This window comes from Lampetra planeri, chromosome 38 (assembly GCF_965212315.1).
Source record: "Lampetra planeri chromosome 38, kcLamPlan1.2.h2, whole genome shotgun sequence".
Lineage (NCBI taxonomy): Eukaryota > Metazoa > Chordata > Hyperoartia > Petromyzontiformes > Petromyzontidae > Lampetra > Lampetra planeri.
Window position 1 is genome coordinate 4,796,153 of NC_136144.1, and position 71,135 is coordinate 4,867,287.

At 52.0% G+C, this 71,135-nt stretch overlaps 1 protein-coding gene across 1 annotated transcript; it reads right to left on the reverse strand.

Annotated features, from left to right (window-relative positions):
* Positions 1 to 3,681: 3,681 nt before the first annotated feature.
* LOC144731225 (inter-alpha-trypsin inhibitor heavy chain H4-like) lies at positions 3,682 to 47,145 on the reverse strand. The gene is made up of 15 exons (XM_078612236.1): positions 46,868 to 47,145; positions 44,713 to 44,876; positions 43,330 to 43,440; positions 41,418 to 41,522; positions 38,945 to 39,087; positions 37,321 to 37,490; positions 34,281 to 34,397; positions 33,194 to 33,365; positions 31,265 to 32,104; positions 29,931 to 30,005; positions 27,718 to 27,960; positions 13,068 to 13,118; positions 11,742 to 11,849; positions 5,782 to 6,129; positions 3,682 to 4,387 (listed from the first exon to the last, which is right to left on the reverse strand). Exons 1-15 carry the CDS (start codon positions 46,949 to 46,951, stop codon positions 4,191 to 4,193), a joined length of 2,928 nt encoding a protein of 975 aa, XP_078468362.1. The 5' UTR covers positions 46,952 to 47,145; the 3' UTR covers positions 3,682 to 4,190.
* Positions 47,146 to 71,135: the final 23,990 nt, after the last annotated feature.

The window sequence follows — 71,135 nt, forward strand, 5'->3', positions numbered from 1 at the left end:
TAAAAAGGAGACGGATTGCAGAACCACACGGACGGGAGTTGTGCTCCGAGCAGCTGAGCTGCCCGTCGGTTTGCCGCCCATGGAGACAGCGGCGTGTTTGCCACGATCCCACTTCGCGACCCTCGCAGTCACAACTTGGAGGAGGTTGTGGTGACGGCGCCTTTGCAGTTTGCGGCACCGAAACTCTGGAACGCCTTGCTCCCTTTTCGGGGTCAAGGGGACTTCCGGGACACTTACAACAATTCTAATCTCGACTGAAAACGCATCCGTTCTTAAATGGCTTTCTCTTTTAGTTATTTTTAAACGTCTTAACTTCTTTTTACTTGATAATTGGATTTTTACCCTTTTATCTGGCGACAAAACTGACATCTTTTTTACGAGGAGTCATGTTTGCATTAACCACAATACCCGCGGTCGGAATGCAAACAAAAAAACACAACTCTGATAAGGTACGCACTGTGCTTGAAATTGATTGGTCCACACCCGAGACAGCTTTTCTTAGAGCCTAGTCTCACATGGTGTTGGATCAGATGACGCCAAAAGGCGCACGGAAAAAAAAGGTGTCAGTATTGTTGCCAGATAAAAGGGTAAAAATACAATTATCATATTTTGCTACTGGCAAAGGAGGTTCCAATGGTGTAAATTCTTCTTTACTTGCTTCTTGTTCAAACCATGTTCCGCCTTTCCATTGCATAGCGCCCTGAGAACCATTGTTCAAGGGCGCTTTATCAATTTCAATTATTATTAAAAGTCCGCACGAGTGGTGCCGGATAAGGCACCACCACCACCACCGCCTGCATTGCTTTAGCAGCACGACTCACGCGGTACCTCGAGTCAGCGTCGTCGGAGGAGGTAGCTCCCTCCCCATGGCAGCCCCGCGCTTACGTAGCCACCCACCACCACCTAGGCATCCCCCTCGATTCTCCTTAAACCTTGCGCCTTTCCTCCATCCCCGTCCCTTGGTTTCTTTCTCCGTCTCTGACTGTCCCCACAGCGAGTTGCTGGCTGCTATAAATGTCCACGTGATGATGATGATAAGCCACTTCGCTGAGCTATCATTTTGATAGCCAGGTCGCTCCTGAAAAAGAAGCTAATAGCTCAGTGGGCCTCAGCTGGTAAGAAAAACACGGATTTATTTTAGTTATTTGTTTACCTTTCACGTACTTTGCACTCCTATCGCGTTGTTGTATTGTCTGTTGTAACTTGCTGCCCCGCCCCTACTGGACATCTGCGAAAAATAACTTTATAGCTCATCGGATTCCTCAATTATAATTTAAGATCATGATTGATCATTGGGTGAGTGAATGGGTGGGTGAGTGGAGTGCATTGGTGAGTACTGGATCATCAATCACCCTGAATGTGTGGGTGAGTGAGTGAATGGGTGACTGCTGGATCATCCATCGCTGAGTGACTGGGTGTGAGGGTGAGTGAGTGAATGGGTGGGTGAGTGGAGTGCATTGGTGAGTACTGTATCATCAATCACCCTGAATGTGTGGGTGCGTGAGTGAATGGGTGACTGCTGGATCATCCATCGCTGAGTGACTGGGTGTCAGGGTGAGTGAGTTAATGGGTGGGTGAGTGGAGTGAATCGTTGACTGCTGCATCATCAATCGCCCCGACTGCTGCTTTACTCAGAACCAAGTGCTGTGAGGTTCGGAACCGATTGCCACCACCCCACACGTAACAGCAGCAGGCTCCCAACCATAACGAGGGAACTATGGAGCTATAAGAAACTATTTTAGATGGATCTTGCACAACTATTGTCAAAACATCTTCCTTGAGGTTCAAGTCAGGAATCGGGTTCTCTTCTGGCTCGCGTTTTTGCCTCTCGTTTGTAAAGTTGTGTCCACTCCCAGAGCCTCGATGTAACGTTTTAATGACTCTTGAACAGGCGATTCTCTCCCACACGATCAGATACCTGCATCACGGCCACAATGATCAATTTCAATTGACGGCAAATCAATGCATCGTTGCAAAACCTATTCTCTTGAATGCACGAGAGTTTACCGCCACCACCACCACCCTGCCCGCACTATTTAAATTCCAGCTCATCGTATCTTTCTCCGCTTTGGGGCAATTTCCACACCAAATGAATCAGCTTTCGGTGAAATTTGGCGGACCACTTTTGTATTTGGCAAAGAATTGCTTCCACCCAAGGTTTAGGTAAATGTGACCGCCCATTTCGCAGATATGGGTCACCGAGATTTGACCCTTGGCAACCGTCCAGTCACTGGTGCCTTCGCTAATAGTTTATGTAGAAAGGTGAGTACAGTCCGCCTGTTTTCATAACGCGAATTGGATATATAACGCGATGACGAATGTACTAGGGAACGCATGTTTTTATAACGCGGATATGAATTGGACACAATGGAACTGCGTCGCAGCGCGAGTAGGAACAAGCGGTCGTGCGGCTGTCTCGGCATAGCTTCATCGCACAGGGCATTGGGATGCTGCTGGATGCTTCGAGATGCTACCCACGCGCCTCAGTCTTTGTTCGGCCTGCATCACGCATCTCGCGTGCTATCGTGGGCTGCACTTTGCCACGCCGTTTTTTCCATAACTTGGTTGTTCTTCTTGGTTCTTTCGGTAAAGTCACGTAGAAGGGAAGTAATAAAATAATAAAAATAAAACATAATAAAATAACATTATTTTATTACTTCCCTTCTACGTGACTTTACCGAAAGAGCCAAGAAGATGAATCCCTGCAGTCACGAAAGCTTTAAATCGAAATTTTACTTGGTTGTTCTCCAGGAAGGCAACTACTACCACGTTATAGCAGAACACGCTGCATGTTGTCCTTTAAAGCTCTAACAAGGGATATATCCGTTTAGTTCCATGGGCGGCGGTGGACGGGGCACTGAGTGATATGACGACAAATAGGTTTCCATTATATTTGACCTTGCCCAGGTGGTGTCAACTTGGATTTTCTGCAAAATGTCACGTGCTGCAGCGAAGATACTTCTGATTAGCGCGGTTGGCTACGTACGGCGCGAAAGACGTTCAACGTACACACGTGCAAACATGCGTACAACAACCACTGCAAGTCAGTAAATTCCCACGGCACCACAACGCTCTGGAATCTCCGCCACCAAAAAAGACCGCGTACTCTCTCCACGACCCCTCTCCCTCCTTTTATAGAACCTTCCGGAATGTCCTCTTGTTGTGCCACACCTCCTCCTCCTCTTCTCCACCAATCACCTTTCTCTCTTACTTAACCGCCCCCAACGGTCTTACAGCTCGTCATCCCATCTTACCGCCTTCTACCCTGCCCACCCACCAACCACGCCATCCCCAAGTTGAACCTCCCAGCCAATCCCACGTCCCAGTTCGCAGCAACTGTGGCCGCCAGCCGCTCGTTTTTTTGTTATTATATCGATCGCTTGCAGGTGCCCTGACGTGACGCGCACGGACGCTTGAAAGCGTCGCCAAACGCCAATCATTTGGGAGTTGTGAGCCGTTTTTCGTCACGCGGCGTCGGGCGGAACGCCACGATTCGGGATGACCGCACACTTTCCACCGCTGTTGCAGAGGTTCGTGGCTCGAACCTTCTAGCCGCCCTGGTTAATACTGCGGGTGTATTAAAACTGTTTTAACTTTTTATTTTACCAGGCCAGGCCCACTGAGCTACGTAGTTCTTTTTCGGAAGTGACTTGGACACAAATGACAGCTCATCGAAGTGGCTTGTCATCACGCGTACATTTATTGCATCCAAATACTCTAAAACACGCGATGTTGATTCTAAATGTGGAGGGGAAAACCCGGAGGAATTGGAGAAAAATCCACGCGGCCACGGGGCGAGAGATACACGCAAACTCCAAATATACAGCAGGCGTCAGCGTCGTGATCGAACCCACCACTTCCTGTATACCAGGCGAGGTAGTTAACACCTTGCCACGGGCAGCGCCTGTTATTAATCATTTAGCCTCGCGTGGTTTGTGTTCATGGTGGACATTAAAGATCCCCCCCCCCCACGATGCGACTCGTAGGCGACACGGCCCACGAAAGAAAAAACGATTAGGAACAAAGGCAACCCCACGGAAATCGTCGATCCGTGAGATGTAGCCGGGACCCCTCCTACAATGAACGAGCGCCCGAGACTCGGCGACGACAAGTGAGCAGTGATGACGGTGGCCGGGCGAAATCGTCGGGGGAAATTTCTTCGCTCCCGACTTGGCGACCGACGCGAGAGCCTAGGCGCCCAGCAGCGCGAAGTCGGTCTGCAGGCACTCCGACGGTGACCCCGAGGTCACGGCCTCCAGGTCCTTCCTCAGGACGCTCAGCGTGCGCGAGCCGATGGAGATGGACGGGGCCAGGTGTGGGCTCAGCCCGGGGTACGCGGTAGTATCGGGAGGAGGAAGCAGCGTCACGTCCTGGTGCAGAAGCACGCCTGGGATGGGGAGGGGGGGCGTGGGTGATGAGGGGTGGGGGCGGGTAGAGAGAGAACTTGACATCTCAACAAATATGGGTAAGGGGCAAAGAGATCTCGACAAGAAGATGCTCCGACCGTAGCCGTGGACGTTTCATCTCCGGACGATTCGACAGCCAATCCTGGCACACCCCTTCAACCCCTGCCGGTTTCTGCACACGCCAGTTCCCTTGGCTTAGCCGTGTTCAGGAGGTCCTAATGATGGGCACGCAGTCCCCTCCTGCAGCACAGGGAACTTATTTTGCCACTCTGATCGCCTTTATATCGGTACGGGGGCCTAACCTCTTCCCCCCCGATCCCTCTACGCCGTCGCGGCCGCTCTCTGATTAAGTCCGTCTCGAGTTCTCTTGGGTCCTCCTCCGGAGTGTAAGAAGGCCGCCTTTTAAACTGGAATGTCGATGCAGCAGAGAGTCGCACGAGGAACGTCTTGAGACGCCAAGGTGGTGAGATGTTAACTACCTCGCCTGGCATACAGATAGGGGGTTTGATCCCAACCGTGACGCCTATTGTATATTTGGAGTTTGCCTGTGTCTCTCCCCGTGGTTGTGTGAATTTGTATCCGGGTCCTCCGGTTTTTCCCTTCGCATTTAGAATCAACATCACGCGATTAAGAGCATTTGGCTGCTGTAAACTTCCACGTGACAATACGCCGCTACTTCATTGAGCCATTATTTGTCATGGTCAGGTCGCTTCTGAAAAATATCTGTGCAGCTCAGTGGGGCCTTACCAGAGGTCGCAATCAAGTACCCAATACCCGTACCCTACCCGATACCCGGCTACCCGTACCCAGCCGGGTACGGGTACGGGTAGGCCGTGAGTCACTGGTGAGTAACCGTTTGTCACTCATTTCCCAACGTCTTGTCTCTTCTCACAATTCAAGTTCCTAGAATCAACCCACCCGCGCCTGCAACATGGCCTTCATCCCAGAGGTCGCAATCGGGTACCCGTACCCTACCCGATACCCGGCCGGGTACGGGTAGCCGGGTATTGGGTAGGGTACGGGTACCCGTTTGCGACCCTGGTGCGGCCGGGTACGGGTACGGGTAAGGAATCAAAACCCGTTTGCGACCTCTGGGCGTTACCCAGTCAAATAAAATAGTATAGTTCAGTTTCATAGTTTAGGTGCAAGAGGCGCCCAGGGGAATGTTGCGACGGCCGCGATGCCTCGCATTTCGGACGAAGGGAAATTTGTGATACATTTGTTTTTAAAGGGCGCTGATACGGAACTGGGACCTGCCACGGCGGTGTAAGGTTTGGCACATCGGACTGGCGTTCCCAACGGTCGCCGGGTCGATTCGACGCTCCGGCATGACAGTTGGGACAAATGGTGCAAGACTCCCGGTCCGCTCACTCACCCAGGAGCCCCGTGGTCGCTGGCGACAACCCCCGCGGATTCAGAACGGCCAGCCCCAGCTGATGTCGGCGCTGGGTGCCGTGCGTCGACACCACGATCTCCACGCCGCCGGCGACACTCACGACCACCGCCTTGCCCCGTTCCACACGCACAGTGACGTTGTCGATCTGGTAGTTGCTGTTCGTCTGCAGGGACACGCTCAAGCTGTGCGGCAGATTGAGGTGCAGGTGGGTTGCGGTCACGCGGATCTTCAGGCTGCCCTGGACGGTCGGGACCTGGATGTTGACCTCGGCATAGCCGTGCCAGCTGCCTCTGCGTTTGGTGCCCACCTTGGCGCTCACCGACAACCCTGCACCCATTGCACGGAATGTGCACAGCAGCGCGATGTTAAGCGGTGTGACAGTGGAACGTTCAGTGGCGTGACGGTGGAACGTTCAGTGGCGTGACACTGAACGTTCAGTGGTGTGACGGTGGAACGTTCAGTGGTGTGACGATGGAATGTTCAGTGGTGTGACACTGAACGTTCAGTGGCGTGACACTGAACGTTCAGTGGTGTGACGATGGAATGTTCAGTGGTGTGACGATGGAATGTTCAGTGGTGTGACGATGGAATGTTCAGTGGTGTGACGATGGAATGTTCAGTGGTGTGACGATGGAACGTTCAGCGGTGTGACGATGCAACGTTCAGCGGTGTGACAGTGGAACGTTCAGTGACAGTGGAACATTTATCTTCTATGCAGTTCCTGAAGTTTGGAACAGACTTAATTTCGTTGCCTCTGCTTCCAATAGGGCAATCAATGCAAAAACATCATTCAAGAAACAAGTCAATTGAGTGAGCATATTTCAACACATCAATGAGTCAATCAATCAAACATTTACCTAACCATTCAATTAACCGATTAACGAGGCAATCAAAACATCAGTAGACCAAATCAAAAAAACAGTTCAATCAAATCAACATTATTCGACCTGGCGAAGAGAGCCCTCCAAGACAAAATTCCTTGGGGGCTGTAAAAGGGTCACTGGGTCGCCTGAATCACCGCGGTGGCGAGGCTGTGCTCACCCCCAGCTGTGTTCACAGATTACCCACCGACTCAAGCAAACCGACCAGGGCCCCGCGGACAACACGCGGACTGGAGGCCTACGTTGACGTGTCCTCCCTCCCCTCCTCCCCCGTAACGTGGTGATAATACACGCAGGGTGCTTCAAAACAATGTTTTGACACTTTTGAGAATTTGCAACAAATGCCACGAGAAATGTGCCTCCTGACTGGAGACCACCTGGCACGCGTTGACAATGATAGCGAACAAGTTGAGAGACTCTGACTTTTTAAAGCTATTGACCTACATTTGTTATCACGTTACGGTGTACTATTATCCGTTCTTTCCCCATTAAAAACGATCGTCATCCCCTCCCCCCCAATTTATTTTCTCCCGTGCTATCTGTGTAATATCACAATATGAAGAATCCATTCTGAATTCCCGTAAAAGATCTCCAACCCCTCCCCCCGCCCCCACTACGTTGCGAATGGCACAAGGGAAAGCGGGTATCAGAGAAGTGTTTCTGAAATCTCTTATTTTGCTAAGTGACGCACACCCTGGTCCACGCATTGTGGAAGAGTGCTCCCTCGCTCGGACCGCTTGCCGCTCAATCCGACGCGGTGAATCCTCCGCGCTGGAGTTTGGCCCAAGTGAAATGCAGAACCGAGTCCGGATGCGATAGGGCTGCCCTTTTGTTGTTTGGGTACAATTGTCGCGCTTGAGAGCCCGGGTTTAATCGATCTGAACCGGGCGTCTCGGCTGCGCCAGCTCATAGCCCTGACCTCCGAAGCCTCAAAGGACGCCGCCTCAAATGAAATTCGAGAAAACACATTTGATTACTGCGCTCACGGGGGCCCCTATTCAATCGCCACCGAAAACCGGCGGCGATTGTTTAACAAAGCCTGACTCCGCCGATGGTGAGCCACAAGGTCAAAGCCATTGCAGCATTTCCTCTGCTTGAACATGTGCCCCTGGTTTCACATAATAGTCTGGGAGGCCAGGTTAACGGACCTAAAGCGTATTGTATTTTTAATGCGGACCAAAGGACAGTGGCCTAGCTATCGTGTGGTGCAGCCGGAACTGTGGCCGGAGGGCCAGAGGTGCCCAGGTATGGCGGGGGGGGGGGAATTGGAGAGGGAGCGGCCCACTTCCTTCCTTGCACAGGGCCCACGCCAATCGTGCTCCACCACTTGGACTCATGGTTCCATTCCAGAGGCTCGTGCAGCCAGGCTAAGGCTGCCTTCGGGTTCACTGTTAATTCTAGAGGCTCGTAAAGCTCACAATAAGGCTTGGCCCTAGGGCTCCAGTTAGTGGCGTAGATGGAGAGTATGCAGGCGGTGCAACTGCACCCCCCCCCCCCCCCCCGGTGCCCAGGCGCCAGGAGGGGGGTGTGGTAGGGAACTGGCGAACCCGGAGGGAACCCATGCAGAACAGGGGGAGAGAAAATGTAAAATCCACACAGGAAGGTGACCCAGGTCAGAGAATCGAACTCAGGGCCTTGGTGTTGTGAGGCACGAGTGTTGTTCTGCCTAACGACAGGTGTGGGGGTGTGTGTACACATGAATTTCCTGTTTGGAGGTTGAGTTTGGTCACGTGACCAGGAAGTTACGATTTGACAGCCTCTCAGCCATGCGGCAGGGTATCGGTCATTACACAGAGTACAAAATAGTGGCACAAACAGCGTCCCAATCAAGACAGGTGCAACTGTTCATTGTGGGACTTGAAGAAGCATTGTCTGTAAGCTCGTTTATGTTCTTATAATACTGGGAATGCTGTTATAATGTTAGAATGGCCGTTATAATGCTGTAAATGCCTTTATAATGCTGTTAAATTGTTATAATAAATATGAGGCCTAGTCAACAACGAAGCCTGCCACTTGCCTTATTGTGAATGTTACCTGTAATTGAATAAGTCGAGTCAGACTCGTACCCATGTAACCTTATTGCGATCTTTAGAGCAAGGATGACGAAATATCTCATCCACAGTTCAGTGTTACGTGTGGTACTGTACATTTGGGCTGCAGTATGGTGATCACACGATGTGCCCTTACTTAACACAGTAGCTTACTCTCTTGTATAGTGGTTCAGTACTAATGTGGGTGCCTGGTCCATCCAGGATCTATTGTTGAGTTTCATGTTATCTAAGACAATGTTATGATGCTGTAGTGTTCATTCATTGTATTGATATTTCCAAGTATTAACATATGCTGTATTTGTGCTGTGTTTTTACATCAGTTTTACCTTGTTCAATTAATTACATACGTTTGGAGTCGGATGTTGACCCTGGCTCTGAAGGTTTATTGAATGCGAGGTTATCTACTTGGACAGTGGTGCAACGCAGCGCACAGCGAGGCTGAGATAAGTGTGCCAACCCGATGAAAGCCATTGATTGATGGTTTGGTGGTAATGATGAAGATGTTGATGCCGATGATATTTAGATGATGATGATGGCTCTAGGTAGCGATGATTGCTGGATGTGTTCACGATCCACCATTGGGATGACAGATACCAGTCGTTAAATATAATAGAATAATGATGGAGTTTAATTGATTACGATAATTCTGATGATTGTTTGAGGATGACTGAAGAATGATGTTGATGACATTAATGATTGCGTGCATTTCATTCAGTCATTTCTCGGAAGTAAAAGGCAACGGGGGAGGCCGCGCGTGGCACAGTTTTGCCGCCGGCTATCATTGGTGTGGCGGCGGTCGTGTCGCTACGGTTCTCTGCGGTGAGCAATGACGTCTTTAAAAACAGCGGCGCTGGCGCTACGCACCCCCCCCCCCCCCTAAAGAAAACAAACGCCGAGCCGCTCGCGGGGAACGGGACACCCAGCACCCGGCGACTTGCAGTCCGTCTCGGAAACGGGAAAGGGTGAACGGTGAGTGTTTATACATGCGCAATGTCTGAAAATGACCCCATGCGAACGAGCAGCCTGGCGGCTATTTTGAAAATAAAAAACCAAGGTCTCCCGATTGACCGAAAGGGGCCTCCGCTGGGATTGGTCGGGAGGCAGGCTTTGATGAGGTTAGAGGAAAAGAGGTTGGAGGAAAAGGGGGTTGTGAGAAGAGAGAAGATCCGTTTTTGAAAGGAGGACAGGGATTGGCTAGGGAAAAACAGGGACAGGAATGTTCGAGAGAGGCTCAAGGAGCGTGGACGTTCGAAGGGAGACGAAGTCCAAGCCACAAGAACAAGCCTGGGCCTAGACAGCGCTGTGTCCGAATTAGAGGCAACGTAAATAATTACACGTGCCGGCGTCACTTCACACGCAATAGGAGACCAGAGCACCACGTGTGCGCGATGGGGCAACGCTCGATCCCGCCGCCTGGCTTCCGTTGACATTAAAAGAGGGACAAGGAATGTTTTCCCCCGTGTCCACACTCAGCTTCCCATTTCTAGCCCCGCCCACTTCCCCACCCCCAGCCTCACGTCCTCTTGCGCTCACACGGCCCTCCCCCTACCCCACCCCCTCTCCCCCCCTTGCTCCTCCCACCTTTCTTACCTATATAACCTCTTGCCACGGCAGCTCTACCGCCTACCTCAGTATTTTCTTGCTGTGGGTGTTCCACCTGATGAGGATCGCTTGTGTTGCGATCGACACGTCGTGATTTGTTTTATTTTATTTTATTTCTACCTACGTGACTTTACAGAAAGAACCAAAGAGTATTAATAGATTTCCCCGCCCTCGTCCCAAACGGGCAGCCCGTTCCAAACGTGACGCCGCTAATCACCCAACTGGGATCGCTCATCGCAACGTCGCCCCCCCCCCCCCACCACCAAAACTGCGAAAACTGTGCAGCGTGTGTGTACGTACGTTGAACTTCTTCGCCACCATACGTAGCCGACCGTGCTAACGTGTACGCGCGTGTTCAAATAATCGACAATGTATTTAACAAAGGTGATGTGTTTTTGCCTTTTCCTGCACTTTGGTCTACCGTTCTGGTTTGTTTTTTTAAATCATTTATATTAAGTTCACTTTCTTGCTTGCTTGCGCGCTTACGACCGTGCAAATCTTTCGGTCGTTTTTTAAACCACTTCCCGTGATCCAATCGAGCTGACATTTTGCACACAGACTCGTTGTGCGTGACAATTTATTTTCGTGGAAACATTTTTCCAAAATTTTACTTTTTAGGAAAAATGTAATTACCAATTGCTTAATGGTGGCAGGCAATCATCTGACCCATAGGTGGCAGCCATCTCAAGCCAGAGGACGAGAGGACTCTAGCCGCCACGCATATAAAGGATTATTAGTGAAAAACTTTGTTTTTACGGGTTAATTTTTAACTGTTGTCGTAACGTTCTTACCGCGTCTGTGAGAAAAGAGCTTCATAGCTCATCGGATTCCTCCTGCCGTATAAACGTTGTGATTGTGAGTCTAGGCCGTGTGTGCGACAAACGGCTCGTGGTGGGGGCCCTGCGCCGTGAGCTTGACCAGCACCAATACCAACCTATGGCAATGGTATTCGTTGCTGTGTTCTGATCCTTAAAATTTATATATATATACACACACACTTCTTCTTGGTTCTTTCGGTAAAGTCACGTAGAATGGAAATAATAAAATAATAAAATAAAACATAATAAAATAATTCTCACGACGTTTCGGCCACAACGCAAGCAGCCGTTGTTGTGGCCGAAACGTCGTGAGAATTATTTTATTATGTTTTATTTTATTATTTCCATTCTAAGTGACTTTACCAAAAGAACCAAGAAGATGAATCCCTGCAGTTACGAAAGCTTTAAATCGAAACACACACACTTGTTCAAACATCGACAACATATTAAATAAAATTGACGGTACGTTAAATAAGCGTATTCAATGTGTCGTCGATTTTTGAGCGTATGTTCAAAGAAAAATCAATCGTAGCAATACAAATCGTTGCCATACCAACTGTTGTTATTCTTATTCATGACCGTGTCACCTGACTGGGTGTCCTCCAAGAGCACGATTGTCTGTCTGTCCGAGCCGTGCGATGAGAAGCAGAGCGTGATGTCTTTGCTCGGAAGGTGGAGAACCGTGGGAGGATGTTCTGCGTGGCACGGGGAGAGGGCGGGAGGCGGCAGGGTTCAGGCTGGAGATGTGTAGACGAGGGGGATGCAGCGCCGTGCCACACACACACAGCGACACCCACTGGGCACAGCTTGAAAATCGGTTTTCCCCTTTTTTCTGGCAACAAAACAGGTGTTAAGATATTCATATTCTTTTGGTTCTTTCGGTAAAGTCACGTAGAAGGGAAATAATAAAATAATAAAAATATAAAAACAATAAAAAATTCTCACGACGTTTCAACTGCAACACAAGCAATCATCATCAGGTGTGAAATCCACAGCAATACATTTTTTTCAAAATCCACAGCAAGAAATTGTTTTAAAATTTTATTGCTGTGGATTTCACACCTCATGATGATTGCTTGTGTTGCAGTTGAAACGTCGTGAGAATTTAAATTTTTTTATATTTATTTTATTTTATTATTTCCCTTCTACGTGACTTTACCGAAAGAACCAAGAATATGAATCCCTGCAGTCACGAAAGCTTTAAAACAGCTGTGTTAAGAGGTTACAACACCCAACTGAAACCTTTTACAAGGAATCATGTCTGCATTAGCCACAAAACTTGTGGTCCAAAATCGTCCAAAATCACGTGACGTCATTTATGGACGGCCCCAGATTCTAAACGCGTGATGTTGATTTTAAATGTGGAGAGAAAAACCAGAGGACCCGGAGAAAAATCCACGTGACCACGGGGAGAGAGACACCGCAAACTCTAAATAGACAGCAGGCGTCGTCAGGGTCAGGATTGAACCCACACGACCTCCTGTGTACCAGGCGAGGTAGTTAACATTTCCTAGCCACTGTGATGATGATGAGAGAAAGACGCAGACTCCAAATATATAGCAGCAGCAGGCGTCGTCAGGGTCGGGGTCGAACCCACGACCTCATGTGTACCAGGCGAGGTGAGTTAACATCTCCTAGCCACCGTGATAATGATGAGAGAGAGAGAGACGCAGACTCCAAATATACAGCAGCAGCGGGCGTCGTCAGGGTCGGGGTCGAACCCACGACCTTTTGTGTACCAGGCGAGGTGAGTTAACATCTCCTAGCCACTGTGATAATGATGAGAGAGAGAGAGACGCAGACTCCAAATATACAGCAGCAGCAGCAGGCGTCGTCAGGGTCGGGGTCGAACCCACGACCTCCTGTGTACCAGGCGAGGTGGTTAACATCTCCTAGCCATCGTGAAGCCCTACCTGCTGTGATGGAGCCTCTGGAAGAGGTGGTGAAGCTGGGAACCATGGTGGCTGTACACAGACAAAGACAAAGATCCCCTGTATAGCGTTGACCGACTTTTGGGGCAAGTGCTGTGAGCAAGCACCTGTTAGGGCCGCCACGAGGTTATTTCATTAACATTGAAAAGAAACAATACATTTTAAGTTAGATATCTACTGCTGAGTACACTGCCCCAGGTTCGTCCAAAAGTCAGGATACATAGCGTGATTTAATTTAGTTAAACGGTTGCATTAAAACATATTAATTGCTTAGTCTTTAAGTAATTTTTTTATATATATCTGTCATCATCAATATAAATGTTCTTCATTTTCGGAAGGTGTTTTAAAAAATGTAAATAAAATTTACCGAAGACGAACGAGTTGAATTAGTTTGCAGGTACACATGATAAATAAAGGCAGCTGTAATCTTTAAAAAAAAATTAAGTCCTAAATTAATTTCAAAAGATATTTCGTGCGTACCTTAATGTTAATGGAAGTAAGTTTGAAGATTTGTTAAAATTTCCAATTGTTGAAACAAATATAATAACCTGACGTGTGCTGACCCTTGTGCGATACTGAATTGAGAAAGGCAACTCTAAGGACTTGGGATAAGAGAGACGATGATGATGGGAGGGTTATCCACGGTAGGGCGTGTTGGGGTTAGACCGCGTCAATTTAAATGTCGTGTCGTTAAACGCGCCACCACCCGACGCAGCCAATTAGTAAGGTTTGTCACGTTAACAAACCGTGCCAATTAGTTCCGAGTTCAGCATGCTGGTGTGTTGGAGAGTAAACCCACGACGTTTACAATTTACTTGGGGAGCGGTAGTGTAGCGGTTAGCGCTATGCTGCGCTGCGAACCTGGCGACCCGGGTTCGATTCCCGTTTACGGCCAACACCCAGTGACGATTATCTGAAGCGGTCCTGGGCCTCTCCTAAATAAGTGTAGTGTGAGTAGTGAGTGTAGTTTGAGTGGTGAGTGTAGTGTGAGTGGTGAGTGTAGTGTGAGTGGTGAGTGTAGTGTGAGTGGTGAATGTAGTGTGTAGTGGTGAGTGTAGTGTGTGTGGTGAGTGTAGTATGAGTGGTGAGTGTGGTCTGAGTGGTGAGTGTAGTGTGAGTGGTGAGTGTAGTGTGTGTGGTGAGTGTAGTGTGAGTGGTGAGTGTGGTGTGAGTGGTGAGTGTAGTGTGAGTGGTGAGTGTAGTGTGAGTGGTGAGTGTAGTGTGAGTGGTGAGTGTAGTGTGAGTGGTGAGTGTAGTGTGAGTGGTGAGTGTAGTGTGAGTGGTGAGTGTAGTGTGAGTGGTGAGTGTTGTGTGTGTGGTGAGTGTAGTGTGAGTGGTGAGTGTGGTGTGAGTGGTGAGTGTAGTGTGTGGTGAGTGTAGTATGAGTGGTGAGTGTGGTCTGAGTGGTGAGTGTAGTGTGAGTGGTGAGTGTAGTGTGAGTGGTGAGTGTAGTGTGAGTGGTGAGTGTGGTGTGAGTGGTGAGTGTGGTGTGAGTGGTGAGTGTAGTGTGAGTGGTGAGTGTAGTGTGAGTGGTGAGTGTAGTGTGAGTGGTGAGTGTAGTGTGAGTGGTGAGTGTAGTGTGAGTGGTGAGTGTAGTGTGAGTGGTGAGTGTAGTGTGAGTGGTGAGTGTAGTGTGAGTAGTGAGTGTAGTGTGAGTGGTGAGTGTAGTGTGAGTGTAGTGTGAGTGGTGAGTGTAGTGTGAGTGGTGAGTGTAGTGTGAGTGGTGAGTGTAGTGTGAGTGGTGAGTGTAGTGTGTGTGGTGAGTGTAGTGTGAGTGGTGAGTGTAGTGTGTGTGGTGAGTGTAGTGTGAGTGGTGAGTGTAGTGTGTGTGGTGAGTGTAGTGTGAGTGGTGAGTGTAGTGTGAGTGTTGAGTGTAGTGTGTGTGGTGAGTGTAGTGTGAGTGGTGAGTGTAGTGTGAGTGGTGAGTGTAGTGTGAGTGGTGAGTGTAGTGTGAGTGGCGAGTGTAGTGTGAGTGGCGAGTGTAGTGTGAGTGGTGAGTGTAGTGTGAGTGGTGAGTGTAGTGTGAGTGGTGAGTGTAGTGTGAGTGGTGAGTGTAGTGTGAGTGTAGTGTGAGTGGTGAGTGTAGTGGTGAGTGTAGTGTGAGTGGTGAGTGTAGTTATTAAACCCGAGCCACGACTGATGTCCATCTGTCATCACCTTGCATCTCGTCCATTTCAAACGCGTCTGCAAATAACAAAAACACGATAGATGTGTGAGCCTCCCCAACCCTCAATCACCCCCATTCCCCCCCACCCTCCATTATAAGTCGACGATTGCCAGTACGAGCCAGCCAGTGAGTATTATTAATTGCTTATTTACACAGAAAAGCCTCGTTGAGTTGCAACGATTATTTTCAAGAGGGTCCTGCCACGCTTTCACCATTGGGCAATATTGCCTCGAGTAACCCCTCCCCCGCCCCATAGAGTAATTTGCAGGTAACCTGGGCAGCGATGGGAAGCTGCGGCCAAAAGCAGTGACATTGGGTGGGGTGGTGTTGTGTTTTTTTAGTTACGAGAGGAAATCGGAGAACGGGTTCGGAAACTCGTTCAGATCTGGGGGAGAACGTACATACTCAACTCACTCTCTCTACATCAGATGGAGAACACTCAGACTCCACTCTCTCTCTCTAGATCAGGGGGTGAATGGGTCGGGGTGTCTGTGTGAATGGGTCGGGGTGTGTGGGTGTGTGGGTGAATGGGTCGGGGTGTCTGTGTGAATGGGTCGGGGTGTCTGTGTGAATGGGTCGGGGTGCGTGGGTGAATGGGTCGGGGTGTGTGGGTGTGTGGGTGAATGGGTCGGGGTGTGTGGGTGAATGGGTCAGGGTGTGTGGGTGAATGGGTCTGGGTGTGTGTGTGAATGGGTCGGGGTGTGTGTGTGAATGGGTCGGGGTGTGTGGGTGAATGGGTGAATGGGTCTGGGTGTGTGTGTGAATGGGTCGGGGTGTGTGTGTGAATGGGTCGGGGTGCGTGTGTGAATGGGTCGGGGTGTGTGGGTGAATGGGTCGGGGTGCGTGTGTGAATGGGTCGGGGTGCGTGGGTGAATGGGTCGGGGTGCGTGGGTGAATGGGTCGGGGTGCGTGTGTGAATGGGTCGGGGTGCGTGGGTGAATGGGTCGGGGTGCGTGTGTGAATGGGTCGGGGTGCGTGGGTGAATGGGTCGGGGTGCGTGTGTGAATGGGTCGGGGTGCGTGGGTGAATGGGTCGGGGTGCGTGGGTGAATGGGTCGGGGTGCGTGGGTGAATGGGTCGGGGTGCGTGGGTGAATGGGTCGGGGTGCGTGGGTGAATGGGTCGGGGTGCGTGTGTGAATGGGTCGGGGTGTGTGTGTGAATGGGTCGGGGTGCGTGGGTGAATGGGTCGGGGTGCGTGTGTGAATGGGTCGGGGTGCGTGGGTGAAAGGGTCGGGGTGCGTGGGTGAATGGGTCGGGGTGTGTGGGTGAATGGGTCGGGGTGTGTGGGTGAATGGGTCGGGGTGTGTGGGTGAATGGGTCGGGGTGTGTGGGTGAATGGGTCGGGGTGCGTGGGTGAATGAGTCGGGGTGCGTGGGTGAATGGGTCGGGGTGTGTGGGTGAATGGGTCGGGGTGTGTGGGTGAATGGGTCGGGGTGCGTGGGTGAATGGGTTGGGGTGCGTGGGTGAATGGGTCGGGGTGCGTGGGTGAATGGGTCGGGGTGTGTGGTTGAATGGGTCGGGGTGTGTGGGTGAATGAGTCGGGGTGTGTGGGTGAATGGGTCGGGGTGTGTGGGTGAATGGGTCGGGGTGCGTGGGTGAATGAGTCGGGGTGCGTGGGTGAATGGGTCGGGGTGTGTGGGTGAATGGGTCGGGGTGTGTGGGTGAATGGGTCGGGGTGCGTGGGTGAATGGGTCGGGGTGCGTGGGTGAATGGGTCGGGGTGTGTGGGTGAATGGGTCGGGGTGTGTGGGTGAATGGGTCGGGGTGTGTGTGTGAATGGGTCGGGGTGTGTGTGTGAATGGGTCGGGCTGTGTGTGTGAATGGGTCGGGGTGTGTGTGTGAATGGGTCGAGGTGTGTGGGTGAATGGGTCGAGGTGTGTGGGTGAATGGGTCGGGGTGTGTGGGTGAATGGGTCGGGGTGCGTGGGTGAATGGGTCGGGGTGCGTGTGTGAATGGGTCGGGGTGTGTGTGTGAATGGGTCGGGGTGTGTGGGTGAATGGGTCGGGGTGCGTGTGTGAATGGGTCGGGGTGTGTGTGTGAATGGGTCGGGGTGCGTGTGTGAATGGGTCGGGGTGTGTGTGTGAATGGGTCGGGGTGCGTGGGTGAATGGGTCGGGGTGCGTGGGTGAATGAGTCGGGTTGCGTGGGTGAATGGGTCGGGGTGTGTGGGTGAATGGGTCGGGGTGTGTGGGTGAATGGGTCGGGGTGCGTGGGTGAATGGGTCGGGGTGTGTGGGTGAATGGGTCGGGGTGTGTGGGTGAATGGGTCGGGGTGTGTGGGTGAATGGGTCGGGGTGTGTGTGTGAATGGGTCGGGGTGTGTGTGTGAATGGGTCGGGGTGTGTGTGTGAATGGGTCGGGGTGTGTGTGTGAATGGGTCGAGGTGTGTGGGTGAATGGGTCGAGGTGTGTGGGTGAATGGGTCGGGGTGTGTGGGTGAATGGGTCGGGGTGCGTGGGTGAATGGGTCGGGGTGCGTGTGTGAATGGGTCGGGGTGCGTGTGTGAATGGGTCGGGGTGTGTGGGTGAATAGGTCGGGGTGCGTGTGTGAATGGGTCGGGGTGTGTGTGTGAATGGGTCGGGGTGCGTGTGTGAATGGGTCGGGGTGCGTGTGTGAATGGGTCGGGGTGCGTGGGTGAATGGGTCGGGGTGCGTGGGTGAATGGGTCGGGGTGCGTGGGTGAATGGGTCGGGGTGTGTGGGTGAATGGGTCGGGGTGCGTGTGTGAATGGGTCGGGGTGCGTGTGTGAATGGGTCGGGGTGCGTGTGTGAATGGGTCGGGGTGCGTGTGTGAATGGGTCGGGGTGCGTGGGTGAATGGGTCGGGGTGCGTGTGTGTATGGGTCGGGGTGCGTGGGTGAATGGGTCGGGGTGCGTGGGTGAATGGGTCGGGGTGCGTGGGTGAATGGGTCGGGGTGTGTGGGTGAATGGGTCGGGGTGTGTGTGTGAATGGGTCGGGGTGCGTGTTTGAATGGGTCGGGGTGTGTGGGTGAATGGGTCGGGGTGCGTGGGTGAATGGGTCGGGGTGCGTGTGTGAATGGGTCGGGGTGCGTGGGTGAATGGGTCGGGGTGTGTGGGTGAATGGGTCGGGGTGCGTGTGTGAATGGGTCGGGGTGCGTGTGTGAATGGGTCGGGGTGCGTGTGTGAATGGGTCGGGGTGCGTGTGTGAATGGGTCGGGGTGCGTGGGTGAATGGGTCGGGGTGCGTGTGTGTATGGGTCGGGGTGCGTGGGTGAATGGGTCGGGGTGTGTGGGTGAATGGGTCGGGGTGCGTGGGTGAATGGGTCGGGGTGCGTGGGTGAATGGGTCGGGGTGGTGGGTGAATGGGTCGGGGTGTGTGGGTGAATGGGTCGGGGTGTGTGTGTATATGGGTCGGGGTGTGCGGGTGAATGGGTCGGGGTGCGTGTGTGAATGGGTCGGGGTGCGTGTGTGAATGGGTCGGGGTGCGTGTGTGAATTGGTCGGGGTGCGTGGGTGAATGGGTCGGGGTGTGTGTGTGAATGGGTCGGGGTGTGTGGTTGAATGGGTCGGGGTGCGTGGGTGAATGGGTCGGGGTGCGTGGGTGAATGGGTTGGGGTGCGTGGGTGAATGGGTCGGAGTGCGTGGGTGAATGGGTTGGGGTGTGTGGGTGAATGGGTCGGGGTGCGTGTGCGAATGGGTCAGGGTGCGTGTGTGAATGGGTCGGGGTGCGTGGGTGAATGGGTCGGGGTGCGTGTGTGAATGGGTCGGGGTGCGTGTGTGTATGGGTCGGGGTGCGTGGGTGAATGGGTCGGGGTGCGTGGGTGAATGGGTCAGGGTGCGTGGGTGAATGGGTTGGGGTGCGTGGGTGAATGGGTTGGGGTGCGTGTGTGAATGGGTCGGGGTGCGTGTGTGAATGGGTCGGGGTGTGTGGGTGAATGGGTCGGGGTGCGTGTGTGTATGGGTCGGGGTGCGTGGGTGAATGGGTCGGGGTGTGTGGGTGAATGGGTCGGGGTGCGTGGGTGAATGGGTCGGGGTGCGTGGGTGAATGGGTCGGGGTGTGTGGGTGAATGGGTCGGGGTGTGTGCGTGAATGGGTCGGGGTGTGTGTGTGTATGGGTCAGGGTGTGTGGGTGAATGGGTCGGGGTGCGTGTGTGAATGGGTCGGGGTGCGTGTGTGAATGGGTCGGGGTGCGTGTGTGAATTGGTCGGGGTGCGTGGGTGAATGGGTCGGGGTGTGTGTGTGAATGGGTCGGGGTGTGTGCGTGAATGGGTCGGGGTGCGTGGGTGAATGGGTCGGGGTGCGTGGGTGAATGGGTTGGGGTGTGTGGGTGAATGGGTCGGTGTGCGTGGGTGAATGGGTTGGGGTGTGTGGGTGAATGGGTCGGGGTGCGTGTGTGAATGGGTCGGGGTGCATGTGTGAATGGGTCGGGGTGCGTGGGTGAATGGGTCGGGGTGCGTGTGTGAATGGGTCGGGGTGCGTGTGTGTATGGGTCGGGGTGTGTGGATGAATGGGTCGGGGTGCGTGGGTGAATGAGTCGGGGTGTGTGGGTGAATGAGTCGGGGTGTCTGGGTGAATGGGTTGGGGTGTGTGGGTGAATGGGTCGGGGTGTGTGGGTGAATGGGTCGGGGTGTGTGGGTGAATGGGTCGGGGTGTGTGGGTGAATGGGTCGGGGTGCGTGGGTGAATGAGTCGGGGTGCGTGGGTGAATCGGTCGGGGTGTGTGGGTGAATGGGTTGGGGTGTGTGGGTGAATGGGTCGGGGTGCGTGGGTGAATGGGTCGGGGTGCGTGGGTGAATGGGTCGGGGTGTGTGGGTGAATGGGTCGGGGTGTGTGGGTGAATGGGTCGGGGTGTGTGGGTGAATGGGTCGGGGTGTGTGGGTGAATGGGTCGGGGTGCGTGGGTGAATGGGTCGGGGTGTGTGGGTGAATGGGTCGGGGTGCGTGGGTGAATGAGTCGGGGTGCGTGGGTGAATGGGTCGGGGTGTGTGGGTGAATGGGTCGGGGTGTGTGGGTGAATGGGTCGGGGTGCGTGGGTGAATGGGTCGGGGTGTGTGGGTGAATGGGTCGGGGTGTGTGGGTGAATGGGTCGGGGTGTGTGGGTGAATGGGTCGGGGTGTGTGTGTGAATGGGTCGGGGTGTTTGTGTGAATGGGTCGGGCTGTGTGTGTGAATGGGTCGGGGTGTGTGTGTGAATGGGTCGAGGTGTGTGGGTGAATGGGTCGAGGTGTGTGGGTGAATGGGTCGGGGTGTGTGGGTGAATGGGTCGGGGTGCGTGGGTGAATGGGTCGGGGTGTGTGGGTGAATGGGTCGGGGTGTGTGTGTGAATGGGTCGGGGTGTGTGTGTGAATGGGTCGGGGTGTGTGTGTGAATGGGTCGGGGTGTGTGTGTGAATGGGTCGAGGTGTGTGGGTGAATGGGTCGAGGTGTGTGGGTGAATGGGTCGGGGTGTGTGGGTGAATGGGTCGGGGTGCGTGGGTGAATGGGTCGGGGTGCGTGTGTGAATGGGTCGGGGTGCGTGTGTGAATGGGTCGGGGTGTGTGGGTGAATAGGTCGGGGTGCGTGTGTGAATGGGTCGGGGTGTGTGTGTGAATGGGTCGGGGTGCGTGTGTGAATGGGTCGGGGTGCGTGTGTGAATGGGTCGGGGTGCGTGGGTGAATGGGTCGGGGTGCGTGGGTGAATGGGTCGGGGTGCGTGGGTGAATGGGTCGGGGTGCGTGGGTGAATGGGTCGGGGTGCGTGTGTGAATGGGTCGGGGTGCGTGTGTGAATGGGTCGGGGTGCGTGTGTGAATGGGTCGGGGTGCGTGTGTGAATGGGTCGGGGTGCGTGGGTGAATGGGTCGGGGTGCGTGTGTGTATGGGTCGGGGTGCGTGGGTGAATGGGTCGGGGTGCGTGGGTGAATGGGTCGGGGTGCGTGGGTGAATGGGTCGGGGTGTGTGGGTGAATGGGTCGGGGTGTGTGTGTGAATGGGTCGGGGTGCGTGTTTGAATGGGTCGGGGTGTGTGCGAGAATGGGTCGGGGTGCGTGGGTGAATGGGTCGGGGTGCGTGGGTGAATGGGTCGGGGTGCGTGGGTGAATGGGTCGGGGTGTGTGGGTGAATGGGTCGGGGTGCGTGTGTGAATGGGTCGGGGTGCGTGTGTGAATGGGTCGGGGTGCGTGTGTGAATGGGTCGGGGTGCGTGTGTGAATGGGTCGGGGTGCGTGGGTGAATGGGTCGGGGTGCGTGTGTGTATGGGTCGGGGTGCGTGGGTGAATGGGTCGGGGTGTGTGGGTGAATGGGTCGGGGTGCGTGGGTGAATGGGTCGGGGTGCGTGGGTGAATGGGTCGGGGTGGTGGGTGAATGGGTCGGGGTGTGTGGGTGAATGGGTCGGGGTGTGTGTGTATATGGGTCGGGGTGTGCGGGTGAATGGGTCGGGGTGCGTGTGTGAATGGGTCGGGGTGCGTGTGTGAATGGGTCGGGGTGCGTGTGTGAATTGGTCGGGGTGCGTGGGTGAATGGGTCGGGGTGTGTGTGTGAATGGGTCGGGGTGTGTGGTTGAATGGGTCGGGGTGCGTGGGTGAATGGGTCGGGGTGCGTGGGTGAATGGGTTGGGGTGCGTGGGTGAATGGGTCGGAGTGCGTGGGTGAATGGGTTGGGGTGTGTGGGTGAATGGGTCGGGGTGCGTGTGCGAATGGGTCAGGGTGCGTGTGTGAATGGGTCGGGGTGCGTGGGTGAATGGGTCGGGGTGCGTGTGTGAATGGGTCGGGGTGCGTGTGTGTATGGGTCGGGGTGCGTGGGTGAATGGGTCGGGGTGCGTGGGTGAATGGGTCAGGGTGCGTGGGTGAATGGGTTGGGGTGCGTGGGTGAATGGGTTGGGGTGCGTGTGTGAATGGGTCGGGGTGCGTGTGTGAATGGGTCGGGGTGTGTGGGTGAATGGGTCGGGGTGCGTGTGTGTATGGGTCGGGGTGCGTGGGTGAATGGGTCGGGGTGTGTGGGTGAATGGGTCGGGGTGCGTGGGTGAATGGGTCGGGGTGCGTGGGTGAATGGGTCGGGGTGTGTGGGTGAATGGGTCGGTGTGTGTGCGTGAATGGGTCGGGGTGTGTGTGTGTATGGGTCAGGGTGTGTGGGTGAATGGGTCGGGGTGCGTGTGTGAATGGGTCGGGGTGCGTGTGTGAATGGGTCGGGGTGCGTGTGTGAATTGGTCGGGGTGCGTGGGTGAATGGGTCGGGGTGTGTGTGTGAATGGGTCGGGGTGTGTGCGTGAATGGGTCGGGGTGCGTGGGTGAATGGGTCGGGGTGCGTGGGTGAATGGGTTGGGGTGTGTGGGTGAATGGGTCGGAGTGCGTGGGTGAATGGGTTGGGGTGTGTGGGTGAATGGGTCGGGGTGCGTGTGTGAATGGGTCGGGGTGCATGTGTGAATGGGTCGGGGTGCGTGGGTGAATGGGTCGGGGTGCGTGTGTGAATGGGTCGGGGTGCGTGTGTGTATGGGTCGGGGTGCGTGGGTGAATGGGTCGGGGTGCGTGGGTGAATGGGTCGGGGTGCGTGGGTGAATGGGTCGGGGTGTGTGGGTGAATGAGTCGGGGTGTGTGGATGAATGGGTCGGGGTGTGTGGGTGAATGGGTCGGGGTGTGTGGGTGAATGGGTCGGGGTGCGTGGATGAATGGGTCGGGGTGCGTGGGTGAATGAGTCGGGGTGTGTGGGTGAATGAGTCGGGGTGTGTGGGTGAATGGGTTGGGGTGTGTGGGTGAATGGGTCGGGGTGTGTGGGTGAATGGGTCGGTGTGTGTGCGTGAATGGGTCGGGGTGTGTGTGTGTATGGGTCAGGGTGTGTGGGTGAATGGGTCGGGGTGCGTGGGTGAATGGGTCGGGGTGTGTGGGTGAATGGGTTGGGGTGTGTGGGTGAATGGGTCGGGGTGCGTGGGTGAATGGGTCGGGGTGCGTGGGTGAATGGGTCGGGGTGTGTGGGTGAATGGGTCGGGGTGTGTGGGTGAATGGGTCGGGGTGCGTGGGTGAATGGGTTGGGGTGTGTGGGTGAATGGGTCGGAGTGCGTGGGTGAATGGGTTGGGGTGTGTGGGTGAATGGGTCGGGGTGCGTGTGTGAATGGGTCGGGGTGCATGTGTGAATGGGTCGGGGTGCGTGGGTGAATGGGTCGGGGTGCGTGTGTGAATGGGTCGGGGTGCGTGTGTGTATGGGTCGGGGTGCGTGGGTGAATGGGTCGGGGTGCGTGGGTGAATGGGTCGGGGTGCGTGGGTGAATGGGTCGGGTTGTGTGGGTGAATGAGTCGGGGTGTGTGGATGAATGGGTCGGGGTGTGTGGGTGAATGGGTCGGGGTGTGTGGGTGAATGGGTCGGGGTGCGTGGATGAATGGGTCGGGGTGCGTGGGTGAATGAGTCGGGGTGTGTGGGTGAATGAGTCGGGGTGTGTGGGTGAATGGGTTGGGGTGTGTGGGTGAATGGGTCGGGGTGTGTGGGTGAATGGGTCGGGGTGTGTGGGTGAATGGGTCGGGGTGTGTGGGTGAATGGGTCGGGGTGCGTGGGTGAATGAGTCGGGGTGCGTGGGTGAATGGGTCGGGGTGTGTGGGTGAATGGGTTGGGGTGTGTGGGTGAATGGGTCGGGGTGCGTGGGTGAATGGGTCGGGGTGCGTGGGTGAATGGGTCGGGGTGTGTGGGTGAATGGGTCGGGGTGTGTGGGTGAATGGGTCGGGGTGTGTGGGTGAATGGGTCGGGGTGTGTGGGTGAATGGGTCGGGGTGCGTGGGTGAATGGGTTGGGGTGTGTGGGTGAATGGGTCGGGGTGCGTGGGTGAATGAGTCGGGGTGCGTGGGTGAATGGGTCGGGGTGTGTGGGTGAATGGGTCGGGGTGTGTGGGTGAATGGGTCGGGGTGCGTGGGTGAATGGGTCGGGGTGTGTGGGTGAATGGGTCGGGGTGTGTGGGTGAATGGGTCGGGGTGTGTGGGTGAATGGGTCGGGGTGTGTGTGTGAATGGGTCGGGGTGTTTGTGTGAATGGGTCGGGCTGTGTGTGTGAATGGGTCGGGGTGTGTGTGTGAATGGGTCGAGGTGTGTGGGTGAATGGGTCGAGGTGTGTGGGTGAATGGGTCGGGGTGTGTGGGTGAATGGGTCGGGGTGCGTGGGTGAATGGGTCGGGGTGTGTGTGTGAATGGGTCGGGGTGTGTGTGTGAATGGGTCGGGGTGTGTGTGTGAATGGGTCGGGGTGTGTGGGTGAATGGGTCGGGGTGCGTGTGTGAATGGGTCGGGGTGTGTGTGTGAATGGGTCGGGGTGCGTGTGTGAATGGGTCGGGGTGCGTGTGTGAATGGGTCGGGGTGCGTGGGTGAATGGGTCGGGGTGCGTGGGTGAATGGGTTGGGGTGTGTGGGTGAATGGGTCGGAGTGCGTGGGTGAATGGGTCGGGGTGTGTGGGTGAATGGGTCGGGGTGCGTGTGTGAATGGGTCGGGGTGCGTGTGTGAATGGGTCGGGGTGCGTGGGTGAATGGGTCGGGGTGCGTGTGTGAATGGGTCGGGGTGCGTGTGTGTATGGGTCGGGGTGCGTGGGTGAATGGGTCGGGGTGCGTGGGTGAATGGGTCGGGGTGCGTGGGTGAATGGGTTGGGGTGCGTGGGTGAATGGGTTGGGGTGCGTGTGTGAATGGGTCGGGGTGCGTGTGTGAATGGGTCGGGGTGTGTGGGTGAATGGGTCGGGGTGCGTGTGTGTATGGGTCGGGGTGCGTGTGTGAATGGGTCGGGGTGTGTGGGTGAATGGGTCGGGGTGCGTGTGTGTATGGGTCGGGGTGCGTGGGTGAATGGGTCGGGGTGCGTGTGTGAATGGGTCGGGGTGCGTGGGTGAATGGGTCGGGGTGTGTGGGTGAATGGGTCGGGGTGCGTGGGTGAATGGGTCGGGGTGTGTGGGTGAATGGGTCGGGGTGTGTGGGTGAATGGGTCGGGGTGCGTGTGTGAATGGGTCGGGGTGCGTGTGTGAATGGGTCGGGGTGCGTGTGTGATTTGGTCGGGGTGCGTGGGTGAATGGGTCGGGGTGTGTGTGTGAATGGGTCGGGGTGTGTGGGTGAATGGGTCGGGGTGCGTGGGTGAATGGGTCGGGGTGCGTGGGTGAATGGGTTGGGGTGTGTGGGTGAATGGGTCGGAGTGCGTGGGTGAATGGGTTGGGGTGTGTGGGTGAATGGGTCGGGGTGCGTGTGTGAATGGGTCGGGGTGCGTGTGTGAATGGGTCGGGGTGCGTGGGTGAATGGGTCGGGGTGCGTGTGTGAATGGGTCGGGGTGCGTGTGTGTATGGGTCGGGGTGCGTGGGTGAATGGGTCGGGGTGCGTGAGTGAATGGGTCGGGGTGCGTGGATGAATGGGTCGGGGTGCGTGGGTGAATGAGTCGGGGTGTGTGGGTGAATGAGTCGGGGTGTGTGGGTGAATGGGTTGGGGTGTGTGGGTGAATGGGTCGGGGTGTGTGGGTGAATGGGTCGGGGTGTGTGGGTGAATGGGTCGGGGTGTGTGGGTGAACGGGTCGGGGTGCGTGGGTGAATGAGTCGGGGTGCGTGGGTGAATGGGTCGGGGTGTGTGGGTGAATGGGTTGGGGTGTGTGGGTGAATGGGTCGGGGTGCGTGGGTGAATGGGTCGGGGTGCGTGGGTGAATGGGTCGGGGTGTGTGGGTGAATGGGTCGGGGTGTGTGGGTGAATGGGTCGGGGTGTGTGGGTGAATGGGTCGGGGTGTGTGGGTGAATGGGTCGGGGTGCGTGGGTGAATGGGTCGGGGTGTGTGGGTGAATGGGTCGGGGTGCGTGGGTGAATGAGTCGGGGTGCGTGGGTGAATGGGTCGGGGTGTGTGGGTGAATGGGTCGGGGTGTGTGGGTGAATGGGTCGGGGTGCGTGGGTGAATGGGTCGGGGTGTGTGGGTGAATGGGTCGGGGTGTGTGGGTGAATGGGTCGGGGTGTGTGGGTGAATGGGTCGGGGTGTGTGTGTGAATGGGTCGGGGTGTGTGTGTGAATGGGTCGGGCTGTGTGTGTGAATGGGTCGGGGTGTGTGTGTGAATGGGTCGAGGTGTGTGGGTGAATGGGTCGAGGTGTGTTGGTGAATGGGTCGGGGTGTGTGGGTGAATGGGTCGGGGTGCGTGGGTGAATGGGTCGGGGTGTGTGTGTGAATGGGTCGGGGTGTGTGTGTGAATGGGTCGGGGTGTGTGGGTGAATGGGTCGGGGTGCGTGTGTGAATGGGTCGGGGTGTGTGTGTGAATGGGTCGGGGTGCGTGTGTGAATGGGTCGGGGTGTGTGTGTGAATGGGTCGGGGTGCGTGGGTGAATGGGTCGGGGTGCGTGGGTGAATGAGTCGGGGTGCGTGGGTGAATGGGTCGGGGTGTGTGGGTGAATGGGTCGGGGTGCGTGGGTGAATGGGTCGGGGTGCGTGGGTGAATGGGTCGGGGTGCGTGGGTGAATGGGTCGGGGTGTGTGGGTGAATGGGTCGGGGTGTGTGGGTGAATGGGTCGGGGTGTGTGTGTGAATGGGTCGGGGTGTGTGTGTGAATGGGTCGGGGTGCGTGGGTGAATGGGTCGGGGTGCGTGTGTGAATGGGTCGGGGTGCGTGTGTGTATGGGTCGGGGTGCGTGGGTGAATGGGTCGGGGTGCGTGGGTGAATGGGTTGGGGTGCGTGGGTGAATGGGTTGGGGTGTGTGGGTGAATGGGTCGGGGTGCGTGGGTGAATGGGTCGGGGTGCGTGGGTGAATGGGTCGGGGTGTGTGTGTGAATGGGTAGGGGTGTGTGGGTGAATGGGTCGGGGTGCGTGTGTGAATGGGTCGGGGTGTGTGGGTGAATGGGTCGGGGTGCGTGGGTGAATGGGTCGGGGTGTGTGTGTGAATGGGTCGGGGTGTGTGTGTGAATGGGTCGGGGTGTGTGGGTGAATGGGTCGGGGTGCGTGTGTGAATGGGTCGGGGTGTGTGTGTGAATGGGTCGGGGTGCGTGTGTGAATGGGTCGGGGTGTGTGTGTGAATGGGTCGGGGTGCGTGGGTGAATGGGTCGGGGTGCGTGGGTGAATGAGTCGGGGTGCGTGGGTGAATGGGTCGGGGTGTGTGGGTGAATGGGTCGGGGTGCGTGGGTGAATGGGTCGGGGTGCGTGGGTGAATGGGTCGGGGTGTGTGGGTGAATGGGTCGGGGTGTGTGGGTGAATGGGTCGGGGTGTGTGGGTGAATGGGTCGGGGTGTGTGTGTGAATGGGTCGGGGTGTGTGTGTGAATGGGTCGGGGTGCGTGGGTGAATGGGTCGGGGTGCGTGTGTGAATGGGTCGGGGTGCGTGTGTGTATGGGTCGGGGTGCGTGGGTGAATGGGTCGGGGTGCGTGGGTGAATGGGTTGGGGTGCGTGGGTGAATGGGTTGGGGTGTGTGGGTGAATGGGTCGGGGTGCGTGGGTGAATGGGTCGGGGTGCGTGGGTGAATGGGTCGGGGTGTGTGTGTGAATGGGTAGGGGTGTGTGTGTGTGTACAGCCAGCGTGTGTAAGCCAATGTGTGTGTGTGTGGAGCCAGCGCGTGTGTGTGTGTAGCGTCAGTTTCTGAGCGTGATCGTTACCATCACTCGTGTCGAAGGATGGAAGCCCTCGAGACAACATTGTAGGAGAAGCAGGGACAGGGACTGAAAAGAGTCGAGGGCCAGGTGGGCCCCTCTGCCCGGAGCTGCCGTAGCCCATGTTGCGCGACGATGGTGGAGAATGCACTCGTGACTGACTGCTGACAGGGTCGCTGGCGAAGTGCCCGCGGCCGGGGAGCCAGCGGCTGCTTTGACTGCCGACGTGTTTGCTCGATCCTTCCCGAGCTGACGAAACCACACGGTGCATTTAAAGCCGAGAGGGGGGGGACACGGCAAATTGGGAGAGATGCTCAACCTGACACCCTCTCGATCATCGCTTCCTTCTGCTAGATCCCAAGAGGTGTTGCGTTCTTGAGACCCGAGATGACATCCAAAGGAACCGCTATTACAGCACCGTCATCATCATCACCACCACCACATCTCAGCTCTGGTTGCCACTCCTATGCCCGTCTCGGTAACTTTCCCTCCTCCAACCCTACACGCATGTGATGGTGGTGATGATGAGACTGTAATAGCGGTGTTGTGATGTTAACTACCTCGCCTGGTATGGAGGAGGTTGTGGGTTTGATCCCGACCCTGACGCCTGCTGTATATTTGGAGTTTGCGTGTCTCTCTCTCTCTCCCCGTGGTCGTGTGGATTTTTTCTTCAGGTCCTCCGGTTTTTTCGCCCCACGTTTAGCAACGTGCATCAAAGTTAATTATATCATTTTTCCGCTATATATTTCCACGTGAAAAGCCACTTTTCTGAGTTATCATTTGTGGCCAGGTCGCTTCTGAAAATAAGTTAAGACATCAGTGGCCTTTGCCTGGTAGGGTGGGGATTGTTTAGTGTTGTATTTGTATGCGTTTGTGTGATTTGTTTACTTTTCTTGTACTTTGCAATACTATCGTGTTTCTGTAACTGTTGGTTGTTTGAACGTTCGTACCCCGTGCCCCAACTGGACATCTGTGAAAAAGAGCTTCATAGGTCATCGGATTCTTCCAGCATAAATAAATATTCTGCTTCTGTGTCCCACCTATCACAACCCTCCTCCCTCTTCCTGCTTGCAGGAACCCCCCAAGTCACCTACCTCATTCTCCTCCACCCCATGCATGTCCCTACCCCACCACGACCTTCCCTGGACAATGACGATCCCAAGCTGTAACACGCCGGCACCGCGTGCCGTCCGCTCGCTCTCGCAGGGAGAGAGAGCGAGAGGAGAGATGAGCGAGAGGAGAGAGGCGCGAGAGGGAACCACAGACGAGCGGGAAGGCAGCGGCAGCCACGCCACCCCAAATTCCCCCCCCCCACCACCCGCCTGCCTGCCCAAGCTCTGCGGTCCTCTTTATGTGAAGGTGTTATCAGCTGATTAGTCCACGTGGGAGTTTCCATGTGGGAGTAAACCGGAACACCCAGAGAAAACCCACACGTGTAAGGAGGCAACACTATCCCATGCGGACAGAACAGGTTGGTCTTCTTGGTTCTTTCGGTAAAGTCACGTAGATTGGAAATAATAAAATAAAACATAATAAAATAATTCTCACAACGTTTCGGCCACAACAACGGCTGCTTGCGTTGTGGCCGAAACGTCGTGAGAATTATTTTATTATGTTTTATTTTATTATTTCCATTCTACGTGACTTTACCGAAAGAACCAAGAAGATGAATCCCTGCAGTCACGAAAGAAGCTTTAAATCGGAACCGGTTGGGTTTCACATTTTCCGTGCCGCATCCTCATGGCGACCCACGGTACGGCACCTCCTTTGACGCCCGCGGGAAGGGAGTTTCACAGCGCTTGTGTGATCCACCAACCCTCGCTGCCTCCACGGTGCCGGATTACAGGCCATGTGCGCCACCGCCAAAACACAAAGACACCGAAGCCGGGCCATCGAGCGAAGCTGCCTTGTGTCCTGTCACCCACCTCCCCGGCGGGTACTCCGCACGGTTAAACTCAGCCGGTTGTCGGACTTACACATTTCCACGGCCAATTTTAGTTGTCCCTCCGTAGGATGACGACTACCGATGTCCCGCAACGTGCTTCTTATTTTGTCTCCCCTCCACCCCCACGCCAGGGGAGATGACAATCAGATAAGGGGTCGGAGTGGCAAACGTCGGGGACCGAGAGCAGTGGGCACAGCGAGCCGCAACTCGGTGGGCCGGGGTGCGTGCAGGCGCGAGCCGCGCCAAGGATCGCGTCGCGCCACTGGTGAGGCACCTGTTAAGTGCAGCTTGGTGTCGCGGACCGGAGCGACGGGGCGATCGACCACATCATCGGCGGTGGCGGCGGCGCCTGCGGACGGATTCGCAGGGGGGCGGCACGTCGCGAGGGCGGCACTTACCCGGCACTCACTTTAACGACAGCCCCCCGTGACCAAACGTGGCATTACTTTCGACTAAGCTATCAGGAAGGTAATTAACGATTGTTCATAATCAACGTTTTTGGGTTAGATCGCGTTATTTATAAATGTGTCGTAACCCTCCACCACCCGACACGGCCAATCAGCAAAAAAAGTGTCACGTGGACAAAAGACAAATAGTTCACTGCTTTAGCCCACCGGTGTGTTGAAGCGTGAAACCACAACATTTACAATTTGAGTACGACATTTCTCTGGTAATTGCATCCAGCATCATCGGGCAATTCGCCAGAATGATGAGGCTCTGCTCTGTCTCCCGGTCTTAAATAGAGCAGCAGCAGCAGGGTGACGTCATCATTTAACTCATCAGGTGCAACGATTTGAGGCGGAGGGGGGGGTTATTGTAATTATATATTAGATTAGTAATCAGGCAATTGTTACGATGTTAGTTGTAGATTAGTAATCAGTTGTAATGTGTGTTATTGGAATTATATGCTATGTTAGTAATCAGTTAATTAGTGTTTGTTTCCCCTATAAGGAATTGTAATATGTATTATTTAATAATACGATTCCAGGCCGCACTAAGCATGTAGCTGTCTATTTATAAATAACGCGATCTAACCCAAAAACGTTGATTATGAATAATTTTGGTCGCGAAAGCCTACGTGTTAAACTAATTAACGATTGTGCTCATTTACCCAGGAAAGCCTCGCCGAGTCTCAAGGTTCTGTTTTCAAGAGGGTCCTGGAAGGTAATAGGAAAAACCCGGAGGACACCCATGGGGCGCCACGGTGGCGAGATATTAACTACCTCGCCGGGTATGCGGGAGGCTGTCGGTTCGAGCCCGACCCTGACGCCTGCTGTCCGGGTCTTCCGGTTTTTCGCTCCACATTTAGAATCAACATCACGCGTTTAAGAGTACTTAGCTGCGATACACTGCCACGTGATGAGCCACTTCGTTGAGCTATCATTTGTGGGCAGGTCGCTTCTCAAAAGGAACTGTATAGCTGGTAAAATAAAAACTTGGTTTAGGTTATAAAATAGGTGGAGAAAATACGAACGCCAGGCAGAAATGCGCCCGAGTCGTGAGTTGAACTCGGGTTTCTTGCCGCGCCGGCAGCGCGGGCATTACAAAAAGAGCCACGCTGCTGCCAGCCAACAACGCCGGGTTGGTGCTCGGTTGGGTCACACTTGCCTTCGGCCTCGACTTCGAGGGTCGTTTCCGGCTTGGGCTCATCGCCTCCCTTGTCCTGTTCACCGTCGTCTGGCACGGTCACCACCATCGACGTGAGCGGCGTCACGAACCCGTAGCGCAGCGACAGCGCCAGCGTCTCGTTGTCGAGACGCCCCTTCGTTGCATCGTTGGTCGCCGACACCTTCTCCTTCAGCAGCTGCTTGATGGTCAGGAAAGCCCACAGTCGCTCCGTGTGGCTCGGCGGCTCGGGGGGCCTGGAGGTCGGCGGCAACGGCCGCGGCGGGAACGGCCGCGGCGGGAACGGCCGCGGCCACGGTGGCATGACGCACTCCACCGCGAGCGAGGTGGGGCCGCTCTCGCTCAGCCCCTCGACGGTCGCGACGAGGCTGCCCGTGTCGCCCCGCACGCGCCCCGCCACCACGATCTCCGAGCCGCTGAAGTAGTTGGGGAAGGTGCTGCGCGTGAGTGCCGCCACCTCGTTGCCGGTGTACCTGACGACGACGTTGGACAGCAGCGGCGTGCCCACCTCGTCGTAGAAGCCCTTGAGCTGCAGCGTCGCGTCCACGTCCTCGAAGATCTTGCGCGCGAAGCCCGAGTTGGGCAGCGCGAGCTTCTCCAAGAAGTTGAACTCGACATCCTGGCCGAAGCCCAGGCAGTAGAGGCTGTAGAGGCCGGCGATGACCGAGCGTGCGTTCTTGATGATGACCTCCACGTTTGTCTCGCCCACCGTCGGCTGCCCGTCCGTGAGCAGGATAATAAGGGGGACGCTCATTTCCTTGCTTACCTCCTGGTATTTGAGGAGGCTCACGGCCTCGGACAGGGCATCCTTTATGTTTGTCCCTGTGGGGGGTTGTGCGTGGGGCAGAGGTCGCAAACGGGTTTTGATTCCTTACCCGTACCCGGCCGCACCAGGGTCGCAAATGGGTACCCGTACCCGTACCCGGCCGGGTACGGGTACCCGTTCCCTACCCGTACCCTACCCGAAATGAGTGACAAACGGTTACTCACCAGTGACTCACGGCCTACCCGTACCCGGCCGCACCAGGGTTGCAAACGGGTACCCGTACCCGTACCTGGCCGGGTACGGGTAGCCGGGTATCGGGTAGGGTACGGGTATCGGGTACCCGGTTGCGACCTCTGGCGTGGGGTCATGTGCAGCAGACAAGTGCGCAAAGGTAAGAGGCAAAGGAGGCGGATGGACGGGGAGGCGAGGCGGATGGGAGAAGCGAGCGCACAAGACGGGAAGCGCACACGCGAGGCAGATGGAAGGCAGACAGACAGGAGACGCAGGACAGAGACGCACGAGATGGAGGGACGGGGCACACAGGTGAGAGGTGGGCAAGAGAAACAGAAGAGCAGACACACGCACAGGAGATAGGAGACAGACAGGAGACACAGAGCCCTACCCCGCCCCGAGCAGCCCGCCGTGTGTCTGGTTGTGTCTGATGTGGGGAGCGGTGCTGTAGTAGCAGTTAGTGCTATGCCGCGCTACGAACAAAGGCGACCCGAGTTCGATTCCCACTCGTGGCCAACGCCGGTAACGATAATTTGAACCAATCCTGGACCTCCCCTAGGCCGACTCGGCCTCAATTGAGTACCCGGTGCGGTGTGTAAACATCGCCACTGGGGGAAACAAAGGCGGACGAGCGTGGTGCTGGCCACCCACCCCCTCGTGTACCGTTTCAGGCCATCATAGGTGCTACTTGCTAACAGCACTTGCCCCAACAGTCTGTTAAGGCTACACGGGGGATATTTGTCTCTGTCTTTGATGCGCCAGCCTACCACGGCAGAAAAAGTGTCGCGGCCACCACGCCTCGATTAGCCCGTTAGTCCTCAATAGAGAGGCTCCCGTGACTCCTTCCCCTCCCCTCCCCCAGGGGAACCGAGTGTCATGGTGGCTCATCTAACAACCAGTGCCTGGCCTCTCACCTCCGTCTGCCACCATGGCAGAAACAAACTTCTTGGCGCCCTCGATGTTTTCAGCTGAAGCCTTCACCAGGCCTTGACTGGCCCAATTTTTCACGCCGTAGGAGAAGGTCACAATGTTAAAGTGGTCCTTTGGTCTCAGGTCGTCCAGGATTTTCAGCATCGCTTCCTTTGTCTAAATGACAACGCATAATGATTAGTGATGTGCCATTAACGATTGGCTTCCGGTTTTGCATTGGCTTCCGGTTGAGGAATGAATACGTTAAAAGGTATCACTCATTACACACAAATTGCTTGTCACAAATGAACCACAATACCTTGCTGATCTCATCAAAGAGCATAAACGATCACGTGGAATCTGGTCATCCTCGTAGCGGCTTTTGGCTGTCCATCGAAGACAATCACCGCATCGCACGCTTTCAGATGCGCTTCTGCGGCTGTCTGGAACGCTCTTCCTTCCGATATTAGGAAGCCACTGGAGCTATACACTTTTGAATCTGGATTGAAAACTAATTTCTTTAGAACTTATTTTTGCATTTAGTTTTGATACCCTTGCCTGCACCTGCCATTCGCACGGTTGGCTACGTACGATGCGAAAGAAGTTCAACATACATATGTACAATTAGAGTTTGGCTTCATGGGAGTGGAAGCCGGGAGGACCCGGAGAAAGCCCGTCACACACACGAGGGGATAACACTCAACATACGGATTCAATTCACAAACTGACTCAAACCAGTGAGTTAGCCAAATCTGTGGCCCACACCCGTTGCTCTACAGCCATTTACCAACACCTCGAAGCACTCTTCGCGGCACGGCCAGCAGGAAAGGGCTGTCTCCTACCGTATGGACCAAATCACTTGGCGGAATCTCAGACGTAGCTCAATGATATCCGCTTTCACGAGCCATTCTCTGACACAAAGTGCTTCGCTGCTCCGCGAGACATACGAACGGACTATTCCTTTCATGGCATTAACACGGAGAGCACAGTTAGGCTAGAATTAGGGAAAAATACAACGCATTTTGGCTTTAAGTGTTACATTGGACATCCTCCATCAGGTATCCCTTGTCCCATGCTGTCTCGGCGTCTCACCTGCTTAATCTTGGTCCCATACATCGACCCGCTCACGTCAATCACAAACACGATGCTCTTCGGCAAAGCGCTCAGCCGTTTTGGCGCAAAGAAGTGCGCAAAGTAGCCGTTCACTATCTGAAATGCAAGGACACGGCAAGTGCCACATTCACCACGTGCAGGACACACACACGGTTCCGGGGCGACGTACTCACGCGCACGCTGATCCGGCACTTTGGCAACACGTGTCGGCGGACCGCGGAAATATTTTTTTAAACTCTGAACCCCCCGCTGGGGTGTGGGGTGGTCAGGCGTTAAGCAGTCCGTGGCCCGTGGTTGCTGATTTGTGAGCGGTGCGTGAATACGTAATCTGTGATTGGTAAATGGTACATCGCCTCTGATCGGTGATTGGTGAGTGGTTCGTGATTCTTGGTCAATGATTAGTGGGCAGTTCGTGAATCTTTGGTAGTGATTGGTGAGTGGTTCACGGTTTGTGATTGGCGAGTGGTTCATGATTCATGGTCCATCATTGGTGTGTCCATGATGCGCGGGTGGCGAGTGGTTCAAGTTTGACTGCGAGTGTATCGTTATTGATGGTCCATCATTGGTGAGTGGCTCATGGTCCATGATCCGCGAGTGGCGAGCGGTTCGAGTTTGACTCTGAGTGTATAGTTATTGATGGTCCATCATTGGTGAGTGGCTCATGGTCCATAATCCGCGAGTGGTGAGCGGTTCGAGTTTGACTGCGAGTGTATCGTTATTGATGGTCCATCATTGGTGAGTGGCTCATGGTCCGTGATCCGCAAGTGGCGAGTGGTTCGAGTTTGACTGTGAGTGTATCGTTATTGATGGTCCATCATTGGTGAGTGGCTCATGGTCCGTGATCCGCGAGTGGTGAGTGGTTCGAGTTTGACTGTGAGTGTATCGTTATTGATGGTCCATCATTGGTGAGTGGCTCATGGTCCACGATCCGTGAGTGGCGAGTGGTTCAAGTTTGACTGCGAGTGTATCGTTATTGATGGTCCATCATTGGTGAGTGGCTCATGGTCCACGATCCGCGAGTGGTGAGCGGTTCAAGTTTGACTGTGAGTGTATCGTTATTGATGATCCATCATTGGTGAGTGGCTCATGGTCCACGATCCGCGAGTGGTGAGCGGTTCGAGTTTGACTGTGAGTGTATCGTTATTGATGGTCCATCATTGGTGAGTGGCTCATGGTCCACGATCCGCGAGTGGTGAGCGGTTCAAGTTTGACTGTGAGTGTATCGTTATTGATGGTCCATCATTGGTGAGTGGCTCATGGTCCACGATCCGCGAGTGGTGAGCGGTTCAAGTTTGACTGTGAGTGTATCGTTATTGATGGTCCATCATTGGTGAGTGGCTCATGGTCCACGATCCGCGAGTGGTGAGCGGTTCGAGTTTGACTGTGAGTGTATCGTTATTGATGGTCCATCATTGGTGAGTGGCTCATGGTCCGTGATCCGCGAGTGGCGAGCGGTTCGAGTTTGACTCTGAGTGTATAGTTATTGATGGTCCATCATTGGTGAGTGGCTCATGGTCCATAATCCGCGAGTGGTGAGCGGTTCGAGTTTGACTGCGAGTGTATCGTTATTGATGGTCCATCATTGGTGAGTGGCTCATGGTCCACGATCCGCAAGTGGTGAGCGGTTCGAGTTTGACTGTGAGTGTATCGTTATTGATGGTCCATCATTGGTGAGTGGCTCATGGTCCACGATCCGCGAGTGGTGAGCGGTTCGAGTTTGACTGTGAGTGTATCGTTATTGATGGTCCATCATTGGTGAGTGGCTCATGGTCCACGATCCGCGAGTGGTGAGCGGTTCGAGTTTGACTGTGAGTGTATCGTTATTGATGATCCATCATTGGTGAGTGGCTCATGGTCCACGATCCGCGAGTGGTGAGCGGTTCGAGTTTGACTGTGAGTGTATCGTTATTGATGATCCATCATTGGTGAGTGGCTCATGGTCCACGATCCGCGAGTGGTGAGCGGTTCGAGTTTGACTGTGAGTGTATCGTTATTGATGGTCCATCATTGGTGAGTGGCTCATGGTCCATGATCCGCGAGTGGCGAGCGGTTCGAGTTTGACTCTGAGTGTATAGTTATTGATGGTCCATCATTGGTGAGTGGCTCATGGTCCATAATCCGCGAGTGGTGAGCGGTTCGAGTTTGACTGCGAGTGTATCGTTATTGATGGTCCATCATTGGTGAGTGGCTCATGGTCCGTGATCCGCAAGTGGCGAGTGGTTCGAGTTTGACTGTGAGTGTATCGTTATTGATGGTCCATCATTGGTGAGTGGCTCATGGTCCACGATCCGTGAGTGGCGAGTGGTTCAAGTTTGACTGCGAGTGTATCGTTATTGATGGTCCATCATTGGTGAGTGGCTCATGGTCCACGATCCGCGAGTGGTGAGCGGTTCAAGTTTGACTGTGAGTGTATCGTTATTGATGGTCCATCATTGGTGAGTGGCTCATGGTCCGTGATCCGCGAGTGGTGAGCGGTTCGAGTTTGACTGTGAGTGTATCGTTATTGATGGTCCATCATTGGTGAGTGGCTCATGGTCCACGATCCGCGAGTGGTGAGCGGTTCGAGTTTGACTGTGAGTGTATCGTTATTGATGGTCCATCATTGGTGAGTGGCTCATGGTCCATGATCCGCGAGTGGCGAGCGGTTCGAGTTTGACTGCGAGTGTATCGTTATTGATGGTCCATCATTGGTGAGTGGCTCATGGTCCATGATCCGCGAGTGGCGAGCGGTTCGAGTTTGACTGTGAGTGTATCGTTATTGATGGTCCATCATTGGTGAGTGGCTCATGGTCCACGATCCGCGAGTGGTGAGCGGTTCGAGTTTGACTGTGAGTGTATCGTTATTGATGGTCCATCATTGGTGAGTGGCTCATGGTCCATGATCCGCGAGTGGCGAGCGGTTCGAGTTTGACAGCGAGTGGATGGCGATTCGAGGTCCGCGAGCGGCGATTCCCTTCGCGGTTCGTGGTCGTGTTGCGATTATTATTATCGGTTGGGTTGTTCTCCCTCTCTCTCTCACCTCCAGTTGCCCGGCCTCCTCCGCTCGCTCCACGTCGTAACGGACGATGAAATCCCCGAGGACTCCATCCTGCGCCAGCGCCAGCTGCTGCTCCACGCTCGGCTGAAACCGCACGACCACCGAGGTGGCCGTGCGCACGATGGAGGTGGCAGGCGGAGGGTCCGCGACAACTGCAGAGGGGTAATCACAACACCACGTGGATTAATTATCGTCATCGTCTTCATCATCATCTTCGACTTCGTCATCATCAGGACCCTCCTGAAAACGAGTCATTAGACCCAATGATAATCTGGGAGAAAATCATGGTTTTTCTTTTTGCAAACATTTCTGGGCACCAGGACAGTCTTTAAAAAAACAGGTTTATCCGTATTCTTAGGTTTTTTCGGTAAAGTCACGTAGGTAAAAAATTCAAATTAATAAAAGTTAAATAAAAATAAAATAAAAATCCTCCGAAACGTCGTGATTTTTATTTTATTTTACTTTTATTAATTTAAATTAACATTTTTTACCTACGTGACTTTACCGAAAAAACCTAAGAATATGAATCCTTGCAGTCACGAAAGCTTCAAATCTAGGTTTATCCGTCCAAGACCAGGACGTTTGGTAGCTCCTTAAGTTACGAGACATGGGCACTTGATGCAGGATGTCCAATGTGAGATCTGAAGGGTGCTGCAATCCAGATGTACGGAGCGCGACATCAAACAACACCTTACACTACTATCTGCACATCTAAGGAGGTACCATCATTATTGCGCCTCCATTTCAACAAAATCGTGATCATCATCAGCTATTATCTACAAATGGATGAAGGCCTCCCCAAGCCGCTGCTCTCTCTCAAGATTCCAGGATGCAACAATCCACCCAGCTCCTGCACATGAGCTGACGCCATCCGCTCCATGTCCACAGCGGACGCTCCTTCATTCTCCTGAGCATGGTCCGTCCCATGGCTGCCACTCCATCATTATTCTGAACCATTGGCCGTTCGTCCCTTATAAGTAACGTGGCCTGCGCCAAGCCCACTCACGTGTGATGGAGCGCCGCACTCGAAGACACTGGCGGAACCATCCACCGCATCAGAAGGTCAGCAGGTGTATGCGCTCGTCTCCGTCACACGTGTAACATTAAAGGCAAGCCATGGTCGTGAGACTGTGGTCATGCAAACCAAGCTATGAGCCACACAGTAAACACACTGTGGGTTTACTGTGTGGGATTACTGTGTGTAGGTTTACTGTGTGTGGAACAGCAAAACGACACGACCTCTCTCTCTCCTTAAGCCCTCTTGTCGTGGCGAAGCAGACCTCGACATCGGCATTTAGCTCACGAGCCACGCTCAGTGCCATCGTGCGCAAAAACGGAATCGAATTTAACCAGCGGATGGAATGAAACCCAGTGACAAGACACACGAAGCGCCGCCTCTCTTGCAAGTGGCGACCCGACCCGAGCTGGTGGCTTCCACTGCTTAAGGCGCTGGCAAGAACGTCCAGGCGGTGACCACAGTTTCAGCTTCACTCCTCTTGCACCCCAGGGCACGCGCCCGACCGTGCTGACGACAACGACGGTGCCGAGGTCGTGTTGGGGTGCTCGCGCGGGAGGGAGGGAGGCCTTCCTCAACCACCGCACTCACCACCGACGTCATTGGTGATGAGGTTGCTTGTGCGGAGAGGAGGCACGGTGATCCGGGACAGCCCAGCCTTCTCCTCGATGGACACCTCCACCGTGAGGTTGTCCACCGTCTGCTGGGGACGCACGCTCACCACGTGCTCGTACCTGGAGGGACCGACGGTTCACCTTTTATTACCGCGCAGTCGGCGAGTTCGGGTCTAGCCGAGAATCCGGTCGCCTGCTGTGTGTGCCGAGGACTAGGGGTGCCGCGGTGACGTGATGTTAACTACCTCGCCTGGTATACAGGAGGCCGTGGGTTCAATCCCGACCCTGATACCTGCTGTATACTGCGAGTTTGCATGTTCTTCTCATGGAATTTTCTCTGGGCCATCCGGTTTTTCCCTCCACATGCGTTAAGAGTATGTGGCTGCTGTACATTGCCACGCGATAAGCCGCTTCGTTGCGTGAACAATTTTGCCCAGGTTGCATCCGAAATAGAGCTACGTAGCTCAGTGATCCTTACTTGGCGAAGTAAAACATTGTTTAATAGTTTTAGTTTAAAACCTGCAGTCAGTGGGCGACAGAGCCTTCGGTAGCAGCCAGGAGCCTTGTCTGTGGGGCAATGCTCTTCCCTAGGACATCACCAGGGACTCCTGGTCGGTGGAGTCTTTCGGGCCCCCATTTTAGAATGTATCTCTTCTCGCTGGCGCGTACCACCTGTCCGTGGAGGCTCCGTGGCCTTCCCCATCGTTTAAAAAAAAGAAAAAATGTTTTTTACACCATTTGCCAGTAAACTGGCAAATGAGGTTCCAATGGTGTAAATGCTTCACCCGAGCTCTCATACTCTGATGGTGCATTGTCTTTAAGTTGTGCGCCTTTTGGCGTCATCTGGTCCAACCCATGTGAGATTAGGCTCTAAGGAAAGCTGTCTCGGGTGTGGACCAATCAACTTCAAGGACAGTGCATACATTATCAGAGTTATGTTTTTTGTTTGCATTATGACTGCAGGTATTGTGGTCTATGCAAACATGACTCCTTGTGAAAAAGGTGTCAGTTTTGTTGCCAGATAAAAGGGTAAAAAACCAATTATCATTTTTAGTTGTATTCGCCAATATATTTGTGAGGGGTCGTTCACGGTTTGGCACTTCTCTGTAGAGCGCCGTGAGGCCTTGCCCGTGAATGGCACCACAGAGTAACCGAGCCTTGGTTTGGGGGTCCGTGATTGACTTGGCGGTTGTGCGATGTGGCTCGCTGTGGTATCGGGGTGACGGTGAACAGTGGGAGTGATGCGATGGTGAAGGCGGTAAGGCTGTCAAACCCTGAGCCGCAAGGAGATTAGCCTGAAGCGCAATACCTTGCTGATGTCGTCAAGAAGCGTGAAGCATCACGCAAACACCGGTCATCCTCGCCGCAGCGGATTTTGGCTCGCCATCGAACAAAGACGGTCACCGCAACACCGGCTTCTGCAGCCGTCTGGAATGCTCTCCCCATCTGATATTATGAAGCCACTGGAGCTACGCACTTTTAAATCATCTATATTGGAAACGTATTACTTTAGAACTGCTTTATGTGTCTTGTTTGATGTCCTTCCCCCGCACCTCCGAATAACACGGTTGAATACGTACGGTGCGAAAGAAGTCCATAATACGTGCATTCGTGTGGTAGGCTGCCGAGCATTTAACCCGACCAAATTTCCAAAGCGAATCACTCTCCGCTCTGCGATCTTCCGTAATTTGTTCGCACCGGGAGATATCCGGCTTGAAAACCGCCATGCGGGGACCGAATCGGAAAAGTCAACGGCTGAAATCAGTACGGTTGGCGAGTATTGGGGGGGGGGGGGGGGGGGCGGTAGTGAGTGGTGTTGCCCGTGGTGAGATGGGGTCGAGTGGTGAGTTGGCAACACCGGCGGTGGGTTGTTGATGTTGCAGTGGCGGTTTTGGTGAGGTGCCGCTGCCTTCTGGTTCGTGTTGTGGTGAGTTTTTTTAGTTGTCGGCAAGTGCTTTTATGGTAAAAGTTGCGCAGGTGAGCGTCGTGGTTGAGTTGGTGAGGTGGAGGCATATGGTGATGTACTGGCGAGTGTCGTAGCAAGTTGGGTGGTGGCATGTGCTAACGTTCTGGTGAGCATCGTGGTGAGATGGTGATGCGGTGGCATCTACTCCTGTTGTGGTGAGCATCTTGGCGAGTTGGTGGCGTGTGCTCCTGTTGTGGTGAGCGTCGTGGTGAATTGGTGATGCGGTGGCATCTACTCCTGTTGTGGTGAGCATCTTGGCGAGTTGGTGGCATGTGCTCCTGTTGTGGTGAGTTTCGTGGTGAATTGGTGATGCGGTCACGTCTACTCCTGTTGTGGAGAGCGTCATGGTGAGTTGGTGATGTGGTGGCATCTACTCCTGTTGTGGTGAGCATCTTGGCGAGTTGGTGGCGTGTGCTCCTGTTGTGGTGAGCGTCGTGGTGAATTGGTGCCGTGTGTCACCGTGCTGGCCATGGCGCTCGCTCACCATTCCAGCTTCCGCTGCAGGAGCTCCTCATAGCTGAGGGTGAAGAGCGCACGGCTTCCAGCACCCACGTTCACGCTCACCGTGAACTTGTCCGTTTCCCTTTCTCTGCACGCGGGGGCACGGGGGTCAAATCATCATCATCGTCATCATCATTGTCATCATCATCGTCATCATCATCGTCATCATTGTCATCATCATTATTGTCATCGTCATCATTGTCATCATCATTGTCATCATCATTGTCATCATCATCGTCATTATCATTGTCATCATTGTCATCATCGTCGTCATCATCATCGTCATCATTGTCATCATCGTCATCATCATCATTGTCATCATCGTCATCATCATCATTGTCATCATCATTATCATCGTCATTATCATTGTCATCATCATCATTGTCATCATCATCGAACATCATCATCATCGTTATTGTCATCATCGTCGTTGTTGTCGTACTGCTGCTGCATCTTCTTCTTCCGTACGGCTGACGTAGATGCAGAGCAACGACTTCTATTTCACACTCAGGTGGTCAAGCCAAATAACCGCATCAGGAGCAGCAGAGTGGTGCTTTGCTGTAATGTCTCCTTCACCTTTGTGGATCGGGCTTCGCGTCGTTATATGTCGTATCGTCTGCTGCTGCCGATTCACTGAGATGTAACGCGTAGATTTTCGCAGCAAATGTTCAGATTCATAATATAATTTCGGTTTCGGCCATGTGGTCACGATCTGACCAAATGTGTGTCGTAATAACCCTCCACCACCCGATGCAGCCAAAAAATCCAATTATCACGTGGTGTACTGTACACGCGTTTAACGATTGTTATTTTTATCTTTTCAGCTCGCTCGCCGCGGGTTGAGTTGACTGACAAACGATCCCTGAAGCCACATTTAGCGTTTAGTTACGAATTAAGGTTTTAAACTGCGCCACACATCATCGGGAAAAGATACAGGAAGTCACCATCTCGTGTGTCACCTGACCCGGCTTCTTACATAACTGTCTGTGACCTCACATGAACAAACCAATCCGATTAACCACTATAAATTAATGTAGCCCAATCTACACACATATATATAGAATCTATCTAGCCCAATGTTTCCTTCACGTGTGTTTGGCCATCATTCCACCTGTAACAAGAACGAGAGTGCCACCCAAGGGAAAAAAATCCGCTAGAAAAAATACATTCCATAAACGCAGGGCCCGTCGATTTATCCCTGCGTGACCTGACCTGAGTAGTGGGCAAATAAGGTTAGTGGACAGAAGCTCACAGCTCAGCAAATGATCACCAGCCTCGCATGCCATCTGCGAGGGGCAAAGAGATAAGGAGAGAGACATTGAAACAGTGCGTGTGGGGCAAGGCGAGGGGAGAGAGGGGGAGTGAATTGACCGCCGTTCACCATCCATTGCGGTGAACGGATGACAACTCCGGACGTAGCCATGGTAGCGAGACTGCTGAGGTCGAGTCCGGGTTTCAGCTGTGTGTATAATCACACAGCTGGGTGGGGGTGGGGGGGTGGGGGGGTGGGGGGGTGGGTGGGGGTTGGGTGGGGGGGTGGGTGGGTGGGTGGGGGGGTGGGGGGGTGGGTGGGGGTGGGGGGGGTGGGGGGGTGGGTGGGGGTTGGGTGGGGGGGTGGGTGGGTGGGTGGGGGTTGGGTGGGGGGTTGGGTGGGGGGGTGGGTGGGTGGGGGTTGGGTGGGGGGGTGGGTGGGTGGATGAGTAGGTGGGTGGGTGGATGGGTGGAGGAGTGGATGAGTGGGTGGATGGGTGGAGGGGTGGATGAATAGGTGGGTGGGTGGATGGGTGGAGAGGTGGATGAGTGAGTAGGTGGGTGGGGGGGTGGATGAGTGGGTGGGTGGGTGGATGGGTGAGTTAGTGGGTGGGTCGGGGGGGTGACATCTGTGAGGCTTTCACCTGGTAGCAACGAGCCCGGCCGACCAGCCCCGATCCACGGCCGCCGAGTACACCTGCTTGGCCTGCTCCTTCTCCTTCACGACACCGGGGTATGTCTTGTTCCGTACCGTCCTGAGCAACACGGCGGAACACAAAACGGGGTCACCTCATCGTCCGACACGAGCGGGCCTTACAGGCTGCGTTCTCCTATAGCGGCGGCGGTCGTTGCGCTCCGGAAGAGCACAGCATGATGGGAAAAATCGCGTTGTAATAAATAATGTACAATGTAGGGCTAAAGCGCAGTCCGCGATCACACGCAAGATGCGTGACGGTAACTACTAGAATTATGTCCGTGTTTTCTTACTTCATCATCTTAACATGTCCCATCGGCATTGGCGAGTCTCGTTCACACAACGGTGTTCAACCACCACACAGCAAGCCACACACAGCCTTCTCCTCCTGATTCTTCCCTCGCGCACCTCCACTATCGAATTCTACCCATCGCCTTCCCCCCCTCCCTGGGTTCTTATCACCTTGCTCAATTCAAATACGGCCACGCCTCTTACGGCGCTCAGGATGCATTCTTGGTAAACGTCGCACTGTGTGAAACGGCGCTGTAGGAGGTCGCTATAACGCGGTCCCAATGGAGATGCGTTACTGACAGTGCAATATATATTTGTGTACCTATCAGCCATATATGAGGGCTTCATCAGGGTATCGGGAAAAACCTTAATGATGATGACACTGTAGACATCATCAATGTATTAAGGCATTTTTTATACGTATAAAAAAAACTGTTTGCCAGTGTCAAAGTATGAAAAAATAAGAACAGGTTTTCCCCTTTGTGACAATGAAACAGATGTTAAGATGGTCAAACACCCAATAGATTATTCCTTTTGCAAGGGATCAAGTCTGTATTAACCACACGTACTTGTGGAAAAAAACATGCAAACACGCTCTGATGATAATAATAATGTATGTATTGTCTTTGAAACTGATTTGTACTGTTCACCTTATGGCGTTCCCTGGTGTGACACCGGTGAGCATGTTTGTTAGCATGCATGTTTTTGCCACAAAGTGCATGTCGTTAACGCGGACCTGATTCCTTGCAAAAGGTATCCATTTGGCGTTTGAACAGTTTCACACCTTCTGTTTTATTGTCACTAAGCGCAAAACCGATTCTTAATTTTTTCACACATCGCAATCGTCGCCCCCCGCCCGCCCACCCCCTCCTGCGCAAACGGGACCCTCCCGAAAAAACGGAGACTGAAGACTCGGCGAGGCTTCCCCTCCGCGTCGACGCAAGCGTAACGGCAGCGGCAAAACGTCGACAGTCTACGCGTTGTTTTGGCGACGCTGCCGCCGCTCCGCAGACCACCGACGACGGAAATAATGAAAGTTCACATGGAGAAGGCGGAGATGAAGGCGGCCTCCGGGAGCTGTACGTGGAAGGTGACCTCCTTGCCGCGCGAGGCCGTGTTGAGCAGCCAGCTGTTGATGGTGGTGTGGGCGTATCGCGACGTGATCCGCGACACGACGCTCATCTCCGTTATCTTCGGCGTGGCGTCCTGCGAGCGGGGACGTACGCACCGCCGCAGTGAGCGAGGATCGGTCCGCGTAAAGAGAGCTGTTTCGCTCAGTGGGTCTTACCGGCTGAAATAAAGTCCCAAGTCTAAGAGGGCACCAATGTCGGGCGAAGGCCGATTGCCCGCCCTGTGCTGAATGCACACAGACTCGGCTCCTTTGTGCAGCAGTTGGAATGAAAACGTTTCTTCAGACTTAACCCTTTCGATGACGTACGTGTACGTACGTGTACGTCATCTGTTGTTTCGTACGTGTACGTCTCATCAGAACGGAATCAGAAGAAGACCTGAAATGACATCTTTATTGGTACGTCTTCAGGTTAGAAGGCGTACCGAGGCTCCCACAAGGCCATGCGGGAGGGTGTGTGGCACAGTTTGGCGCCCGCTATCATCGAGTGCGGTGGTCGTGTCGTGACAGTTCTCTGCAGTGAGTACAATGTCTTACAAAACGACGGCGTACAGCATATGGACTAATCGCCACCTGTTTCTATCTGTACGGGGATGGAGTGCTGCCTCCTTGCACAAGGCATGGGTTTTCTCCAGGTGCTCCAATTTCATCCCACACGTATAAAAACTAATTAATTGGAACAACACCTTAATATACATAGAACCGCAGACCTTAGGGGGGGGGGCGGATTTGGCACCGTATTAGCGCCTGGCTGCCTTTCCCACTTGTCTGCGGTTTCTTGCGCCTCCTAAGTCGTTCTCTCTCTCTCCTCGGGAACGAGGAGCGAACACCGTGCAGCGCGGTGTTATAAAATGTAATGATTCATGTTTAAAAAACAAAACAAAAACACTTGAAAACCGTTAACGAAAATGGAGTGGCTCCACTGAGAAATGGCATGGAATTGCAAGATACACACGTGAAGGGGACTCGGGAAGCGGTGCCATGGTTTCGAGAAAGTTCCTGACAGCGACGTGCGAAAATGTTCGTTGCAAATGGTGTTGAGAAACAAAAGCGACAAGAAGATAAAATGGCCAAAGTATGAGCCATGTCAGATTTAAACTATAAAAAAAACGATTACCTGTTTTTCTTTATCCAGGTAAGGAACACGTGGCTTTTTTCAGAAGCGACCTGGCCACAAATGATAGCTCAACAAAGTGGCTTATCACGTGGAAATTTATAACAGCCGAATACTCTGAACACGTGACGTTGATTCTAAATGTGGAGAGAAAACCCGGAGGACCCGAAGAAAAATCCACGCGACCACGAGGCGAGAGACACGCAAACTCTAAATATACAGCAGCCGTCAGGGTCGGAATCGAACCCACGACCTCCTGTATACCAGACGAGGTAGTTAACATCTCCTAGCCACCGTGGCGCCCCATTTGTCGATGACACAGCAATAGTAACGACGAGTTGGCAATGAGCTCCAGGAAAAGATCGAAGTAGTTAAAAAAAAGGTTGCAACGTTGGGCTCCAGTTAAATCTGAAGGTTCCGGGCTCAAAGGCAACTTGAGTGTGGCCAATAACAGCTTATGAACATACACATATCCCTCCGCCGGTTCTCCCCACTTTGTGTTCGTCGTGGGGGGCTCTTTGACCATATTTCACCACACCGATCAGTGTGCGGGTTCAAGTACAGGGGAGGGGATCGACCCAGGAGGACTGGTTTGGATATTACTTGCCAATGACGTTCGCCATGGCCGAGAATAAAACCCAGGTTGGTGGGTACAGAGCGCGCCGTGCGCTAACCATTGCACCACCCATAACCCACTGGAGTGAAGTTATTATTCCGGTTTTCCCCTCCACATTTAGAATCAACGTCACGCGTTTAGAGTATTTGGATGCTGCTATAAATGTCCACGTGATGATGATAAGCTGTCACCTCGTTGAGCTGTCATTTGCGATGGCCAGGGTCGCTTCTGCAAAAAGACCTACATAGCAACTCAGTGTGGATTTTACCTGGAGAAAAAAAAATTGCGTAATAGTTTTAAGTAGGGGTTCAACGAACTGCGTAAAGCACAACACGCACCTCATTCCTGTCGACGGGACCCGCTCCAGTCCACGTCGGCAGAGCGAGCGCGAGACACAAGCCCAGCAGACGAAGTCTCGCCATAGCTCCTGGACTCACGCGTTGCTTTCCCCACCTTATGCAGCGTCTCTCGGTTCCTACTCACGATCGCTCGCCTGTTCGCTGTCTCTCTCAAGCGCGCGCACACACACGCGCGTGCTCGTTTCGTTTTATGGATTACCGAACCGCGAGTACAAAGAGTGATCTGTGCGTGGGTTTTTATTTGTGTGTGTGTGGTCACGGAGTTGGGGGGGGGATGTTGATTTTACATCGGCGTGGGGATTGCACACGTTTCCCATAAAGGGGACATGTGCTTGCTGTTTTGTCGTGAATAAAAAAAAGCCCCGCGCACGCAGTTTTAGATGGGAACGTGGACCGCTCGGGGTGATGGGAGTGGGAGGTGGAGGAACTGGGACAATATTTGAGGTGAGATACCAGTCAAGGCCAACACTGGCTGCCTGCCATGCCACAACCCACGCTGTTGACAAGAAGGGCTGGATTCAGTTTGGCAGAGGGCTCAGTGCTGTTGTAGTCTTGAGGGGTGGGCACCTCTGTGAAGATTTAACACTTAATTCCGTCTCTTCACAGTCAGAATCCTGGCTTCAAGGTCAGCGCCACTTTAAACGGGGAAGCTGTTCCTATGAAGAGACTCGCCCCTGTCCTGGGAATGTGGAATTTCCACCACTGGCTTTGCAGGACTGTAGAGCAGGAGGTGAACACCAATGCCTCAATGCTCGTTTAAGCAAGACATCACTGCGACTCTTTATCACCACCCACGCCCGATACTAAAACACTCCATAGTCCAGTCGTGTGCTCCTATAACGTGGGTTATGGAAAAATCGCGTTATAATAAAAAAAAATGTAGGGTAAAGCGCAGTCCGCGATAACATGCGAGATGCGTACGCAGGCTGAAGAAAGACCGAGGCGCGTGGGTAGCATCTATAAGCATCCAGCCGCATCCCGCCTTGTGCGATGATGCTACGCCGAGGCAGCTGTACGACCGCTTGTGTCTACTCACGCGACACAGTTCCGTTCGCTTGATCGCGTTGTATCCAATTCGCATCCGCGTTATAAAAAAATGTGTTTGCCGAATACAATAATCGCGTTATATCCAATTCGTGTTGTGAAAACAACGCGTTGCAGGAGAACAGACTGTAATTCACCCTGGTTGTTTCAGCTCTGGTTGCTACACGTGTTGCACAAATTGTAAAGCTGAATCAAAGTTAAAAGGAACAAAACTTTTAATTGTTGTGCCTAACTGGCAGTAATACACACAGGGAATCTATGGCTTTAATCGCCAGAATACCCGATAGCAGTGTATTATAGTGCTACCGATGGCACCTGGATCTGCTCCGTGACCTGCCAGCGGGCATTCGACACTTCGCGTTGCCTTAAAATGCACATAGCCTGGCACAAGCGCCGTGGTGTCGTCACCGCCACTTAGTGGCGAATGTCGGTTGTTGTTTTTGTTGCGGCGTTTCAGCTGTTATAAAAAGCAGTATGTTTTGAGAGGGTCTCAAAATCCGAAGGCCCCAAAAACCTCTGCATTAACTATGGGCCTGCTCGACATTGGTGGATTCAAGGTGGGATGATTGCCTTCCCCAACCCGATTTAGACCCTAAAAGTTGGTATTTCATTAAATGTAATATTATCGTAGATCAGATTTATAACGCTCGCAAAATTCGTTCGGCGAGTCGCTTGCAGCTGTTTTTATTATTAATCTAGTGCCCTAATTTAAAAAGTCTCAGATGACGAATGTTCCTACACGTAAAACAAAATAATGCGTGACTAATCTGCACGTGTGCGCACTATGTTTCTCCGGACAATTCCCCCTCGACTGTCCCAACGAGCTAGAGGTCAAGTGAAAGTTTATGATCAAAATCAAGATTATATCAAGATCAAAATCAAGTTTCGAGTTGAAGTTTTTATCCTGTTTTAGGAAGGTGAGAGGATGAGAGGTCAACGAGACCAGGGTAACTCTCGTTTGCGAGCGTGGCACGGGAGGGCGGGGGTCACCAAAACGGTCAAATGGCAAAACAAATAAAGTTTCGATACGGCAGTGAAGCAAATATAAACCAGCGCAAAAACAACTGCGTCATGGCAGTAATAAAAACAGTATTGCACACACGGAAGTCAATGTTAAATGATAAATTCCCCGTAGCCTAAATCGTATCGGGCAGATTATAATTGATTTGAAGCTTTTGTGACTGCAGGAATCCATATTCTTTGGTTCTTTCGGTAAAGTCACGTAGGTATAAAATGAAAAAAATCACGACGTTTCGGGCGCAACACAAGCGTCCATCATCAGGTGTGAAAGCATGATCTGCTGCTGAGGCAGACTGTTTTAAAAGGTTTGAAATGGTTGCAGCCCAAGGGTCATAAAGAAGTGGACGGGGCTAGTGATGTTAATGTCAGAAATTAGCATGTAACTGTAAGATCGGAGAGCAGCCTCCTCGACGAGGGCACGGAAGTGGCTATGATAATGTGAGAGATTAGCATGTTAATGTAAGATTGAAGAGTGGTGCAATCCAAGGGCATGAGTGTGCAATCCAAAGGACATGAGAGTACAATCCAAAGGGCATGTGAGCATGGGAGTGCAATCCAAAGGCATGAGAGTGCAATGCAAAGGACATGTGAGCATGAGAGATCTGAGAGAGAGGCACAGAGAGAGAGACACAGAGAGTCGGAAATAACAGCTGACATCGGCAGGTAGGATGGAAACATCAGTCAGTTAAGACATTACCTGGTTAATAATTTCGGGGCTAATGATGTTAATGTGAAGAACGGAGAGCGGCCTCCTCGACGAGGGCACGGAAGTGGCTATGATAATGTGAGAGATTAGCATGTTAATGTAACATCGAAAAGTGGTGTAATCCAAAGGCATGAGTGTGCAATCCAAAGGACATGTGAGCATGAGAGTGCAATCCAAAGGACATGTGAGCATGAGAGTGCATTCCGAAGGCATGAGAGTGAAATGCAAAGGACATGTGAGCATGAGAGATCTAAGAGAGAGGAATAGAGAGAGAGACACAGAGAGTCTGAAATAACAGCTGACATCGGCAGGTAGGATGGAAACATCACAGTCAGTTAAGACTTCACCTGGCTAATAACGTCCTTCCAATGATTGCTCAGTTTTTACCCATCTTCTCGGTTGAAGTTGTGTCTGTTTATTTTTCTGGATGACTTAATGAACAAATCTCTGAAGGTAGCCAGTAGGTTTGCAGAGTACTTCCGTCTTGGAAAAATATATTTCGTGTGAGCCCACAGCGTTTAAACAATGATCAGCACCGGTATTGGTCCTACTGTAATGCGAGCGTAAATGGGCAGGTCGGATGTGACGATCCGAGAGGGAGGAGTCAGGGTCACGTGGGAGAGGGAGGAGTCAGGGTCACGTGGGCGAGGGGTTATAGGAAGGAGACCGGAAGACATCAGAGGAGTCGAGGGAGTGAAGAGGGAGACCACGTTGGGTGGCCGCCGTGCCTCAGCCTGGTGGCTGAGGGGCTCATCGGACGGCGCCAGCCAGCGGGGTGAGGAGAGAGCAGAGTGCGCGGGGCGCACAGGGTGTGCAGGGGTTGCACGGAGCAGCCGAGTAGCTGCAGAGCTAGCAGAGGCTAGCACAGGGCGTGCGAGGTTGCACGGAGCAGCCGAGTAGCTGCAGAACTAGCGGAGGCTAGCAGAGGGTGCGAGGTTGCACAGGCAGCAGAGTAGCTGCATAGCGGAGCAGCAGTGGGGCTGCATAGGGAGCAGCAGGGTAGCTGCAGAGTGCGCGGGGCGCAAGGAGAGACGACGCTGGGCCGAGGAGGAGGCCAGCGGGGTGAGCGGAAGATGAACACAAATAAAGGACCGACGGAGATCAACATCGTGTGACGGAGTCCTTTATTACATTGGTGTCAGAGTGGACTTTTTCAAGGCAAAATAACATTGAGGAAGACGGCCGAGAACTTGAAAAATCGTAACCCACTTGTTACGTCTTCCGACGATGAAGAAACGGCCGCCGGCGCACGTCCTCCAGCGGCTACGTGGCGGTCCAACTTGAATCGCTGCGGCCGGTTCTGCTGGATTTTGTCACCTTGATTGCGCCGGCGACGAGACCGGATCGGCCATGCGGCGGGCCTGGAAGCAGTGAGTCTCCGAGTGGGGCTGCGCCGTCCGCCATTGGGGCCTGGCCCACACTTCCCGCCTCTCCAACATGCGGCAGGGCGCCGCCATCTTGGGTGTGGTCGGGGAGAAACGGCGGGAAGCCGCCATCTTGTCTTCACCGCCGCGGGAAGACGCCGCCATCTTCAACATCGCGGCGGAGAGGTGGCCGTGCGCTGCCATCTTGAGGCGCCGCGGGGTGAGCAGCCTGCTGTGGAGCTGCTGTTTTGCGGGGGAAGGGGAGCCGCGAGGAGAGGACGCCGACGCTGCAGCTGCTGGGGCAGGAGCTCTCCCGTCCTGGCTCGGGTGTGAGACACCGGAGCAATCAAGTCATCGTTCGAGTTCTGCGAGGCGTCTCAAGTTACCACCCTGCCGTCCTCTGCTCGCTGCAGCCCCGGGCGAGTCGTAACGAGATGCACCCGGCCCTAACACCCACCTCACCCATCTAGCGTGTGCCGGGCGGGCGATTGTTGTCATGTCTTGAGCGAGCGGAGAGCGGTTCGGGTTGTGTGTGTGTGTGTTGACGATGGACGCGCTATCTGCTTGTTTGCTCAGTGTCAAATAGTGTGCGTGCGTTGCGGCGTGGAGATGTTATCTTCATGGCGAAGTTAATTATTAATTCGGTTGCGTCAGGTATCTCGCGCTGTAACATCTCGTAGGAGCCGTGAGTGATGTGGTTAATTGAAAAAATGTTTGCGTGTTGTTGCTGCAAGGTGCTGTGTGCGATGTGGTTGATTGCAAAAGGGAGCATATTTTTGTTGTTGCTGCAAGTTACGACAGGGTTAATGGGGTGTTGGTTGCCTGCAGATCTGCTTGCTATTGTGCTTAAATGTACGCTTGTGATCGCGATATGCTGACTGCATGTGCTGTTTACACTGTTCTGTACGGATACGGAGTGCGGTGCATTGGTTGACCATTGGGTTTGGGATTGTTATTAATTGTGCGTACCTGTTTTGAAATTGGTAAAAATTCAGGGGGGACCCAAGATTTTGGTTGTATGGGTGTTTATGCACACGAGATTGCGTGTGTGTTCATAGGTAATTGCGCTTGTTGAGAGAGAGGGCGCGCGATGAGGGCGCGCGATTACACCGTTGTTGGTGGCTTTTCTGTTAAGGGTGATGGGGCCGTAAATTGCCGCCAAGTGGCGTCGCTCATTCTGTTGATTATATGCGGCCAGGGGTTGCTTTGCGAGTTGGTGTGTGTAAGCAATGTGGTTTGGTTAAATGGGTAAAAATTTCCCCGAAACGACTGCTGTGCGCAGCAAACTGGGGTTGTGCGCCCTATCATTGAGGGGTTGTTACAACGAGACGGGGAATGTGTGTTGTGCCCCCAGCAAAGGGCAGCTGGGGTGCACGCACGGGGAAAACTGGCGACGTGTTCGCACGTTGGCCCGCCATTTTGAGCGCGCGCGAGAAATTGCGAGGATGCGCTTGGCGAAGGGGGCCGCCATTTTGAGCGCGCGCGGGAAAAAACCTCGGTGGGGCAAATATTTCATCTGTATATGCCTGCCATTGTTGAGTGGGTCATGCACGAGTTGTGGTCACATCGGCCTATGGCTGATGGCTGACCTGACAGCCCGGAGGCGAGATGCTCCGTGGTATGTCTCAAATTAATGGGCCGTGTGCTCATATGGCTCGGGGAGTCATGGTTCAGTTGTGCGGTGGCACACTGAACCTGGTGTGCCAGGGACTCACGGGATTCTGGAGTGGAGGGTTGGTTACGTGCCAGCGAACGGGGTGACCTGGCTAGCATGGAGCAGGGATTCTCTATGCGGGTCCTCCAGCAGGAAGGGCCGCGGACTTGTTCCGCTCCGGATTAGGGCGTTATTGAATCTATAAGAGAACATTGCCCCGTGGGGGGGGGATCGTTGGTGTCTGGCCTTGCCGAGGGATTAATCTTCCCTTGGCTATAAAGCGTCAGACTATAAGATGCTGGTGTGTGTCCATCGCTGATGGGATAGTAAGGGAGGAGCATGGCCGAGTTGCTGCTCATCCCCGAAATTGCACTAGCCGAGAGTATGATCAGTGGATGTTGCTGTGGTTTTACGACCACGGTGAGGGTTAGGGCGAGTTAAATGTTACCGCTGGGGAGCGTGGCTCTCTCCACGCGAGGGTGTGCGACTGGGGGCTTTGCTGAGAGTGACCGTGGGTACATGCTGTGTACGTGCGATGTCTGTGCTGGTCCTCAAGGGAGGATTGCTGGTGGGCAAGAGCAGGAAATTATTTTGTTGTTGTTGTGTTGTTGTCACGTGTAAACAATGTTGTTGTTAAAATGTAAATACTGGGGCATCCATCGCGTCTATTTGGGTATTTATTGGGGTTTTTTTAAGCGGGCCGGATTTACATCATCTCCACTACCCTGGGGCCGGGTGGCTGTCGTGTACGACATGCGGATGTGCGTTGTTGTGCTGTGCCTCAGGGGATTGGATTCTCCTTCTCGTCACAGATCTTCGGCGCCTGCCACACTGGGTGTTACCTGGTGTGCTAACTGGATGAGAACTTAAAGGAGCAATTGAGCGCCCGTTCGTCATTTCTGCTCTACCACTTGCTCTTTGATGTTGGACTTGAGCCGAGCGGATGGAACAGCAACATGGACACGCTCTAAGACACCACATTCCTGGGTTGTGCGTATCGGCCGTTCTTGCGTGTCGGTTGCCGTTATTGTGCATTGTTCCATTCTTATTCTTGTTGTTGTTGCGCGGAGGACAGGCCGGTGTTCTGTTCCGGATCCTGATCCCTCCCCTTTCGTTACTTGTGTTGTTGTTGTTATAATCTCCGTTGTGTCTGGGGGACTCCTGATTGTGATGCCTTCGCTCGCATTATTTTGTCCTGTTTCAGCCGAGGACGGCTGGATTTTTCTTTACGGGGGGGGGGGGGGGGGTAGTGTAATGCGAGCGTAAATGGGCAGGTCGGATGTGACGATCCGAGAGGGAGGAGTCAGGGTCACGTGGGAGAGGGAGGAGTCAAGGTCACGTGGGCGAGGGGTTATAGGAAGGAGACCGGAAGACATCAGGGGAGTCAAGGGATGAAGAGGGAGACCACGTTGGGTGGCCGCCGTGCCTCAGCCTGGTGGCTGAGGGGCTCATCGGACGGCGCCAGCCAGCGGGGTGAGGAGAGAGCAGAGTGCGCGGGGCGCACAGGGCGTGCAAGGGTTGCACGGAGCAGCCGAGTAGCTGCAGAGCTAGCGGAGGCTAGCACAGGGCGTGCGAGGTTGCACGGAGCAGCCGAGTAGCTGCAGAACTAGCGGAGGCTAGCAGAGGGTGCGAGGTTGCACAGGCAGCAGAGTAGCTGCATAGCGGAGCAGCAGTGGGGCTGCATAGGGAGCAGCAGGGTAGCTGCAGAGTGCGCGTGGCGCAAGGAGAGACAACGCTGGGCCGAGGAGGAGGCCAGCGGGGTGAGCGGAAGACGAACACAAATAAAGGACCGACGGAGATCAACATCGTGTGACGGAGTCCTTTATTACACTACCGTGTTTCAGATTTGCCTTGTGTTCACGAACGCGGTCCCAGACATGTCGTTTCGTTTCCCTAATGTAACTGCTGCCGCAACCACAACTTAGTTTGTAGACACCAGGGTATTGCATGTTAGGAATCACATCCTTTACAGATGGGATTGTATCACAGATTTTGTGTGCTGTGTTGAAACGAACCTGGATCTTGTGTTTGTTTAAGATTTTGGAAATCTTTTTAGTAACCCCTGCTATGTATGGTAAAGTGATGGTTTTGGTTGGATCCTCAGAAGGTTGTCTCCCCATGGCTGGGGAGACAGCTTTGCGGATTGTCCGGTCCGAGTATCCGTTCATCCTGAGGACTTGGTGTACGTGCTCCAACTCACTGGCTAGATGGTGCTGGTCGGAGATGCAACGGGCCCTATGGTGTAGTGTTTTAATGAGGGAATTCTTCTAGGCTGGATGGTGGTAGGAGTCAGGCTTTAGATAGGCATCCGTGTGGGTGGCTTTCCTGTAGACCGAATGTCCCAACGAGCCATCAGGTCTCTTTTCGATCAAAACATCCAGGAATGATAGCTTGCCATTCTTTTCCACTTCCATGGTGAATTTGATAGACGGGTGCATGGAATTGATGTGGTTGAGAAATTGGTTCAGTGTTGGCAGGACACGTGGCCAGATGACGAACGTGTCATCTACGTATCTCTTCCACAAGGAAGGACGTAGGGTGGATGTCTGGATGGCATCTGTCTCGAATTTCTCCATGAAAACATTCGCTACTACTGGCGATAAGGGATAACCCATTGGGGTACCCTCATTTTGTTTGTAGAATGTACCATTCCAGGTGAAGTAGGGGTGTAGGGAGCTCTGGGTAGAGGTAGTACCTTTGTTTTCTGGTAGCTGCACTCAATTTTTGAGTGGACGGAAACACTGGTCCTCATCCATCTCCTAAATCTCTGACGTCTGGCTCCTAGTGCCACACCCCGGTAAACCGCTTCAGCTGGCGGGCTAAACGACGTGAGGGGGTGATGTCAACACTGCATCACTGGGCGAATGAACTCCCACGACGGAGTCACCGGCCAGGGCGGAAGGGTCTCGTTAGGACCCAACGGCCAAGTGTTCGGGACCAAGGCGCGCCACTACGTTACTGTGGACTGCGGCTGTGGCCTACCAGCTATGGTTTGAAATAGCAGGGAAGGTGGATCTCTTCAGCCTTGGAAGGCCGTCTACCTAGGAAAAGGAAACTCTGACGTAAAACCTACGGCCCGAGGACCTCACTGTCACCGTCCCAGCTTGCTAGGCCATGGCAGAGGAACCCCGGGTTTAAAGGGTGGGGTCAGTTCTGCGCACACTGCACTCCACTTGAAAGTTCCTTTGCGCAGGCAAGAAGGAAATCTTCACGTCTACCCCCCCCCCCCCCCCGGTCTCACTTAGTCCTGTAGCGATGGGAAAGGGGCGAACTCGGCAGGTGTAAGATGACACTGGCAGCCGCAGTCTCAATCCTGCATGCAGGCGGCTCAGGCGCAAGTGGTCGTCTGATGATGACCTGGAAATGACATCATCACCCGGCAGCACCCTGAGCGACCAAGCAGCCTTTTCTAGGGACAGCACTGCTTGCTCCACACGGAGAGGGGCCTAGAAAAGGTGGCCTAAACAAAGCTCGTCTCCTCCTCCCTTAGTTGGCTTACCGCGGTCAACGGGCATCTTCATATGCGATCGAATTACATCAAAGAATCGACGGCGCATCCCACTCGCCTTAAAAGGTGGGAAAGGACTCAAACTCGCATGGCTGGAACATCAGAACCATGCTAGACTCAGCTGACAGCACTCGACCTGAGCGACGATCTGCTTTAATTGCACACGAACTCGCTCGGCTGGATGTTGACATCGCCGCCCTCAGCGAAATCCGCTTTTCAGAGGAAGGCAGTCTGAGGGAGCATGGCGCAGGTTACACTCTCTACTGGTCAGGTAAACCAGCGACAGAGAGACGCCGTTCAGGTGTCGGCTTCATGATCAGGGACTCTATCGCTACCAAGCTTGCAAGCCTGCCAACTGGTCACTCTGACCGCATCATCTCAATGCGTCTACCACTTAGTGACCAACAACACGCAACGCTGCTCAGTGTGTACGCTCCAACTCTCCAGGCAGATCCCGCTGATAAAGACAAGTTTTACTCCGACCTACGCAGCCTTCTGCAGGATATCCCAGCTGACGACAAGATTGTCATCCTTGGCGACTTCAACGCCAGAGTGGGCAGAGACTCGGAAACCTGGAAAGGCGTACTTGGAAGGCACGGTGTGGGCAGCTGCAACGACAATGGACGCTTGTTACTTGAACTCTGTGCGGAACAGCAGCTTTCCATTATCAACACCATCTTCCAGCAGAAAGACAGTCTAAAGACAACCTGGATGCACCCTCGGTCAAAACATTGGCATCTCATAGACTACATCCTTGTGCGCCAGCGTGACCTAAAAGATGTCTTTCACACCAGGGTAATGCCCAGCGCCGAGTGTCACACAGACCACCGTCTTGTCCGCTGCAAACTGAGCTTTCACTTTAAACCCAGACCAAGGAACGGTGGCGCCCCGAGGAAGAAGCTCAAAGTCTGCAGCCTTCAGTCTGCCGCGGTCAAAGCAGCTTTCCAGAAAAGCCTACGATCTAGGCTAGAGGAACCGAGCTGCCTAGGAGACTCACCTCTGGTTCCTGAAGTGCTGTGGGACCGCATCAAAACTGTTGTTCTGCAAACATCTGAAGATACCCTCGGATTCTCCACGAAGAAAAACAGAGATTGGTTCGATGAGAACAACTTAGAAGTCCAGGAGCTGCTGTCAAAGAAGAGATCAGCACACCAGGCCCACCTGGCCCGACCATCCTGCCCGCACAAAAAAGCAGCCTTCCGCCTGGAATGCAACACCATCCAGCGCAAGCTACGAGAGATTCAGAACGAGTGGTGGACCAACCTCGCAGTAAAAACTCAGGTTTGCGCTGATACTGGCGACTACAGGGGATTCTACGAAGCTCTAATAGCGGTATATGGCCCCTCGTACCAAATCCTGAGCCCTCTGCGGAGTGCAGACGGGAAAGAACTGCTCACCGAAAAGGACTCAATCCTGAACCGCTGGTCTGAGCACTTCTACACGCTCTTCAATGCTAGCCGCTCAGTCCAAGAACCAGCGATTGACCGCATCCCACAACAACCAGTGAAAACCGAACTGGATGTGGCACCAACATTACAAGAGACTGAGGAAGCCATTAAACAGCGGAAGAGTGGTAAAGCTGCAGGAGTTGATGGCATCCCTCCAGAAGTATGGAAGAACGAAGGCCCAGCACTGCACACCAAACTCCATGAATTCTTCATCTGCTGCTGGGAGCAGGGTAAACTCCCTCAGGATCTCAAAGATGCAGTCATCATCACCCTGTACAAGAACAAAGGGGAGAAATCAGACTGTTCCAATTATCGTGGCATAACACTTCTGTCCGTCGCCGGCAAAATCCTCGCAAGAGTACTGCTGAATAGACTGGTACCCGCAATAGCTGAAAATCACCTCCCAGAGACCCAGTGTGGCTTTAGAGCCAACCGGGGAACCACAGACATGGTGTTTGTCCTGAGGCAGATTCAGGAAAAGTGCCGGGAGCAAAACAAAGCACTGTACGTCACCTTTGTGGACCTGACAAAAGCATTTGACACCGTGAGCAGGCGGGGACTTTGGAAAATCCTGGAAAAGCTAGGCTGCCCACCGAAGTTCCTCACCATGATCGTCCAGCTTCATGAAGACCAGCTTGGACAAGTCAGACATAGCAACAATCTTTCGCAGCCCTTCCCTATTGCAAATGGCGTGAAACAGGGCTGTGTTCTTGCTCCCACGCTATTCACCATTTTGTTCAGCATGATGCTCCAGCAGGCCACAGAGGACCTCGACGACGCTGATGGCGTATACATCCGTTTTTGTCTCAACGGGAGCGTGTTCAACCTGAGGCGTTTGCAGGCCCACACAAAGACCATGGAGCAACTGATCAGGGAGCTGCTTTTTGCTGACGATGCCGCCCTCCTTGCTCACACAGAGGCAGCTATGCAGCGAATTACGTCCTGTTTCGCGAAAACAGCTCAGATCTTCGGCCTTGAAGTCAGCCTAAGGAAGACTGAAGTTCTTCATCAGTCCGCACCCCATGAGGAGCACCATCCACCAAGCATCTTCATTGAACAAACAGAACTGAAAGCTGTCCACCAGTTCAACTACTTGGGGTGCGTGATCTCGTCTGACGCCAAGATCGACAACGAAGTCGACAACAGGCTGGCCAAGGCAAACAGTGCATTTGGCAGACTATACAAACGTGTCTGGAACAACAACAACCTTAAAAGAGCCACAAAGGTCAACGTCTACAAAGCTGTTGTGCTGACCACTCTCCTGTATGGCGCTGAGTCCTGGGTCACGTACCGTCGTCACCTGAGTCTCCTCGAGCGTTTCCATCAGCGCTGCCTCCGCACAATCTTCAATATTCACTGGAGTGACTTCGTCGCCAACACTGAAGTCCTCAAGTCAGCGAAGGTCATTAGCATCGAGGCCATGGTCCTCAAGACACAGCTTCGTTGGGCAGGGCACATCGCCAGGATGGAGAACCACCGCTTACCTAAGATTGTGCTGTATGGGGAACTGTCCTCTGGCCATCGCGACATAGGGGCACCACAAAAGCGATACAAAGACTCCCTGAAGAAGTCCCTCACTGCTTGCTGCATCGATCACCGTCAGTGGGCAACACAAGCAGCTGATCGCAACTCCTGGCGGCACACAGTCCACCAGGCCACCTCCTTCGAAGATACCCGCAGGGCCCGTATGGAGGACAAAAGGAGGAGGAAGAACCATGATCCCTCAGCACCCATCCCAGATCAGACCTATACTTGCAGCTGTTGTGGCAGGACCTGCTTGTCCCGCATAGGCCTTGTCAGCCACCAGCGTGCCTGCAGAAGACGTGGATGTCCTTCCTAGATCTTCGTTCGCAAAGCCAAGCCATGATGACATGATGTGTTTGTATGGCAGTGCTTTACTAAAGTTGGTACATCTGGATTCAGTCCTTGTTGGACCAAGTCTTCAATTATTGCAATGGTGTCAGGTACAGATACATTGGTGAACAGAGAGACTACATCGGAACTGACAAGCAAATCATCTGGCGACAGTGAAATGTCCTTGATTAGAGAAACTAAGTGAGCTGAGTTAAGTACAGCTGAGGTGGACTTGCCCGTGAAAGGAAGCAGGGTCTCAGACAGAAATCTGGCCAGTTTGTATGTGGGTGAGTTAATGGTGGAGACGATAGGACGGAGCGGGGTACCTACTTTGTGGATTTTTGGAAGGCCATAAAATCTGGGTGGTCTTTCAGCTGAAGGTTTTAGAGAGCTCTGCTTGGTCTGATCGATTAGAGAAGTCGATTTAGTGATGATATTGTTGTGTTTGTGGCTCGGCGATTAGTGGGATCTCTGTTGATTTTGGTATAGCTGCCATCATTAATAAGGTCCAGAATTTTGTTGTTGTAAGTGGTTTTATCCATGACAGTGGCATTGTGTTGCACACTCGAAATGAAAGACGTGGGCAGGTGCTCCAAATCGAGGGCACACATTAATTGTGGTTAATCTGTAAAATGCAACAGCACGTGTGTAACACACAGCAATCTTCCCCGAGTCGCCATTAACCATGTTACTGGTGTACATGTGCCGTTAATCAATAACAGTTTTCTCTTAAACCTAATTATACTACTGATAAACCATCTTTGTCTTTGACAATAACATTTGCACTTCACTATTCGAATATTACTTTAATCCTAAGCTGTATGTCTGTCTATACCATCCACTTATCGGTATCTTACACCCATTATCTGTACTGTATGTGTACAGTATACGGACTGTATTTGTCACCATTGTACAACTTACTACATTACATGTGTTCTATTCTCAATAGCATTGCAAGTAGTTCTACTCTGGGTGCATGGGCATGGTTATAGAATAAACAGTATTAGGGTTAGATAATTAAGAATTACAGGTAATAACTACAGTATGTCATCCTTTACAATGCACAGTGCTAAAACCCCTCCAATTGAATATATCACAAACTAACAATTCAAAGCCAAGCTTGAAGTCTAGAACAAGTCGAGAACAAGTATAGAACATTTCCATAATGATCAAAAACAACCTTTGGGTACTTTACCTGTAAAATGCAACAGCACGTGTGTCACACACAGCAATCTTCCCCGAGTCGCCATTAACCACGTGACTGATGTACATGTCCGGTTAATCAATAACCCTGCCAGCCCCCCACAGGCTCAACTCAGTCATCACATGCTGGTGTACACACGTGCATTGATGTACTGCATAGCACATAAGGACTTATTAAAAGAGTGGTCCATTCCTAATGTGCCACACTTGCCCTTGTCAGCTGAGAGGATGACAATGTCATCTCTGTTTTTTAATTTAGACAGTTCAAAACGCTCGTCCTTGCTGATGTTGCTAATGGGTTCTTAGCGTTTTTATGGAAAGCAGCGATTTCAGATCTAGCAACATCTGCCAGGATGTGTCCCAAGCCTTTGAGGGCTACGTCGACCTGGGCAATTATATCATCCACTGGGATGTGTTTAGGGGTGACTGCGAAATTCAACTCTTTAGCTAGTACCAATTTTAGGCTGTCAGAAATTGGGATGTTACTATGATTGATGACAACCTTGTTAACATCTAAATTTTTTACGTGTGGCTTCTGGCTTCTTTTTTGACAGGAGGTTGAATTTAGCGATCAAATTAACTTTACATTTTGTTGACATTGAAGTGGCAGAAGAAACTGTCATGTTATCTACATGGTCCCAATCAGAAGTGGAAATTTTATCTGTTAATTTGAAGTGTGATTGTAAGAGTCTTGTCTAAATAATCAACTTCAAATCAAGGACAATGCAAAAATTATATCTCGGCCTCGCTGTGCGCTGCGTTGCACCGCTATCCGAGTAGATAACCTCGCATTCAATAAACCTTCAGAGCCAGGGTGAACATCCGACTCCTAACGTATTCAATGAATGGAATGAGGTAAAACTGATGGAAAAACACAGCACAAATACAGCATCAGTTAATACTTGGTAATATCAATACAATGAATGAACACTACAGCATCATAACATTGTCTTAGATAACATGAAACTCAATAATAGATCCTGGATTGACCAGGCACATTAGTACTGAATAGCTATACAAGAGAATAAGCTACTGTGTTAAGTAAGGGCACATCGTTTGATCACCATGCTGCAGCCTAAATGTACAGCATTACCAGTATTATAAGAACATAAACGAACTTACAAACAATGCTTCTTAAAGTCCTACAATGAACAGATGCACCTGTGGTCACCGATAAGTTAATTGTGCCTCCATTTTGTACTGTGTAATGGCTGACACCCGCGTGGTTGAGAGGGAATCTTAAATCGTAACTTCCTGGTCATGTGACCAAACTCAACCTCAAAACCAGGAAATTCTTGTTTACACACACACCCACTCCTGCTGTGGAGCAGAACACCTGCTGTGAGGCAGAACAATCAGTGTTTTTTGTTTGCATTTTGACCACAAGTATTGTAAAAATGTTTCAGTTTTGTTGCCAGAAAAAAGGGGAAAACCCCTATTAGTATATTGAGTTTATTTTAATTTAACCCTTTTGCTCGCGGCAAATTGAAAAACAAAATGGCGGCAACAACATCGTTAACATACTTTTTTACGAGTGGATTTTACTTAATCTTTGGTACTCTTGCTAAAGTCAGGTAGATAGAAAAAATATAATACAAGAGAAAATGTGAATAAACATTTAATTATTACTATTATACAAATATTAAACTACTCGAAATCCACTTATGTAGACTGCAGCATGCTTCTATATTGGAGTTAGTGTACTGGCAGTCTATAATGTAGAGTTGTAGACTATACAAATTGTTATAAATCTGGGTGAGTGTCCTGGCAGTCTATGATGTGGACTGTTGCCTGGTTATTAAGTAAGGTGAGCGTATTGGTAGTCTATAATGTTAACTTATTATTGGTTCTTTCTTAAATGGATTTAACTTGTTTTGTTTGCTAAGGTCAGACTAATTACTTATATGTAGTACTGCGATGGTGATTTTAATGTTAAAGTGGTAAATAAATACGATTTAAAAAAATAGCTTCTTACATTTGGTGTTTCATTTTGTTATATTGTTGGCAAAATTAACCATTGCAAATTTGCCGTACTGCAGCTTTTAATTTCACATCGAACTGATGGAGCGAGCACAATATTTGTTTTTTTGGTAGACATTGTTTGCATTGCATTCACATATAAGAAAGAATAGTTGCTTTATATCTTTATGGTCATTTTAATTATTTGCCTCATTGATGTTATATTAGCATTATTAGATTCTAATATCTTGCATTATTTTATTCTTTGATTTGTACAGTATTATCACAGTGGTTGACGAGAATACAGTATTAAATACTCTACATATTTATATTACATGCTTTGGTTAAATGTAACATATTTCGAATATGTTTTTTATTTAATGTTAAATATTTCAGATGTAATACGTTTGATGTGCATTGCATATGATAAGCAGGTGTTATCATTTTTTACATTCCGGTGGACACTGTACAGGTAAGACAGATTTACAGCTCCCTTTAAACACGTAAATGTTTATGTTTAATAAATAGTTTTTCTGTTCTTTTATATTCACTGCTAGGGATTAAACTATGTTTCATGATAGTAAATATTTTCACAGTTAAGAGTTTGATATATTTTATACACTATTTTTCTAATTTGATTAATATTCTTAATCCGACATCTTTCTCTAATATTAACACTTCCACTCAATCCCGTCAATACAAGAATTACGCCGTGAGATGATGTTTATTCCGTTTAATTGCTGTGCATCTACACATATTTACAGGTAAGAAAACTTATTTTATTATGAGTTTTATTTTTTTATTTCATCCTTTTGCTCGCGGCTAATTTATAAAACTAAATGGCGGCTAAAAGATCTGTAACGTCCTCTTTCTCTTGATTAACGATTGCATTTTACTTGGGTTTGCTTGGTTCAGGCAAATTTTTTAAATATACTACTACGAGGGTGATTTTAACGTTATAGTGGTTCAAAATAGGACGTCTTTTTATGATAGTTGATTACATTTAGTGTTTTATTTCTCTATATTGTTTGATCAAATTAACCATTACAAAATGGCCTTCCTGCAGCTTTAATTTAAACATTCAGCTGATGACGCGAGCACAATTACATTTTTATTTGTGTAAAAGATTGCTTCCATTCAGATATTTAAAAAATATTAGTTTTTCTATATATTGATGCTAATTATCATTCATTGCCAAATATATGTTATATTAACATCATTGTATGATCATATATTGCATTGTTGTATTACTTAATTTGTGTTTTGTTATCAGTGCCTGGTTTTAAAGTATTTGGAAAATACTCCACATGTTTCTATAAGATAGTTTTGCTAAATGTTACGTTTGTTTAATTTAACATCTTTCAGATGTAATATGTTAAATGTGAATATGTTGAATGTGTAATGTGTGCATCTGATTAGCAGGTATTATCATTATGGAGAATTCGGGTGGACACTACAGGCAACACAGATTTACAGCTCCTTTAAAACATAGATAACTGTTACTTTTATTTATTTGTATTATTGCTATTTTAATATTAACTGACAGTGATTAAGCACTGTTATTTCTCTGATAATTGTTTAATGATAGTGAATATATTCAGAGTTAAGAGTTTGATATTTAAACACGATTTTTCAACGGTTTTACTGAACACCCATGTTTGTCGTGGTCAAATATTGTAATAAAAATGTAGTCTACTTCCTGTTGTCCAATGAATTCAAAATTTTGCACACCTACTTTAGATCCGATGACAATGCATGCCTGTATCAAAATCGGCATCAATTAATTGGCTCTTTTAAAGCAATTCACATTTTGTATGGACGGCTTATTAATTAAATCTTCATTTGGCTAGGTCAAAAACGCCACAGTCCCTAAACTCTGGAATCGCCTCGCCCAAGAAGCAGGCGCCACGTGTCTCTTGTAATCAAGATGTGGACCACTTCCCGTTGTCTAATCGAGTTATTTACTTTTTAGTGCACTTTAAAATTAAACCGTTGTTTAAAAAAAAAAAAATTAAGGAGTGTATTATCATTTAGGACGTAAATTGTTTCTGTCATGGTTATTTCTATAATAATTTGCACTGTATCCCATCAGTCCAGTGGTTGAACAGTACGTTGATGTGAATTGGCCTTGATTGTTCATAATCAACGTTTTTGGGTTTAGATCGCGTTATTTATAAATGTGTCGTAACCCTCCACCACCCGACACGGCCAATCAGTAAAAAAGTGTCACGTTGACAAAAGACAAATAGTTCACTGCTTTAGCCCACTGGTGTGTTGAAGCCACAACATTTACAATTTGAGTACGACGTTTCGCTGGTAATTGCATCACCATTCTGGCAATTCGCCAGAATGGTGAGGCTCTGCTGTGTCTCCCGTTCTTATATAGAGCAGCAGCAGGGTGACGTCATCATTAACTCATTAACTCATCAGGTGCAAAGATTCAAGGGGGGAGTGATTGTAATTATATATAATTAATTATGACGTCACCCTGCTGCTGCTCTATATAAGAACGGGAGACACAGCAGAGCCTCACCATTCTGGCGAATTGCCCGATGATGCTGGATGCAATTACCAGCGAAACGTCGTACTCAAATTGTAAATGTTGTGGCTTCAACACACCGGTGGGCTAAAGCAGTGAACTATTTGTCTTTTGTCAACGTGACACTTTTTTACTGATTGGCCGTGTGGAGGGTTACGACACATTTATAAATAACGCGATCTAAACCGAAAAACGTTGATTATGAATAACATTGGTCGCGAAAGCCTACGTGTTAAACTGGCCTTGATTGGTGCACATCTGCTCATATGTACAGGTATGATACTTTTGTTCTTTTCATTCTTTATTTCTGTATTTTTTCACCTGAAGACGATTGCTTGTGTTGCAATAGAAACGTGATATGTTTATTATTATTTTTCTATCTACGTGGATTTACCAAAAAAAACATAGATTATGAATTCCTGCAGTCACGAAAGCTTTAAGTCAAGATTTATTCTTTATTTCGTTTTGAAGGTATTTCTCGGCAAAGTTGAAAAACAACCTGCCGACAAAACCCTCGTGATTCTACTTCATTTATTATAAGTGCCAGTGGTAATACCTGGTTTAGTTTTATAAGTTCAGAATAATGTTTTAGATATAGTACTGAGAAGGTGAATTTATTGTTATATTGGTAAAAGATAGGAGTCTAATTTTATATACTTTATTAAATTAAGTGTTTTATTTTGTTATATTGTTGCGAAAATATACCCTTACACAATCACCGTCCTGCAGCTTTTAATTTCACATTTATCTTATGGATCGAGCAAAAAAAATTTGTCTTGTAGTTTTTTTTTATTCAGATATACAAATACATGCCTTATATATTTATGGTAATTAAATTGATTTGCAAAATTTATGTCATATTAATATAATTGGATTATTAAATATGCCATTTCTTTTCTGTGCCTAAAATATCACAGTGGCTGACTACAATACAGTATTGAGGAAATAATCTACATATTTTTAAGTAAGATAGTTTTGTTCAATGTTAAATCTTTCAGATGTGAGACGTTGAACGTGTTTTGTATATGATCAGGTAATATCATTGTTCCTATTTGGGTGTACATTGTACAGGGGTTGAGCAGTGAGGTAGTGTGAATTGGAGTTGATTCCTGTGCATCTGCTCATCATCACAGATGCAAGAATGCTCCTCTGAAGAACACTTGGTAATATAGATCACAGGAGGAGATAGGCCAGGCCGGTAATGTTAACAAGCTTGTTGAGTGGTGACGGGAGTGAGTTTTTCCTTTGTGGCAACAATGCCAAAAAGAACAAAAATCAAGCCTCTCCAAAACAAACACTGCAGGAGCAGCAAATTTCTCAAACAAACAACAAAGGCACCTCAGTAGCACAGGCTGAGGAAACTGAAAAGCGGCGTGCACAAAAACAAGCTACTGACTGCACAACCACTGCAGCAGCCCAAGCTGAGGTCAATCTTGAAGAGTGTACATCTCGACAAGCCAGAAACTGCACACGGACTGCAGCAGCAAGGGTCGAAGTACACTCTTAACATCGTGCATCTCGACAAGCCAGGGAGCGCACAGTCACTGCAGCAGCACGGGCTGAGGAACCACAACATCATAAAATGGTGCGCCAGAAGCAAGTCCGTCATGCTGCTGCATCAAGAACTAGAATAAATAACCCGGACTGGAACAGAGCAACTTTTATTTACCAACCAGAGATCGATTATCAATCCATGGTGGCAAGGGCAAGATGGGTACCACGTCCAGATTCCTCAAATTATCAAAGCAACAGGACAAAGTCATCCTCACAAAACTGTCTCCTCTAAGGACTTCTATTCCTTCATGATCATGGAAAGAGAGGGAGGAAACCACATATTAAGGTGCGCCAACCTCTTTCACCAGTATGTTGTTGATGAGTATGCCAAAATTGAGAGTGAGTGCCTTCTTTACATTCAACTCGATCAAAAACTCTTGCGTGTAGAACAATATGTTCATCTCAGGGACGCTATCAATGCTGACGGAGATGCAAACGCTCAGAATAAGGGGAGATTAGTTATTTTGCCTTCATCCTTCACAGGTGGACCAAGATACATGTGTAGTGACATAAGAAGGGAGGGGCTGCTGGGGGCTCTGGGTCCCTGGGAGGGCCAGGCGCTTAATCCCCTTGGCGCCAGGCGTGGGTTCTCAGGCGGGTCAGACGCTTAAGCCTCTTGGCGTCAGGCGTTGAGTTCCCAGGCGCTTAATCTCCTTGGCGCCGCCAAAGGGGGGGGGTCTGTGTGTGCTCTGTGGGATATCTGGGGGCGCACACGGCCCCACCCCTCGTTGGGGACTGGGCATAAAAGCGGAGCTCCCTGGACGATCAGGGCCAGTTGTAGCTCAAGACCCAAGACCAGCCATCGGAGGACCCTGGGACGCTGTGAGAGCCAGTGGTGGGACTCTGGAACTCCCGACTCTACGACCTTGTGAGAACGAGTTCCAGAGCGTAGCCAGAGTAGAGTATCTAGGCTGTGTACCTAGGCTGTGTACCTAGGCTGTAACAGAGTATCAGGACTGTTGGAGTGTTGTATTGTAATAAACAAGTTACCTCTACAAGTGTCTCCGGAACCCGTTACATTTGGCGTCAGAAGTGGCAATGGAGACAAGAAGTGAGCCACGTACCTTCAGCCAACTCGGGCCGACAACGACGCCGCACCGCCGGCTGAGCAGTCGTCCACCACACCTGCCGATCCTCCTCCAGCGTCAGGAGCAGCAATGGAGGAAGCGCTGCTTCACCTCACTGAGCTGCTCCACGCCACCGTCTCCATCCTGGACGACATGCGTCGCTCACAGGCGGAGACAGGAGGGAGAGAGGCGGCGCAGCGGCCGCGCCATTCCGCCGGCTCCCACACAAAGATGGCAGCCTTTCCCGCCGCAAATACATCCGGGTGTGTCGTCACTTTTGCCGGGGGAGCAATGACCGCTGGGAGCGACGTCACTTCCGGGCCCAGCGTGGGCCAACTAAACGACGCTGCGTCATCAGCGCTGCGTCCCTCACCGCCGGGTGACAGCTGTCTGCAACCTAGCAATGCCGCGTCATCAGCGCTGCGACCTTCACTGCCGGACGACAGCTGGCTTCAACCTAGCATACCGCGTCATCAACGCTGCGACCGGACAGTGAGGGCGCCATTCTTACTGTAACCGGCGCCGGGGCCGGCACAGACCGACACGCTGGTCGCCGCCTTTGCTGCTCTGGCCAAAGGTTGGAGGTCGGGAGACCAGGCCCCTGACATTTCGTACATTTACGCGCTCCGGATTAATGATTTTTTTGTTGACATTCTCTTCGTTGTCGTCGGGGAGTCGTGACTGTTGTTGGGTAAACTGTGTGGAGCTTCGCTCGTGAGTGTTGTCAATGTGTGTGCGAAACTTTGCTTGTGATTGTTAACAATGTATGGTTTGTATTGAGCTTTGTTCGTGATTGTTAATGTATAGCTTGTGCTGTCATTTATCTTGAGATGATGACATGCTGCCAAGGATTTGGAATTGTCAGGCTGGCTCTCAAATATCTTGGGGTGCAGATCCTGACCAGGATGGGCCAGCGGGTGTTGCGTGTCTAACACGAGAGTTGTGGTCCCGTCATGCTATGGCTGACGGCTTGACCTGACAGCCCGGAGATTGAAACACTCCGTGGCATGTCTAGCCTAGTGGGCTGTGCGCTCACATGGCTCGGAGAGTGTGGTCCCGTCATGGAATCGCTGACGGCTTGACCTGACGGCCCGGAGGTTGAGACCCTCCGTGGTGTGTCTGGAGCAGTAGGCTCGCCCTGACGGCCCGGAGATTGAAACACTCCGAGGCGCGTTGAAACAGTGGGCTGGAGATTCGTGGTGTTCAGGTGTAGTTGTCCCGTTACGTTGGGACTGTTTCCCTCAGTTGTTAGGGTGCATGTTGTGCAGGGAGTGAACGATGGATCGTCTCAGCTCAGTCGCTACAGCTATATGCTGCGATGCGAGTCTTGGAGAGAGATTGGGTCTCAGCTCGGTCGGTACAGCTATATGCTGCGATGTGAGTCTTGGAGAGAGATTGGGTCTCAGCTCGGTCGGTACAGCTATATGCTGCGATGCGAGTCTTGGAGAGAGATTGGGTCTCAGCTCGGTCGGTACAGCTATATGCTGCGATGCGAGTCTTGGAGAGAGATTGGGTCTCAGCTCGGTCGGTACAGCTATATGCTGCGATGCGAGTCTTGGAGAGAGACTGGGTTGAAGCCCCCCGATATAGCTGACGTGCGCGGTTTTAGGATGGAGACGCCACGTTGGAAAGGCGGGGGGTGCTAACGGTTGACATGTAATGTCGGTGGTGGTCCTCATTGAGGGCTGCTGGAACGCAAGCACGGGATGCCTTTTGGAGATGCGGTTCGCGCGTGCGGCCACCATTTCTGGGCAGGAGCAGGCAGATTTATTTTGTTTGTGTTATGTAAATTTTATATATATATTAAAAAATGTAGATACTGGAGCAGCCCTGAAGTGCGACTTCTTTGCCCAGTACATGGGTCGGCCCTGAAGTACGACTTCTCGACCTGGGACGTAGACAAACGTCCGGATAAGTGTGTGTAGAGGGGTGATAGACATGTTGGTCTTCGCCTTCTCACCACCTGAAGGATGGGAGGGTGGCAGGGTGGTGTGGATCCCTGCCATCCATGCGGTGATTGTGTGATTTCGGTTCGATTACCGGTGTTGGTTGTGCATCCAACGCGTCGGAATCTGTATATTTGTTGTTAATTCCCCGTTTTCTATGCGGATCCCGAGGAGGGCTAGGTGTGCCGCGGGTCGTTTGTTCACGTGTCATTGCTTCACCTTTTTGTTGATTGATGCTTGTATATAGTGTAGAGTTGTACAGGTTGGTTATGGTATTTATGGTTGCTTTCTTGTTCTCTTTTCTTTTCCTGTTGAGGCTCGTGTATTTTTTTTTCTCTCTCTCCCTTTCGTTAATTTAAACTTTCTAATTATTGACAGCCGGGACGGCTGGAGGCTACATAGAGGGGGGTAATGTAGTGACATAAGAAGGGAGGGGCTGCTGGGGGCTCTGGGTCCCTGGGAGGGCCAGGCGCTTAATCCCCTTGGCGCCAGGCGTGGGTTCTCAGGCGGGTCAGACGCTTAAGCCTCTTGGCGTCAGGCGTTGAGTTCCCAGGCGATTAATCCCCTTGGCGCCGCCAAAGGGGGGGGCTGTGTGTGCTCTGTGGGATATCTGGGGGCGCACACGGCCCCACCCCTCGTTGGGGACTGGGCATAAAAGCGGAGCTCCCTGGACGATCAGGGCCAGTTGTAGCTTAAGACCCAAGACCAGCCATCGGAGGACCCTGGGACGCTGTGAGAGCCAGTGGTGGGACTCTGGAACTCCCGACTCTACGACCTTGTGAGAACGAGTTCCAGAGCGTAGCCAGAGTAGAGTATCTAGGCTGTGTACCTAGGCTGTATACCTAGGCTGTAACAGAGTATCAGGACTCTTGGAGTGTTGTATTGTAATAAACAAGTTACCTCTACAAGTGTCTCCGGAACCCGTTACACATGCATGAGAGGAATCAAGATGCCATGACCTATATCAGGCAATATGGCAGGCCCGATCTCTTTATCACCTTCACTTGCAATCCAAAATGGAAGGAGATCCAGGTTGAGCTTTATCAAAACCAAAAGCCAACAGAGACATGACATCATTGAAAGAGTGTTTAAACTCAAAGTTGATGAACTCATGAGGCTTATTACTACAAAGGAAGGCGGCATCTTTGGTAAGACAAGATGTAACTTGCACACCATTGAGTGGTGAAAAACGTGGTCTTCCTCATGCTCACATATTGCTATGGATGAGAATTTTTTTTCATGCAAATGACATTGACACATTTATCAGTGCTGAGCTACCTGGCTCGAATCAAGACCCTGCCCTATTTGATGTGGTCTGCAAGCAAATGGTCCATGGCCCATGTGGGGAGTTCAATCCAAATTCGCCATGTATGCGAGATCG

Bases quoted from the DNA above. Each gene is read 5' to 3' on its own strand.
- LOC144731225 (XM_078612236.1), bottom strand. From the start codon at position 46,951: ATGGCGAGACTTCGTCTGCTGGGCTTGTGTCTCGCGCTCGCTCTGCCG. The intron at 39,088-41,417 runs GTGAGCGAGCGC...CGGTCCCTCCAG, and splicing joins CTGCAGCGGAAGCTGGAATG to GTACGAGCACGTGGTGAGCG. The intron at 11,850-13,067 runs GTAGGGCTTCAC...CGTGCCACGCAG, and splicing joins CAGAGGCTCCATCACAGCAG to AACATCCTCCCACGGTTCTC.